The sequence below is a fragment of the Nicotiana tomentosiformis genome, chromosome 4 (assembly GCF_000390325.3).
Source record: "Nicotiana tomentosiformis chromosome 4, ASM39032v3, whole genome shotgun sequence".
Lineage (NCBI taxonomy): Eukaryota > Viridiplantae > Streptophyta > Magnoliopsida > Solanales > Solanaceae > Nicotiana > Nicotiana tomentosiformis.
The window spans coordinates 5,228,783-5,300,871 of NC_090815.1; the positions used below are offsets into that span (position 1 = coordinate 5,228,783).

At 36.2% G+C, this 72,089-nt stretch overlaps 4 protein-coding genes and 1 long non-coding RNA gene across 5 annotated transcripts in view; 2 read left to right on the forward strand and 3 right to left on the reverse strand.

Annotated features, from left to right (window-relative positions):
* Window positions 1–2,999, reverse strand: part of LOC104090774 (receptor protein kinase TMK1-like) — a 5,183-nt gene extending 2,184 nt beyond the window's left edge. Inside the window, exon 1 of the mRNA XM_009595953.4 lies at window positions 442–2,999. Coding sequence (XP_009594248.1) covers window positions 442–2,743 — 2,302 coding nt within the window. The 5' untranslated portion in view covers window positions 2,744–2,999. The remainder of the gene's footprint in view (window positions 1–441) is intronic.
* Window positions 3,000–6,200: 3,201 nt separating this feature from the next.
* Window positions 6,201–10,490, forward strand: LOC104090775 (pentatricopeptide repeat-containing protein At4g31850, chloroplastic). The gene is made up of 2 exons (XM_009595954.4): window positions 6,201–9,796; window positions 10,096–10,490. The coding sequence occupies exon 1, from the start codon at window positions 6,345–6,347 to the stop codon at window positions 9,717–9,719; it is 3,375 nt and encodes a 1,124-aa protein (XP_009594249.1). The 5' UTR covers window positions 6,201–6,344; the 3' UTR covers window positions 9,720–9,796; window positions 10,096–10,490.
* A 1,571-nt stretch (window positions 10,491–12,061) lies between these two features.
* Window positions 12,062–43,921, reverse strand: LOC104090776 (translation factor GUF1 homolog, chloroplastic). The gene is made up of 22 exons (XM_070199504.1): window positions 43,512–43,921; window positions 42,588–42,764; window positions 38,795–38,881; window positions 37,194–37,250; window positions 36,947–37,012; window positions 33,883–33,945; window positions 29,130–29,174; window positions 28,874–28,974; window positions 28,466–28,562; window positions 27,748–27,819; window positions 27,071–27,225; window positions 26,902–26,959; window positions 26,316–26,396; window positions 26,128–26,214; window positions 24,335–24,406; window positions 24,102–24,236; window positions 23,698–23,771; window positions 17,919–18,006; window positions 16,725–16,802; window positions 13,885–13,960; window positions 13,471–13,511; window positions 12,062–12,557 (listed from the first exon to the last, which is right to left on the reverse strand). Exons 1-22 carry the CDS (start codon window positions 43,749–43,751, stop codon window positions 12,462–12,464), a joined length of 2,046 nt encoding a protein of 681 aa, XP_070055605.1. The 5' UTR covers window positions 43,752–43,921; the 3' UTR covers window positions 12,062–12,461.
* Window positions 43,922–44,195: 274 nt separating this feature from the next.
* On the forward strand, window positions 44,196–48,104 carry LOC104099991 (uncharacterized). The gene is made up of 2 exons (XR_687117.4): window positions 44,196–44,647; window positions 47,786–48,104. It is a non-coding gene; the product is annotated as an uncharacterized lncRNA (long non-coding RNA).
* A 15,191-nt stretch (window positions 48,105–63,295) lies between these two features.
* Window positions 63,296–68,309, reverse strand: LOC104099994 (ammonium transporter 3 member 1-like). Its single transcript, XM_018772053.3, has 5 exons — window positions 68,003–68,309; window positions 66,696–67,063; window positions 65,268–65,553; window positions 64,240–64,488; window positions 63,296–63,669 (listed from the first exon to the last, which is right to left on the reverse strand). The coding sequence occupies exons 1-5, from the start codon at window positions 68,283–68,285 to the stop codon at window positions 63,395–63,397; spliced, it is 1,461 nt and encodes a 486-aa protein (XP_018627569.2). The 5' UTR covers window positions 68,286–68,309; the 3' UTR covers window positions 63,296–63,394.
* Between the last annotated feature and the right edge of the window lie 3,780 nt (window positions 68,310–72,089).

Consider the following 72,089-nt stretch of genomic DNA (forward strand, 5'->3'; position numbering starts at 1 on the left):
AATACATTTACCATTTTTAACTAAGTAATCACAACATCAAGTGGTTTAACACAGAGCAAACGAATGCATGATTCAAGAGTTCTTGCCCATGGACTTGAACGTAACTCAATTGACTAAGAAATGAGATAGAAACATAAATTTTCGGATACATAATTTGTAGGAGAAGAAAAACGCTAATATTGATTAGACCAACAAGTAGATTTAATAAACTAATATCAAAAGGCTAGATCTTTGGATTAGACTTAACCACTAATCATCTAACTCCCGAATGATAGAATGATAGCTACCCATAACCAAGTTTCTTTTAGATCCACCCGTCTAGGTTCAGTGCATGCTTTAAATGTTGGCGATTGAAATCATTTATATCTAACCACAAGCAGCATAAAAACTACATCAGGAATTTAACACAAAGGACGCAAAAGAAAGCGGAAAAAGATATACCTGCATATTCTGGTGCCAGATATCCAAATGTCCCAGCAATCCTTGTCTCTATAGATCCTTTTCCTTCTGGAGCAAGTCGAACAAGGCCAAAATCTGCAACCTTAGCCCTCATATCGTCACCTAGAAGAATATTGGACGGCTTAAGATCCCTGTGAATGAAACTCTGGTGGGCTAAACTGTGGAGGTACTCTACTCCCCTAGCAACATCCAATGCAATTGTTAACCTATTTGTCCATTCCAGCGGCTTAAGCCCTTCCTCCGCCCAGTTAAAAAGATGGCTGCTTAGTGTCCCTTGAGGCATGTATTCATAAACAAGGAGCTTTTCATTCCCATCAAGACAGTACCCGAGTAGAGCAACGAGATGCCTATGCCTAACCTTGGTCAAAACTGCAATCTCAGATTTGAATTCATTGAGTCCCTTCCCAGTGATAACTCCACCTTCCATTCTCTTGACGGCAATTTTCGTCCCGTCGTGCAACTCCCCTTTGTAGACTGTGCCAAAACCTCCTCGACCTAGTATGTTATCTTCACTAAAATTATTGGTCACAGTCCTCAGAACTTGAATGGAAATCACCATATTTCCACCTTCGGCCATTGAAAGATCACTTGTTTCACTAATAGAAACAGTATGAGTCTCGCCAACTGCACCGACAGTGACACTAGATCCTGCAACTGTGACCTTCACATTATCATTGTCCGAACCAGAATGGCGTGGATGAATGACCATTGCATTAGGACTTTGCACTCGAGTAAAACGCTTTTGTTTGCTTCTGTACAGATAGAAAGCTGCTATCACAATCAAACAAAGCACCAAGATGCCCCCGATTACAGAAAATACTATAATTTGTATCCAGCTTTTGGACTTTGTATGCGTAGCTTGTGCACTTATGTCACCGCCAGAACCAGAGCCCGGTGAACCTGATGTACCGGGAGAAGTAGTGCCTTGGGAAGTTGAATTAGCCTTGTCCTTCCCTATATCAGGGTTTCCACTGGTTTTCAAGATCACATTATTCCTAAAAGAAGGTAATTTACCATATATTTGGTTGTTTGATATATCTAACTCTACAAGACCTGCCAAGGTAGTGAGTTCCTCAGGAATCGAACCCGTGAGATTATTATCTGCAAGAACTAATCTTTGCAGTGACTTCAGTGAAGCAAATTCAGGAGATATTATTCCTGAAAGCCCCATATTCTGGAAATTTACAATGGTAATGTTCCCGTTATTACAAGTTATCCCAAACCAGTCTGCACATGGATCATTTCCCTTCCAATTCTCCGCAAACTTCCTCGGATAATTCATCGATTTCGCAATTAAAAGCAATGTATTGACTCTTGGATCACAATCACCGGGTACTGGTAAACAAAAACTATTGGTATCTTTTATCAAATCCATAGAAACTGAATCTTTGAACTTGGGAACTGGCCCTTGAAACAAATTATTAGTCAAGTTAACAACTTTCAGAGATTCTTGATTCACCAAAGAAGTCGGCACTGATCCCGTAAAAGAATTATCTCTGACACTCAATACCTCCAAAGACTTTAACCCCGAAAAGTCGGGTAAAGGGCCTGAAAATCCATTGTCATTTAACCAAACCTCCCTCAAGAATGTCATGTTCTGTAAAACATCAATTCCTCCACTAAGATTCTGTCCATTTAACCACAAAGACTCAATCAGCGAACCCGAAAAACTAGAAGGCAATTCACCCTCCAAGTTATTAAGAGCTAAATGCAAGCTCACTAATCCAGGAAATTCATCAGCTCCTAAAAACTCAGGAATTTTTCCAGTAATATTAGCTGAATTTGCTGAAAAATCTTGAAGTACTGAAGCATTTTTAAGGCTTTCAGGTATACCCCAACTAGCAAATGGATTATTATCAATATTAACTGATATTAATGAAGTCATACCACTAAAGAAATCAACAGGAATTGAACTAAACTGATTATTACTAATAATTAACACTTGCAATGAACTTAATCCATTTAAACTAGGCAAAGGGCCAGAAATTTTATTCCATTGAAGCTCTAAATGCTCAAGTGCAGTAAGTTTAGACAGTTCTTGTGGCAAAGTACCTTCAAGATTATGGTGCCCAATTTGGATCCGGGTGACCCGTTTGTCCACTGAACAACCCACGTGGTTCCATTTGCATGGATCCGGATCCAACCAGCCCATTTCTTGAGGTGGATTTAGGCTCTTTTTCAAAGCCAACATCACTGTGGCATCATTTTCTTGAGACTTTACACCAGAAAAAAAAACAAGAACCAAAAAAGCTACAAGCTTTAACCCAAGAGGGGTTTTTTTCATCTTAAACAAAAAAAGATAGAAACTTTCAGCTTTTTTCTATATGAAAGAACAGGGATCTTGTTTTTTTAGCAAAATTGGAAGATGGGGTTTTTCAAGATTTAATTTAGAGGAGCATTTAAGGAATGTGGGGTTTTGCAGGTAAGGAGGGAAGGAAACAGTAAAGAGTACGCAAAGCTTTGAGAGTAGCAAAAGTTGACTGAAAGCTATAAATGGGGGGAGTTGGCAACATGCAAGAAGAGAGTAATTACAAAAGTTGGATGATTCTTGCTTGGGAACATGGTCCCAGGCCATATAAGGTACAACTTGCAATTCATTTTATGTTTGGCCATAAATAATTAATTATGGCAAAAATTTATCCGTTTACACTAAATCGGTAAAAGTTATTGGTAAAGTTGAGTTAATGGTAAAGTTGAGGTAGTGAGTTCGAGGCATAAAAATAACTTCTTGCAGAAATATAAAGTAAGGTTGCATATAATAAACGGCTCAAGAATATGTGAGGCCTAAAGCCAAAGTTTAATATGAGACCTAAATTTTTAAAAGAAAGTTATAAGATTGTTATTATTTGAAGTCTATTCTTCTAACCTTTTGAGATATAAAATTGTTAATAGTCTTTTTTATAATCAATTTTGTTTCAATAATTCCTTTACAATTATAATATAGCCAATTCATCATTTAATTTTTCTTGAAAAATTATAGAGCAATAGAAGTATAGAACTATTGAAGCTTAAAAGTATTGTTGAACACTTGAACTGATGAAATCTTGAAAAAAGAAGGTAAGTAACAATATCAAAGAAAAAATATACATGAGTTTCTGAAATATGAAGAGATTGAAAATAAGAAAGATTGATTTGGACAAATTAAGGCAGAGTGTAAATTTTTACACGTTATCTAATGAAAGAGTAAAAAGTGAAAAATTAAAACGTTGGAGAAACTATTAATCTACCCATTTTTAAGTAAGTTAAGTTATTACTTTATTTATATATCTAAAAAGTTTTCTTTCTTTTTATATTAAAAGTACTAAATATTATTTTTTAAACGCCTATAAACCTATTATTTTTTATAAATAGGGCTCCCCAAATTTGGAGGCCTAAGGCACATGCCTTACCTTCCATAACATTGGAGCCGACTCTGCCGTATGGTCCGGTCCTTCCCCCGATCTCGCGCATAGCAGGTGCTTAGTGTATCGGGCTGCTTTTTCACGCTAAATCAATAAAAGCAAAAGAGTAATTACATGTGCATGCTTATACTAAAACACATGCCTTGCTTTACTTTTTAGTAATCAATGTCTCTTTCTATATTTAGTAGCTCTTTAATTTTAGTAACTCTTTACTATCTCCGTCTCAAATTATTTATTGTATTTTTAAAAAATAATTGTCTCGAATTATTTGTCTTTTTAAATTTTTATTACCAGAGAATAATATGTACAAGTATAACAGAAACCCTTCACTATCATTCTATAATTTGACATGCAGCCCCAACTATAAAAGATCTTGGTAACTAATCAACACCAAATCTAATGAAACACAAGAAAACTATCAAAGGATAGAAGTTTAGATTTTTTAGTTTCTTCGCTAAGTTGGATTTCAAACTCCCTCGACAATGGACCTCTTGAATCATTAACCTGACCATGTCCTCACTTCTTGTCTTCTGATTACGAAAAGTTCTCCAATTTCTCTCTTGCCATATGTGGTATACAATACACGTTAGTAGCATTCTGTATATGGCTGCTGATGATCTCCTACATGATGCAAATTGTGTAGCCCAACTGATCTCCTCAGTCCATCCTTTGACATCTCTGTTTATTCTAACCCACTGTAGTAGTTTCCTCAATATAGTCGCTGAGTAGTTATATTCGAAAAACAGGTGCTCATGATCCTCGTCAGCACCTTCACACAGGGAGCAAATTGGTTTGGTTAAGATACTCCATTTGATAAGCATATCCCTGGTGTATAGCCTACCTTGTATGGCTATGTATACGATAAAGATCCATTTAGGGCAACTAATTATTTTCTCCATGCAACCTTTGGAAATTCTCCCCTAAGTTTGTTATATATGTCTCTGATGGATTCGAACCATTTAGTTTCGTTGTGTTGTAACAGAGACATCAGTGATATACTTAATTGTTATTAATATTATCTAATTATATATAATTATTATTAAAATAAAATGTAGTAGACTTATAATGGGCTAATTCATGAATTGAATCAAACGAGGACTTTTAATTTAACTAATTTAAACTTAATTAAACTAAAGAATCATGCTCTTTAAGCGGGAGTAACAATCTGCAGTCATCACCTCTTCCACTCTAATATTTGCTTCAATTAGGTACCTGACAGCACCTAGAATCTTTTGAGTCAGCCATGATGCTTGCTTAGCTTTGACAGTCCATGCTTCTCCTTGCTTTATATAGTAGTGTTTTGAAGACTAAACGTTAAATATTCAATTAATATAGATTATATATTAAGACATAAATAAGGGTGAAATAGTTACAAATTACTCTTAATTAATATTTTTTTAAGGAGCGTGTAAAAGAAAAATATGACAGATAATTTGAGACGGAGGAAGAATATGATATATTTAAAATCACAAAATCTAAAGATATTTTGGTACATTATCTACATTTTTAGTTTAAGACCATAGGATATGACATTCTTGTACTTTTTTAAAATTTTGAGTCTAATCAAACTATAATACATATATTGAAACGTAGGAAGTATGTGGGGGGTAAATTTGCATCGATAGTTATTTATTATTTGTAAATAATTCAATGTTTATCAATAAAGATTTGTTGTGATTTGTGAATATTGAACTTCAATATTAGAACTAATTGTCAAATATACTCTCTTCGGTCCACTTTAATTAATTTTTTGGCTCTTTTTTTGTGGTCCATAATATTTAATTTTTTTCAAATATCAAGAGGAATTGACTTCATTTTTCCAAAGTTACCCTTGGAGTAGAGAGCGTATAAGTATTTATTATATTTCAATGAATAAATTAAGGTTAATATGGTCAATTTTATTGTTAATTAATGTTAAATGATGGATCCCTTAATATGGACATATTTCAATGAATGAATTAAGGTTAATATGGTCAATTTTATTGTTAATTAATGCTAAATGATGGATCCCTTAATATATGTGAAAGCATAAAATAAAAAAAAATAAAAAATTATGGTGGATCAGAGGAGTGATATTTAAGTAAAGTAATTATTTTCAATCACCAAACTTCTAGTTTTTTTTTTTAAAGAGAAAAAATTCCCAACTTTAAAATATCTACGTCTTCCTCAAATCCACCTTAATTTCCCAATCTTTTCCCCTCTCTCATTTTTGTTTTTCGTTTTTTCTTGTTAAATTTATTTTCTACCTGAATTTCATTTCACCCCACACAAACCATTTTAAAATATCTCTACTCATCCTCAAATCCTAAAATCCTAACCCACACAGGTAAATTTTAGCTCAACTTCATAACCAACTCTTAAACGCGTCGAAGATTCAGCAGAAAAAGCATTTTCTTTCCTCATGATTATACAATTCCTTATGTAAGAATTGTTAAAAGGCATGTAAATTCATTGATTGTTCTTATTGTTTTTTTTTTCCCATCCATGGCTGTTATTGTACTTAGCTCCTCAACAATTTGCTGCAATAATTTCAATTGTATATCTTTAACTGAGACTAGACAATTTACTACTACTACTAGTAGTGGTACACTACATTTATCAATTGGTTATAATGGGTTAGTGAGAGGAGGAACATGTTCAAGAGTCTTGAATTTTTTTCCTTGTGAGTATGTGATGAATTGCAAGAAAATTAGGAAAAAACATGTGGGGTCTTCAAGATTTGTGATAAAAAGTTCAAAAAATGATGCTTTATTGGTTAATGTGAAGAAACTTAGAAATGGCATCTCTGCCGAGGAAGTATTGAGGGATTTGAAGTCTATTTCGGAACCGAATGAAGCTTTGTGTTTGTTTAAATCTGTAGGGGAAATGCCTAGGGTTGTGCATACTACAGAGACATGTAATTACATGCTGGAGTATTTGAGGTTTCATGAGAGGATTAATGATATGGCTCAAGTGTTTGATTTGATGCAAAAACAGATAATATATAGGAGTTTGGATACTTATTTGATTATATTTAAGGGTCTGAATATTAGGGGAGGTATACGAGAAGCTCCATTTGCTCTCGAAAGGATGAGAAAGGCGGGGTTTGTGTTGAATGCCTACTCGTATAATGGGTTAATACATTTGATCCTTCAAGCGGGGTTTTGGAAGGAAGGTTTAAAGGTTTATAGGAGGATGGTTTCGGAAGAGCTTAAGCCGAGTCTTAAAACGTATTCTGCGTTAATGGTCGCATGTGGTAAAAGAAGGGATACTGAGACGGTCATGAGATTGTTAAGCGAGATGGATGGGCTGGGATTAAGGCCGAATATTTATACTTTTACCATTTGCATTAGAGTGCTTGGAAGGGCCGGAAAGATTGACGATGCTTGTGCTATATTAAAGAGAATGGATGATGAAGGTTGTGCACCGGACGTTGTTACTTACACGGTTCTCATTGATGCTCTTTGCATTGCTGGCAAGTTGGATGTTGCTAAAGAAGTCTTTGTCAAGATGAAATCTGGGTGCCATAAACCTGATCGAGTAACTTACATCACTTTGCTCGACAGGTTTAGCGATCATGGAGACTTGGACTCTATAAGGGACTTCTTGGACAGGATGGAGGCTGATGGCTATAAAGCGGATGTCGTTTCTTTCACCATACTTGTTGATGCTTTGTGCAAAGTAGGAAAGGTCAATGAAGCGTTTGCTACATTAGATGTAATGAGGGGGAAAGGGATTTTACCTAATCTTCATACTTATAATTCATTGATTAGGGGCCTGCTAAGAACTAACAGAGTCGATGAAGCATTGGAGCTGTTTGATAGTATGGAATCTCTTGGAATTAAGCTTACAGCTTACACGTATATCCTATTTATCGACCATTATGGGAAGTCAGGCGAGCCTGATAAAGCACTTGAAACATTTGAGAAGATGAAAGTTCATGGAATTGTGCCTAACATTGTTGCTTGCAATGCATCTTTGTATAGTATAGCAGAAATGGGAAGGCTTGGAGAGGCGAAAAGTATATTTGATGGAATTAGAGAGAGTGGATATGTTCCGAATTCTATCACCTGCAACATGATGATGAAATGCTATAGTAATGCAGGGAAAATTGATGAAGCTATTAAATTACTCTCTGAGATGATGGAAAGGGGCTGTGATCCTGATGTGATTGTAGTCAATTCATTGATTGACATACTTTATAAGGACGGTCGGGCTAGTGAGGCATGGGCAATGTTTTACAGAATGAAGGATATGAAACTGGCTCCTAGCATTGTGACCTACAACACTCTACTGGCTGGATTAGGAAAAGAGGGAAAAATTCGAGAGGCCAATGAATTATTTGATAGCATGACTCTTCAGGGGTGTCCTCCAAACACAATCACTTACAATACACTTTTAGATAGTCTTTGCAAGAATGGCGAAGTTGATAAAGCCTTGACTCTGCTTTATCAAATGTCCGGACCAAATTGCTCTCCAGATGTTGTCACTTATAACACTGTCATTTTTGGGTTGGCTAAAGAAAAAAGGGTAACCGAAGCATTTTTGCTATACCATCAGATGAAGAAGAAAATATATCCCGACTGTGTAACTGTGTATGCTCTTCTTCCTACTCTTGTGAAAGATGGTTCAATTGAGGATGCTGTTAAGATTGTGGAGGGTTTTGTTAACCGGGGTTTGAATAGGTCAGAGAGATCCTTTTGGCTACACTTGATGGAAGGTGTTTTGGGTGAAGCCGAATTAGAGTATTCCATTTCTTTTGCAGAAAGACTGGCATCTAATCGTCTTTGCACAAATGACTTAATAATAGTACCTGTTATTAGAGTTCTGTGCAAGCAGAAAAAAGCCCTTGATGCTCATGCACTTTTTGTTAAGTTCAAGAACGAATTCGGAATTCGTCCAACACTAAGATCATATTATCCCGTAGTTGAAGGACTTCTGAATGTTCATCTTAAAGAATTGGCGTGGAATCTTTTCAAGGAGATGAAAGATGCTGGTTGTTCTCCCGATGTTTATACCTATAATTTATTTCTTGATGAACTTGGTAAGTCAGGGAAGGTTGATGAACTTTTTGAGCTGTACGAGGAAATGCTCCACAGAGGATGTAAGCCGATCACGATAACTTACAATATCCTCATTTCTGGTTTGGTGAAGTCTAATAAAGTAGAGAGAGCGATAGATTTGTACTATGATCTTGTAAGTCTAGGCGTTACACCTACTCCTTGTACATATGGTCCTCTTATAGATGGGCTTTTGAAGGTTGAAAATTTCGACAAAGCAAAGGACTTCTTTGAGGAAATGGTGGACTATGGATGCAGACCTAATTGTGCTATCTACAATATTCTCATAAATGGGTTTGGGAAAGCAGGTGATCTTGAAGCCGCTTGTGGCCTCTTTAACAGAATGAAGAAAGGAGGAGTTAGACCGGATTTAAAGACTTACACTATTCTTGTAGATTGCCTATGCACTGCAGGGAAGGTGGACGATGCTCTGCACTACTTTGAGGAACTGAAGTCAGCTGGCCTTGATCCTGATTTGATTTCTTACAACCTTATGATCAACGGAGTCGGGAAGTCTGGTAAAATGAAGGAAGCATTGCATCTTCTTGATGAGATGCAAAGCAGAGGAGTTACCCCCAACCTTTATACCTATAATTCCTTAATACTCAATCTTGGGATTGCTGGAATGTTGGAGCAGGCCGGAAAGATGTATGAAGAACTTCAGCGGCTGGGTCTTGAACCCAATGTTTTTACATATAATGCTCTTATCAGAGGGTACAGCAAGTCCGGTGATCCGGATGGTGCATATGCCGTTTATGAGAAGATGATGGTTGGGGGCTGTAGCCCAAATACTGGGACTTTTGCTCAGCTACCTAATTAAAGCCGGTCTTTTTAGGTTCTTCTTCCAAAGTGAAGCTTCTGAGATTGAGTTCCTAAACTCTGCCTCGGGCTGCTAAGGTATATACTCATTCCATCACTCCATGGAACGTGCTGGGAATGTCAATTATTTCTGCGCTTGTTGAATTTTCAAAACATGCTTACCAAAAAAGTTTTTCAAGATATAATTGCTATATTTTGTTGTTCCTCAGATCATCGTGTGCCCTGCTGTCCAATTTATCCCCGAAAAAATAAGAAAATTTGTTTCCTTTTCCATTCTCAGAACATCGATGCGTACAAGCTAGAAGTTAGTTTCTTGTCAACAATGGTATTTAGATTGGCTAAACTTTTAACCTTAATTTCTTGGTTCTTTTCTGCAGGGGTTACTTCTGCTGATCTGACATTATTATTTGAAAAGAGAGGTAGAGTTTATTCACTTGTTTGCAGCTCTTAGATGTGTGCCAGGTTTGTTAGGCTCTGCTGTGCACCTCAAAGGCTTCGGAATTCATTTGTAAGGCGCTCTGTAAATTCCAAAATGTTGTCTATATAGTGTTAATAGTTGATTGTTGTAGGTTCATCCCTGTGCATCTTGTAAGAATAGTCGACAGTCTTAGCAATAACTATAGCATATCTCTTATGCTTGGTTAGAATACATGGTTCCAAACTGTAGATAACCAACCAATGTGGAGGGAAAACTCTTACTGAAGTTTTGATTCGTTCTTCGATTTAAAATGTTTTTCTTGTCAAGAAATGGAGATCACCTTACATTGTATTATTGTGTTTTAAAGTGTACCCAAGTGTTGTTCCAATTATCTCTTATGATCAATTAAGTTCAGTTTTTAGATTCGTATAAGCTTTATTGTAAATCCATTTATGTTTTCCTTATCGCTTCTGCATTTACAGCTTTCTTGAGCCTTCAACATTTCCTTTTGGTATTGGACTGTTGCTTTCCTTAGTCGAACCTCCAGAAGTGAAAAGTATCCATTTCTGAAGACATAGTCTATCTCTTGGCTAAAATCGTTTGAAATGGAGATAAAGAAACATTACCACTGTATCTAATACAAAAACAGTATTTGCTCTTGGATTGCAAAAGGCAAATAGTTAATAAGAAGAATGGTGCATAACTAGCACCCCAGTGAGCACAATGCTCATTATGTGGGTTAGACACACGTCATGTTTTTTGAACTCATGTTAAGGGAATTCAACAATTTATGTACGATAATTTTTTTATTTTATTTTTAATTTTTTTATTTTTAATTTTTTCGGCAAGGAATTCAATTGACTCCTCTTGCCTTAACCTGGCTATGCCCCTGACAATGGTAGGCTCTGCACAACATTATCTTCACCTGCTCAACCTTATTGCCCACAATTAATAGCCTGCACACTTAGGGTCGTTTGGTATGAGTTATAAGAAGTTATAGTGTTGGTATAAAAATTTAATACCACCTGTTTGGTTAGCAAACCTGGTATAAGTTATCCCGGGATTAAAATTAGTACCGGGATAATTAATACCTTGTAGAGGGTGGGGTAATTAGTGTCGGGATAACTTATACCTCTTCTTAGAAATTATGCAGGTCATTTTTAATACAACATACCAAATAGTGGATAAAAAACAATACTAGGATAATTAATCCCAGCATAACTTATCCCGGCATAAGCCGTATTCAAACCAAACGACCCCTTACTGTATTTTTCTGAGATACAAGAGTAGCCAAATCAGTTTTATCTTGGAACTCCTTTACTACTATTTTTATCGATTATACAACAAGAACAACCTAGTATAATCCCACAGGTGGGGTATGAGGAAGATAGTGTGTACGCAGACTTTATCCCTACCTTAAGGGGTAGAGAGGTTGTTTTCGATATTTTTATCGATCATGTACTTATTATTTTGCCGTCATTTTGTTTTTTGTGTTCATTATGTAGTTGAAAAGTATTTTTTTTAGCCCCATCAAGGATCCGTAGTATTCCCACTTACCCTTCACGTGACTCGAACCTTCAACCTATTAGTTGGTAGTGGGGTGCTTAACCACTAAAGCAGACCTCAGTAAGCACTATAACAGATCTCACTCATCGTTTTTTCCCCTTCCAACAGCTGAGTATCTCATATATCATTTTACCTTTTTTTGTTGTTAGACAAATTAGTGATGTTTAGGGCATTGTAGTCTTAAAAAGAAGAGGAAGAAACGTGCTGATTAGGTTAATGTTGCATTCACACAAAAAATGTGTCTGTGTGTACATTAGTACCTACTATGCCACCAAAAACTCTCAGTCAAATCACTAACCTAAGTAGATATAAAATCCAAGAAAAAGCAGAAATGACGAAAAAGAATTCAACCAAACAAATAAACTGTAAATTCAAATTTATTCAGCAGGTCATAATGAGAATATATCAACTATTTGAATGATCAGCGGTATCTTACAAATAATTCTCCATCACTGCTTGATAGCAAAAGCTGTAAAATTACCTTGTAAAATAGCACTTTGTGGCTAATTACACTGGTATAGATACCAAAATTTACGGTAATTAACAAAAGAAATTGTTCCTCTATTTACAAAGTCACTACAATGAGAACTTCTCAATCTGAATTCCTATTCATTGATTGTAACTCTGTTTTGACGAAAAATCGCTCAAAATTCCAGAATCCACGGCTATTCACATGACATTTGTATCACAATTTGTGACAATGTAGTCATCACTTTCTTAATTGCATTTTCCCAATGCCAAAAATCTTTACTGAATGAATTATAAGACCTCTTTTTCAAGTTTTAATACAGCCATGAATGCTTCCTGAGGTACATCAACTTTACCAATAGCTTTCATTCTTTTCTTTCCTTCAGCCTGATAAAAAGATAGAGAAATGAATCATTATGCATAAACTGTGTAACCCCAGTTTACATACAACAAATAAACAAAACCACCATAAGAAATGACACGAGTACGCAAGCATAGTTTACCAGCAAGAATTTCACAAGAAATATATTGAAGAGTAAGCTCTGATTACCGTCTCATATTAATATAACCTGTTGATAAATAGTCTTGCGCCTAGGACATCAACTCTTTCCTCCAGATTAAAGATTCTCAAGTAACTAATATATAAATCATAACTGAAGGCCCAATGCAATTGGAAAGGATGACCAGGCTATTTGCTAAACAAAAAAATAAGATAAGAAACAAAAGCTAGACGATGATGGCCCCAAGGGCTTAGTTCAAGTGGCAAAGGTTGAGGGATTTGTGACTTGGGTCACAGGCTCAAGCCCTGAGCCATTCGAACTAAGCCTGGTATTTAAGTGGAGAAGGGTAGAGGGGTGAACCCATTATCCTTGAGTTTCAAAGGCAGCGGTTAGTCCTACCTAGTTGGCCCAAACGGATTTTTCAGTCATAAAAAAAAGAGCTAAGTGATGATGTAGCACCAGAAGGCAGAAGAGAGAGGTAAAGGAAAGAAAAGTAAATGGGGGAAAAAGAGCAGTAGGACCGAATCAACTCTGTAGATGCCGGAATATGCCCTGAGATTGATTTGAATATCCAGAAACAGAAAGGGACTTGGCAGATTCTATGGTCTGAAAATCCAAAATGTGAAGAGTGTTGTAACTAGATTTGATTTTCTTTCACAGCTAAGCATGAAACTAACAACAGCATATGCAAATATTTTTGTAAATGGAATACAGCCTAAACATCCATCACGAGTAATTGTAACTAACAATGATATTTATTACATAAGGCATTTGTTTCCCAGGAGAGGGGTGCAAGGTACCTGTTTCTTGAGCAGTTTCTTTTTTCTTGAGATGTCACCACCTACACGAACAAAGATGGAATGTAAAACAAATTATGAGATCATACACGTGTTTAAACATGTCTTAAGTATTAAGAGAGTTTAAGATGCTGCAGGAAACATCATAAATTCTAGATTCTCTGCAGAAGCGGAATGGGAATTTTTACAACTTTGATATGTATATCATTCTAAGAAACAGATCATTAAGATAAAATGAAGACACAAAGAATAAGAGACAATCAGGATATTTTGGAAAGCTTTCATTTCAAAACATGGAAAAAATACTAAGAGACCTTAACAGCTATAACATAAAAGGCACTTCATTGGCATGTGAAACAGTTCAATGCAACTCTAACTGTAGATTATCATACTGTTGGACGCATCTTATAATCTTACCGTAGCACTTCGCGAGAACATCCTTCCTGATAGCAGATATAGCCTCGCTGGCAATAACTTTTGAGCCAATGGTTGCCTGTGGTGACAAAATAAGCATTCACTAAAACTAATATACAAGGAATAGTATCAAAGATCAAGACTGTTACAGAATTTAAGTAACGACTTCCTATTTAGTGCTTGAACTCATTAGTAGAAAAGAATAGCACTATTCCTAAATAAATCAAAGGCGCTTAACACCAAGTAAGAAAGCTTGTTATAAACCAAACTTGAAGCAATTTATTCAGATACGGATTTCCTTATTTCAACTAAATTCAGAGAACAATGCAAAAGCATCATGCAATGAATTAATAAGTGAATATCTCGATAACAAATTCCTTTCTATGGATAATTTATGTGGTGTTCATTTATAAAACAGAAACAATGATTTTGGAAAGAGTAAAATGGGAGACCTACGTCTTCCAGACCAGAAAACCAAAAGAAAAAACAAGTAATCAACAAAAGCAAAGCTATCCAATATCATTGTTTTCCTTTTCCATCTCTTTTTTTTTTATAAGGTACTATCCAATATCATTGTTCACTAAAGGAAGTTAACTTATGAAATAGACTAGTTGCTTTAGCCGATAGGGATCATTTGCCGACATTCATGCAATAAAGAGTCAAAATAAACTAGTCCCAAGGAACTAGGTGAAATCGTCGACTAAAACCATAAAACTTTGCTTTGGACACTCTAATTCTTTACCAAATGATGCACGCGCAGTCTTGATGCTCGTATCATGTATATCATGTCAACTCCTTGCAAATTAAAGCTTCCATGCATTTGCTACATTAGCTCCTGTCATATCCATGACATTACTACATGTTACACCATGGCAACTATTGGTTTATTCAAGCGGCCATGTGTTTTGGCCCTAAGTTCATAATTTGGGTTCGCCATATTGCCCTTTTTTCATATCTTGTTACAGCAATAAAAGTCCAAATTGCATGAAAGCTCTAGTTCTTATTTAGTCTTTTTACCAGCATTAATTACGTAAAAGGTTCAAAAATATCTTGTAAAATCCTTAACTACTTTTCCCTTATCAATTGGTTTTTGGCTGGAGACACAGCTCCTTCAACAGTAAAGCAACCACTAACCAGAAATCAAATTGAAGGGACACACTGGTTCTAAGAAATTCTTGCATTATCATTCTAATAGTATTCATGAGGTAACAGCAAAATTCCTACCGCTCTATTGCAGTTGAGCGAAAACAACTTCTCGTTCTACTCCATTTTGAATGTCTTGATTTGCCTTTGCATGACAATTTAAGGTGAGTTCAAAATGTAATTGGTTACTATATGATAGAGGAATATGGGATGCCACAAGTATTTTTTGTTACTCTGGGAGTAGAAAAGAAAAAGAGTGATATTCAAATGTGAAAGAAGCTGCATCTAACACTATGAGTTGTTCAATATAAGGTAAAACAGTAGCATGCTCTAATCAGATGATAAGTACAGCCCGATCAACACGTACAACATTGCTTCACCTTGAATCTAGGCCTACGAGATACTTAAACACACAATAAAACATCGTTTAAATTACTGATAGCTTTACACTATAACGTGCATACATGTGTCCCATTGTAAAATATCTTTTGGCTTATTAGTAGCACACCGCAACTCTTTTGAAAAAAGTCTTCTGCTCATACAAAAGTCTCAGTGGATTTCATATGCTTTCTCAAAGTACACATTCAAACAAGCACGTATCCTTTGTAACACATAAATCAATATAAAAGTCTGAAAAATTAATGCAGCACTCGAAGTTCAGAGACAATTTGACTGCTCTCTAAACGACACAGCAAAACGGGAGTGGAGACGAAGAAATTGACTTGTTATTGGGACCACAAGATAATGTCATCAAAGATTGCATCGACTTAAACTTAAATCTCTCAAAAGATAACTACTTCAAATGTATAGTACATTCTACCACCGATAAAAACACTACATTTCAACGTAAAACTCAAAAAGAAAAAAGCAAAAGAGTTTGTGGACTATACAAAACTCTTACCTAAGTATGAAGACACCCCTGAAATCAGATTGATGTGAAATACATACCAAATAGTGACGCGCTACTCTAGTGCAACACTCATACTAATTGACGATGCACTACTCTTCGAGTTCACTTAAATACTTCATGAAACAACCAGCAAAGAGCAACATGAAATCAAGAACTAACCTAATTCTTTTCATATAATGAAGGAAAACATTGTATAATCCGTGCACTAGCGTCTTCCAAATGGATGGCCACCGATATAGGCACTTTGGATAGTTGTAGGAAACTAACCAAAGTAACCAAGCCTTTCTCCCTAAGAAGCATAGTGATGATACTAACACTATATCAGTGCTATCAAAGGCGCGCTTAAAGCACGCTTAACCCCTGAAGCGTGGCTCAAAACAAGTTGAGCGCTTAGCCTCGCTAAGCGGACGCTTCAGTGTTGTCATCAAGGCTCTAAGGCATACGTTTCCTTGCCAATGAGCGTAATCCTAAAGAGGCGACACTAAACAATTGATATTTCACCTTGTCATAAATTTTCTTCAATTTCTTTGTCCATATATTTGATATTCATGCTTATAAATATTAGCCTTGGACTACACATACATATTTGTCATTTTTCTCTATTTGTGCCTTTCTTCATTAAAGCCCACACTTTAATTACACAGTGTTATCAAAGACGAAAAACGCAAAAAAACGAACAACTTTTTCCTCTTGTAATGAAGAAAAACAATGTGAAATATGAAAGCTCTTAAAAATTACCATTATCACGAACAACATAAAAGATGACCAAATAAAGAAAGAGATGTCGTACCTGAATTGGCACTTTAAACATTTGTCTGGGTATTAGTTCTTTTAGCTTTTGGGTTAAAGCCCTTCCCACAGAATATGCCTGAAAAGATGCAAGTGTTACTTCAAATCTATGCAAAGGCAATCATTTGTACCAGATAAGATGGAATACCTTTCACATTGGTAAACGAAGGAGAAGGGCAAGATACCAGCGAACGGTAGACTCAACAAATAAATGTTTTTATTTTTGCATAATCTATGAAGATTTTAATTTGCTCGGACTAGGGTGCAGGTGTCTGATACGGGTACGGATCTAGAGGTCGGATCCTTCATGACCTAAATTTTAAGATTCGGGCATACGGATCTATGTAGGGATACGGGTGCAAGGATTCGGCTAAAAATAATTCAAATATCTAAAAATAGAGTTACAAATATATGTCTAAATTATGAGACATTATGTGAAAAACTTATAAGGTATTCCAAAAAGGAGAAAACATTGATCAAGAGGAGAATCCTAGAAGGAGATAAAAGGAATAGGACTGACTTAGAAATATCTATATACAAGGTATTCCATTTTCTTCAATTTCACCCTAGCTTTTGTTTTAATTTCAGAAATCATTGTATAAGTCCCAAATTTCACTTTTGATTTTTGTCAAAGTACCCAAAATCGGTTGACATGACCCGGTACGGATCCCACACCCACACCCACATCGTGTCGACACGGGTGCGGTACCAGAAGTGAAGAGTCCAGCAACAATAGATGATAAACAGTCAAAAAGATTATAGGAGAAGACAACATGGATTCCATCAATAACTAAGAAAAGAAAAGCAATAGATAATGTCTGCCAGTCTATTTTCAGGTAGCTAGTGAATGCTTGTGACTTGAAAAATCCTTCATGACTACACATGGAAGACAAAAGTTCTATTCTGTTCACCTATATTCATGAGGCAACAACTCTAGTACTTGTGAAGTTCTTCCGATTAAATGCATAATGTGGCTGACATTGGATGAAAGCATTTTAGTTTTTACCACGAGAAAAAGCTCCAAAATCTTGTCACGAAGAAAACACAATGCTAGCGGGGAAAAGAAGTATCTCAACACCGTCACAGCTGTCGAGCAAAAGTGCAGCAGAAGAATTTTATGCAGTAGGTTCTTTTCTCTCACATGAATTTGCTTTCCATTTTAACCACATATACATGTCATTAGACCCTTTGTTACCTTGTCTTTATGTACGATTGTTGCCAAGGGTTCGACACAATCACCATTAATGAGAATATCAAGCTTTATCAGATCACTTTCTGTATACCTGGCAGGCACAATCAGAGTAAACAGATCTCATTAGCAAGTTATCTGCAATTTTATGAACTTCAACAACAATCTTTGGATGCTAATTAGACATTTCAAACAGTTTTTCCCTTTCTCAAATATGGGAAAGAAATCCACTAATAAGTAAATGCAAACAGAAATGGGATTTAACTGAACAATCATCAAGCTAGAGAACCTTTTTTTCAAGCTAGAGAATTGGAAATTGGTACTTCTGTAAAAGATTGGAAAGCAAAGAACACATTAACTAGGTTCCAATTACGTCTTACAATTGGGATCAGTGTAAAGACCTTTTCATGCATCCAGATACTCCATTGATTTAGCAGTGCATCGAACTAAATGTTTATTTAACAGTGAGCACTCATGACAATAATACCAACTGTTTTTTTGATAAGGTAAATTGTATTAATCAAAAGGGAGAAAAAACTCCCGTATACAAGAAGTATACCAAAAAGTAGGGAATTTACATCAGAACATGATTCTCTACAAAAGACGCCCAATCTTCTACACAAGTAGGGGCTATATGGGTGCACCAAAAAGCGATCAAAGATAAAAGACTATTCTTAAGTTGTGAAAAAGGAGATTCAATCCCCTCAAAAACTCTCCTATTTCTCTCTCCCCAAACTGTCCACATGAGAGCTAACGGGGCGAACTTCCACGCCTTTTGCTTGCTTCTTCTACGGAAACCGGCCCAATTATATAACATTTCCTTTACAGTGTTTGGCATCACCTATTGAACACCAAAAAGATTCAGGATTTCCCTCCACAAACCCGAGGACACAGGGCAATGCAACAGAAGATGATCAACTTCTTCCCCTGAGCTTTTACACATGTAGCACCAACTAACAAGTGTAATTCATCTCTTTCACAGATTTTCAGTTGTCAAGATCACTCCCCTCGTCGCTAGCCATGCAAAAAAGCACACCTTCGTGGGCGCCTTAGGAATCCAAATCGAGGAGTATGGAAAAGTAGTCTCCTCTCTCACCAACATACTCTAGTAAAAGGATTTTACGGTGAACAAACCATCGCCATGCAACCCCCATCTCCAAGAATCGCAAGATGGATGGGGCATGTCTTGCCCGTATAGCAGTGCCATCAAATTTTGGAGCTCCGCAATCTCCCAATCTTGCATGTTCCTTCTAAAAGAGAGGTCTCATACTACCCCCTTCATGCTCCTTGCGAATCTGTTGGACCATCCATTCCTTCTGGTTTGAAACTCTGAAGACGTGGGGGGAAAGAGACCCTCAGAGTATCCTTTCCACACCACCTGTTATTCCAAAAGCTGATTTTCCTTCCACCTCCCACCCTGTAAGTGATGTTGCCATAGAAAGCTTCCTAGTTCTTCATGATGCTCCTCCACATGCCACACCGAACGGTGTTGTGATTGCCTTGGTCCTCCAACTCCCTCCCGTGGAATCGTACTTCTACTATGACCTCTCTCCATAGAGCATGCTCTTCTACCCCGAATCTCCACAGCCACTTCCCCAGCAAAGCTCTGTTGAATACCCTAAGATCTTTTACTCCAAGTCCACCCCACTTCTTTGGGGAAGTGGCTGTCTGCCAATTCACTAGATGAAACTTTCTAGTTCCATCCGCCGCATCCCAAAAAAAATTCCTTTGAAGCCGCTCCAGTTTTTCTGTGATGCTCGCAGGAGCTTGCAACGGGGACAAATAATAGGTAGGGATACTCGACAAAGTGCTTTAGATAAGCACTTCCTTACCGTCTTTTGACAAGTACCGTTTCTGCCAGCCTGCTAATCTTTTTTCAACCCTTTCAATGACTGGATTCCAAACCGTAGTATCCTTATGCAAAGCGCCCAATGGTAGACCCAGGTAAGTAGTGGGAAGAGAGCCCAACTTACATCTGAGAACATGAGACAAAGCATCAATGTTAGCGACCTCACCCACCGGAAAAATCTCACACTTGCCGACGTTGATTTTGAGTCCTGATACTGTCTGGAACCACTGCAGGACCTGTTTCAGGCAGGTCAACTAGTCCATATCGGCATCACAGAAAACCAGGGTGTCATCCGCAAAAAGCAAATTAGAGACTCTTCGGGCACTGAGCACCCCGATCGAAGCTGAGAATCCTCTCAAGAAGCCTCCACCCGCCGCACGATCCATCATTTTGCTCAGGGGATCCATCACTAGAATGAATAGCATAGGGGATAGGGGGTCACCTTGCCTGAGACCCCTGGAGCTGCCAAAGAAACTACACGGGCTACCATTAACCAGGACAGAGAATCTGACTGAGGAAATGCAGAACTTGATCCATCCCCTCCATCTTTTCCCAAACCCCATCCGCATCATAATGAAATCCAGGAACTCCCAATTGACATGGTCGAAAGCCTTCTCAAGGTCCAACTTGCACAGTAAGCCGGGTTCTCTATTTTTCCTTATGGAGTCTACAAGTTCATTTGCCACCAAAGCAGCATCCAGGATCTGCCTACCTTCAACAAACACATTCTGGGAGGACGAGACAGATACGTCAAGAACCTTCTTGAGTCTGTTGGAGAGCACTTTAGAAATAATCTTGTAAATGCTCTCCACGAGACTGATAGGCCTGTAGTCTCTGATACAAGATGCGCCTTGTTTTTTAGGCACAATAGTGATAAAAGAAGCATTGATACTTCTCTCGAAAACACCATTCACGTGGAAGAATTCAATGGCTTCCATCAACTCCCCCTTAATGGTGTCCCAACAGAGCTGGAAGAAGGCCAAGGAGAAACCATCAGGCTCGGGGGCCTTATCACCAGCACAACTCGACACAACCTCGTGCACCTCCTCCTCCTCGAAAGCCCTTTCTAGCCACTCACTGTCTCCCTCCCCTATGTGGTTGAACTCTATCCCCCAAAAGTAGGCCTCCAACTAACTTCCTCTTTGTATAAGTTCTCATAAAACCCCACTATCGCCCCTTTTACCTCCTCCTCTCCCTTAATCCTCACCCCGTCCACAATTAAGGACTCTATGAAGTTTCTCCTTCGATTTGCGACCGCAACCCTGTGGAAAAACTTGGTATTCAAATCCCCCTCCTTTAACCAGAGCGCCCTCGATTTTTGCCGCCAACTAGTCTCCTGAGCTATTGCTAACTCGATTATTTCCCTCTTAACCTCCCCCAATCTCGCTTTCTCAGATTCATCTAGCTCCCTCACCCCTCCCCCTCTCTCTAATTCCCCCAATTCATACATAAGCTCCCTCATTTTAACCTCTACCCTCCCAAAAACCTCCTTATTCCACCTAATAATATCTCCCTTGAGCAATTTGAGTTTCTTCGAAAGACGGAATGAAGGTGACCCCGATACCCCGTAGCTTGTCCACCATTCTTTCACTTTGTCACCAAATCCTGGCACTTTCAACCACATGTTCTCGAATCGGAAGGGAGCACGCGCCCCCTCCCTCTGCATCCATCTAACAAGATAGGCAAATGATCTGAAGTCAGCCTAGGTAAAGGAATCTGCAGCACATTCGGCACCAGCTCATCCCAGGAGGGCGATATCAGAAATCTATCAAGTCTTGACCTTGAGTTGGAATCCTCCGCCCTGGCCCAAGTAAACCTTTCCCCTGACAAGGGAAGATCAATAAGAAAGTGATCATTGATGAAGTCAGAAAACTCCTCCATGGCCCTCGAAATCAAACTACACCTTAATCTCTCCTCCGGGAATCTAATAGTGTTAAAGTCTCTCCCTAGAACCCATGGAATGTCTCATTCCCCCATAATATTGGCCAGTTCCTCCCAGAAAGACACCTTGGACTCTTCCCCTACCGGTCCGTACACTCCCCCAAATCCCCACTCCACCCCTCATTCTATCTTTGACAAGAGCTGCTAAAGAAAAAACTCCTTTCTTAATCTCCTTTACCTCCAAGCTTCTATCATCCCACATAAGAAGAATGCCCCCGGCACTTCCCGCTGCTGGGACGCAGTCATATTTCACCCAACTACCTCCCCAGACACTTCTCACGATCGCATCCGACAAAGCTTCCATTTTGGTCTCCTGAAAACAAACTAGGTTGACACCCCACTCCCTAACTTCCACTTTGATAATGACCCTTTTGTTTGGGTCATTCATCCCCTCACATTCCATGAAAGAATCTTAACTTCCATAAGTAACAATAGCCCAATTTTCCCCACCCCCCAGCCTAGGTCCCTTTCTCCCTGTCACACACCCGGCCCCTTCTCTGGTACACACTACATCCCCTAAATTATTTTGCTTAACACCTTTACCCAACTCCCTCCCTGCACCTTCATAAAAAGACTGTTGCTCAATCTCCCTCAACAGTTCTAGCACACTATCTTCCTTCCCTTCAAAAGAAACACCTAAGAACTTCCCAAAGTTTAATAGTTTATCCTCCATCCAGAAGGACATATCCCCTTCTCCATCCGTGACGAAATTGGACAGGCGTCTTCTGTATGTACCCTTTTCTTGCCCCTACCGGAGGAATACAAGACCATAGCATTGCTAGCAATAGGAACTTTAGGTGCAGGGAGGATCTCATCATTTCCTTGAGAGGCACCAACCTCTGAAATAAACGCCTCGCTGCTATTGGAATGACCAGAAACGCCAGCAGGGTATCGGGATGGAACCCTTGGCGGCATATTAACTGGTATTACTGGACCGCCACTGACATCAATTGGGGCAGGCGCAGCAATCTCCCCAGGAGAAGAAGGACCTTGTAGTGTAACCTCAGCACAACTAAGCACAGGGGGAGATGAGGGGGCGATGGAGCTGGGTTCATCAGAGGCGAGAGGTCGTGGAATAACACCACCAGCTTTAGCCGGTGCTGCCCCTGGATCAGCGGCCGAAGAGGGGCGCAAGTCACTAGAGCTTGGTGAAGAAATACCACTGTGTGAAGCACCATTGGCAGAAGAAGAAGGAGCGACTGCTCCCATATGCTTAGGAGCCTTATCAGACACAAGTTGATACAATCTGGGCCCCTTGGGGTCAATTCTAATAGAATTGGGAAAAGTTGTTGGGCCCATATGTGGAGGCCCAGGCCTATACTTGTTGAAAACTTGCCCGACCCTATGATAGTTAAAAGAGGACCGGCCCATTCTACCTTTCCAGCCCGCATCACTAACCCAGGGGCATTCACGTCTTTTCCTGCTGGACAATAATACCAACTGTACGCCTGATTCAGAATATCAAGCTAAAGGTTTGCCATTGACACGCGCAGCAGAAATAGTGTGAGCTCTCTTCAGATAGACATCCATGGAGGGCAACAGTAAAAGGGTTCATAACTTTAGAATATCTACCTAACAAATTTTTACGAGTTGTTCTTGGGAAGAAAATTGGGATCTTCTTTCTGTAATAAGATCATTTTGTACAAATTAACAATCTTTCTGCAAAAGAAAAAGAAGCTACATAGGCATTTTATGAGGAAAGAGATTTCATATATTCTCCTTTAACATTTAGAACTTCTCCTATTCCTCAGACATAAGAGGAAGAGGATAGGTACAAAAGAAAATGTGAATACAGAATTGTCTCCCTTAGCTTGGAACAAAAAAAATGAACCAACTTTCATCACCTGAATCAATTCAATCGTACTAGAAGCATGAGCCAATTTAAATTGAGAACAAGAGATGAAGTTAATATTTAAAAAGTGTGTCCAAGTTCCAGAATATTAGGAGATCAAATCATTGGAGATAGATTTGACACTGCATAATATGTTGTCTTACCCGATAAAGGAGTATTCCATGCTTGCATAACCTTTGCTTCTTGACTTTAGCTGATCAAAGAAATCTCCAACCATCTGATGCAGAAAATTGACACATCATGACTGGACAAAGAAAGACCCAGCTCAACATTGATAGACGTGCTCACAGAAAAAGAAAAGAAAATTGATATTATCCCTTGATAAAAAAACAATAGAAAATGAAAAACAAAACAAAATTCAACATGGAATCCTTAAGAAAAATGAATACACAACATACATTGTGAAGTACCAAAAAACAACTAGTAAGCAAAACGAAAGCCACCCATATTTTACATCCTCCAGACATGTATTTTTTGTACCCTAACCCTTTTTCAATCCACAAGAGCTCTACATCAGGGCACTGGTTAACTAGTTACAAAATAGTACCTCAGCAAGTGGCAATTCGTATATCAGTGAAGCTCTATTCTCGGTTATATATTTCATCTCTTTGAATATTCCTCTTCGATCTTGAGCAAGTTCCATAAGAGCACCAATATAATCTTTTGGGGTGAGCAGCTCAATCTGCATGGAGAAGAATCACAAGCAGATGTCCAACTAGTTAGAATTGAGACTGCATACAAAAGACAAATTTGAAAATAGTCATGAATTCAGAGAGCAACCTTAACAAATGGCTCCTCAATTGACCGTCTTTTTCCAGGTTCAGGAAGCAAAGATGGATTTGAACACTCAACCTGGATCAGATCAGATGCATGCATATAAGACCATAACATGGAAACATAGGCTCCAATATAAAAACTGCAAATACTGGAAGATGAACATAGACTACTTCAAAGGATGAAAAACTTAAAAGATGAAAAGTAACACTCTAAGTTATAAAAGATAAAGTTTTGTCAATAAGAATGATCTCTCTTTCTAGTGTATCATAAGTTCCCCTTGTAATTTTTTAAATTACACAACCCCTCGTGTTGTCTAACAGTGATAATTTCAAAGTATCCCTGTATGTCACAAACAATCTCAATATGAAATCAGTCTTTTATTTTTGAAATAAAACTTTGTGAGAAAGAAGCATACTGAAATATTCTACTAAAGAAATCAGTTAATCCTGATGGCGTTTTAGGACGATTCTGCCTTCTTCTTTTTAAAAAAAAAATGGTAACAGTAAGGATGATACTGTTATCCTGGTAGATATCTTGTTGTTTAAATTTGTAGTTCTTCTTTTCTTTAAGTCAGAAGTGAAGGTGCAAATCGATATTTTGTACAGAAAAAACAAAGCAGCAGGACAGTCAATGTTACGCTGCAACACTATTAAGCTAAGTTGCTCGGACACGGGTGCGGGTGTCCGACACGGGTGCGGATTTAGAGGTCGGATCCTTCGAGATGTAAATTATAAGATTCGGGGATTCGGATCCTAGTACGGATACAGTTGCAGGATCCGGCTAAAAATAATTCAAAAATATAAAAATATCTCTAAATTATGAGAAATTTTGTGGAATACTTACGTATAGCTTGTAAAGTGTGGATTTATTTTTTATTCTCAAGTTGTAGATAAGTAAATGATTGATTTCCTAGATAAGGTATGCTATTTTCTTCAAATTTACCCTAGTTTTAGTTCTGATTTCGGGAATCAAATTGTATCTCGTCTCGAATTTTTCTGTCCGTCGTGGTCAAAGTACCCAAAATGACCAGTTCCGGTATGGATCCCATACCCATACCCATACTAGTGTCGTGTCGACACGGGTGCGCCACCTAATCTGTCATGTCGGAGCAACTTAGCTATTAAGGTTAAAAGAAAGTACACTTGAAGAAAGGCAAAAACAACATTGAACAGTTAACCTATGGGGAGGTCTGCGGGATGAAACTTTTAATTAAGTGGATAATTGTACTAGCAACTGCAGTAAACTAGAATGGGTATTAATGGCTTGACACAATCAACCGCAGGATTAAAAACTTCCTAGCTACCTGTGCTTAGTAGATAGACAGTATAAATACTAGCTCATTAACCTGACAACCATGATAAATTTGCAAAAGGATGCAACTAGACATGAGGGAGTAAAAGAACGCTTAAAGCAGTAGAATTTTTTCCTATTAATTAACCCATTTATCTGCCTCCAGATGACAACATCAAATCTAATAGTCCTTTCACTAGCGGTTAAATCAAGGAAAAGATTCTTGTAACTGCTCTACTGGTAAAAGCTTTCGTATTTCCTATTATGCTATCTGGAGTAGAAAGAATATAAAATTCTATGGTTTTAAGAATGCAAGCAGATATTTCACAGGGTTGTCTAAACCCAAATAATTTTAAAGAATGCCCGGTTTCCACACCAGAAATACATTATCCCATTTATGATACCCTTGAAAAAGTCAGCATTTAGAGCTAAACTCTGACAATTTCATTGGAACAAAGAGGCACAACTCAGAATATAAAGCTTGAGTGCAGGACAAGAGATGTTACAATATCACCATCTATGCAATTGACTCGGTAAACGACACTCGGGGCTGTAGTTATTAGAGACAAATCGTACTCGCGCTCGAGCCTTTCCTGTGAAACAAAAGTATATTAGAGCACATGACAAGCACAGCCGTCAGGGTAAAAAATAATCAAGTTACTAGCAGTGAAGTTAACATGAAGCTTATTCTGACCTGAACAATTTCCATGTGAAGAAGACCCAAAAACCCACATCGAAATCCAAAACCCATAGCACTTGAAGTCTCTGGCTCAAACTGCAAATTTGGAATTATAAGAGAAAAATCTTGCGTAAATTTGCAACTTCCAAGTTTATTAGCAATATCCATAATAATTGCTACATCTCCCGGTTATTTCTAACAAATTATAAGTATAAAAGGAAGATAAAACGATAAGTAAACAAGAATACTCATAAATCTGCAAATTCATTAAGTAATATTGGTCAAAGGATTATGATGGGGTCGACTACATGCACACGCATAAATTTGAACAAAAGTACAATTTCCAACATCAATGATTAAGACCACAAGTTTCGAAAGTCTTTATTTCTTTCTTAAACGTCGTGTCTCTTCAAACTACGCCATATAATTGAAACATGGGGAGTACATCATAAAAGCCAGAGTAGAATGAACGATACGTGATACACAAGATTCTGAACACTGACTACAAAACTAATGCTCGACAAGTAGTCAAAAGCATTGCAATGAGAAAGTTCAGGAACTCATCGAAAAACCATCAGTAGTTATATTGCAAATGTTTTACCTTCAATGCAGCATCATTAAGTTGCAACTTCTCCAACGCATCACGAAGCTCACTAAACCTGCAGAATTGTTGACAACCATTTACTGTGGCAAATCTATTTGCATTCATGTATATATATATATATATATATATATATATATATATGTAAAGTATGAGAATAGAAATATACTGGTCGGCATCGACTGGGAACAAGCCACAAAAAACCATTGGAGTAGCCTCCTTGTATCCCGGTAGTGACTGCTCTGCTTTTCTATTGAAGTGTGTGATAGTGTCACCCACCCTAGCATCAGCTACTGATCTTATGGAAGCTGAAAGAAAGCCCACCTGAAATGATAAACTGAAAATCTTACAATCTCATCACTTAAAGTAAATTGACCTATTTGAATGAAGATTTTAAGGTGCCCCATCATGATTTGTCATTGTTTATCACATCAATTATATTAGTTTCTTTGTCATTTTTCCATGATTTGCAATAATTTGACGCTATGATTTCCTGATAATTTTTCATAAAGGTGGTGTCCAATCCAACTTGCGAGCACCTGGACTATTCCATGAGGTACTTGCTACCTCTCACTAGCATGATACTGAGTAACTCTGCCCACCAAAGCTTAGGCAGATGGGAAGAAATCACCTAGTGTTTATTGTCTCTGTTGAGCATGATTTCTCAATAATTAACTGTAGAATCAAATCAATCTATCTTGGTCATCAAGGATGTAGCAGACCGGGAACTCTGAATGAGAAGTGGTGAATAATTGCTTATTATGCTTTGGACAAGAGGTAGATTCTTTTTCCTGATAAATAAGAAGAGAGGTATTAGAATTAAATTAGTCAGATAAGATATTCTACCTCTCCGGCATATAACTGATCAACTTGCATCTGGTTAGGAGATAAAACTCCTAATTCATCAGCAAAATAATCCTGCATTTGTTATAGTTAAGAATAAGCCAACAGGTATTTTGATCTATCCATCAACCAAATAAGAGAAAAGAGAAAAATTCAGAAAATTGAGAAGGTCATCTCTTGTAGACAGGTAAAGAATGAAAAAAAAATATTGTATATAAGAAAAGAGGATTGAAGTAGAGATCGGTACAACACTCCTGGACAAGATGCCTTCAAAATTTAACACATAGAATAGGTATAATTCTTTAAGACATCAGGAGATCAATGACATTATTTTATCAGATCCAAGGGATGTTGAAGGTTCTAGCAATGGACTCCTAATTCGATGGGTTGAAGCTTACTATTTCCTGTAAAAGGTTTTTTTTTAACACATATTAGGAATTCTAGCATTGAACCCCTAATTGTATGAAAAGAAGCTTATGATCTTTAAAAGATTAGTTTTTCACACACAAAGGCAGAAGTTGTCGACTGCCCACGTAATTCTTGCCTTAAATTTTCCTTGGGCAACAAATAAGGTCTTTCTTTTCGAACAATAAGTCGCACTATTATTCTCAACAGTAGAGCACCTAGAATCAGCAACTATATCATGAAATGCTAGATGATGATTTTCCAAATGATCACTTGGACAAAAGAAAAGGTAAAGTATATGATTAAGAAACCATACCTTCCCACTGGCCATAAAAAACACTCTATCACCTTTTTTAATAGTCCCATCAATGATTCGAAAATAGACAATAACACCCCGATATGGATCATAATAACTGCATAAAGAGATAAAGGGAACAATTTCAGTTAGTTATGATGTGCTATCCCAAGTTTTTCATCAATGCATGTTCGCAGCTTTTAAATTATTTTCATAATGCTGGTATTTCTCCTGCTACTGTGTAACATCTTCCAAAGTAAAAACAGATAACATCAGTAATATTGAGATTAGTAACCAATTTCTTAATATTGGATATTGCAACTGCATGATTCAAATTTCTAATGAGTATTTCCATGCATAAGCTTTCTAACATCTGTAATAGTAGTAAACTAACGCGAATATATTCAAAGGGCTGTCAATCAGATATACCTGTCAAATATAAGAGCCCTCAGAGGCCTTCCAGCAGTATCACCTGGTGATGGAATCTTCTGAACAATTGCATTTAAAATTTCCGTAATACCTATTCCTTCCTAACGAGGAAAACACACATCAAATTCCGCAAGTTGTAGTAGGGCTCATTTATTCAACCACTAGTTCACATTTCTTCTGTTTGGTTACAAGAAGAATCTGCCATGCATTCTTTGAACTAGAACGAATGGAAAATAAGAATAATAAAAGAAATTACCTTTGCTGAGGCGTGTATTGCATTGCTACAGTCCAGGCCAACAATCTATATGTGAGAAGGCACGGGAGAAAATATGTTATTGATATATTGAATGAATAAATACAATACAAGAGGTCCCTATTTATAGCTATATACTACAAGGAGATATTACTCCTCTTCCAATGTGGGACAAGACTACACTATACATATCTATAAACTAACACTCCCCCTCAAGCCGGTGCATACACATCATATGTACCGAGCTTGTTACACATGTAACTAATACGAGAACCAGTAAGAGACTTAGTGAAAATATCTGCTAGTTGATCATTCGACTTTACAAACTTTGTAACAATATCTCCTGAAAGTATTTTTTCTCTGACAAAGTGACAGTCGATCTCAATGTGTTTAGTCCTCTCATGGAACACCGGATTTGACGCAATATGAAGAGCAGCTTGGTTATCACACACTAGTTCCATCTTGCTGATTTCTCCGAACTTTAACTCCTTGAGCAACTGCTTGACCCAAACTAACTCACACGTCGCCATAGCCATGGCCCGATATTCGGCTTCGGCGCTAGATCGAGCAACTACATTCTATTTCTTGCTCTTCCACGAGACCAAATTACCTCCTACTAGAACACAATATCCAGACGTAGAACGTCTATCAAAAGGTGATCCTGCCCAATCAGCATCTGTGTACCCAACAATCTGCTCGTGTCCTCGATCCTCGAATAGTAATCCTTTGCCTGGAGCTGACTTTATATACCGAAGAATGCGAACAATTGCATCCCAGTGACTATCACATGGAGAATCCAATAAACTGACTTACAACACTCACCGGAAAAGAAATATCACGTCTAGTCACTGTGAGGTAATTCAATTTGCCAACCAACCTCCTATATCTCGTAGGGTCTCTAAGAGGCTCCCCATGTCCAAGCAGAAGCTTAGCATTCGGATCCATAGGAGAGTCAATAGGTCTGCAACCCATCATTCCAGTCTCCTCAAGAATGTCTAAGGCATACTTCCGCTGTGAAATAACAATACCTGAGCTAGACTGAGCGACCTCAATACCTAGAAAATACTTCAATCTGCCCAGATCCTTAGTCTGGAAGTGCTGAAAGAGATGTTCCTTCAGATTAGTAATACCATCCTGATCATTACCAGTAATAACAATATCATCAACATAAACCACTAGATAAATACACAGATTAGGAGCAGAATGCCGATAAAACACAGAGTGATCAGCCTCACTACGAGTCATGCCGAACTCCTGAATAATTGTGCTGAACTTACCAAACCAAGCTCGAGGGGACTGTTTCAAACCATATAGTGACTTGCGCAATCTACACACACAACCATTAAACTCCCCCTGAGCAACAAAACCAGGTGGTTGCTCCATATAAACTTCTTCCTCAAGATCACCGTGGAGAAAAGCATTCTTAATGTCTAACTGATAAAGAGGCCAATGACGTACAGCAGCCATGGACAAAAAGAGACGAATAGATGCTACTTTAGCCACGGGAGAGAAAGTATCACTATAATCAAGCCCAAAAATCTGAGTATATCCTTTTGCAACAAGACGAGCCTTAAGACGATCAATCTGGCCATCCAGGCCGACTTTGACTGCATAAACCCAACGACAACCAATAGTAGACTTACCTGCAGGAAGAGGAACAAGCTCCCAAGTGTCACTCGCATGTAAAGCAGACATCTCGTCAATCATAGCATGTCGCCATCCTGGATGAGATAGTGCCTCACCTGTAGACTTAGGGATAGAAACAGTAGACAAAAAAGATATAAAAGCATAATGTGGTGACGACAGACGATGATAACTTAAACCGACATAGTGGGGATTAGGATTAAGCGTGGATCGTACACCTTTGCGGAGTGCAATTGGTTGACTAAGAGGAGACAAGTCCGCAGTAGGTGCAGAATCTGATGCGGGGCGTGAATCACCTGGGCCTGATGCTGGATGTGGACGACGATGATAAGTCAAGAATGGTGGAGCTGCAGAAGGTTGAACTGGATTATGTTGAGGAACTGGAGCTATAGGTGGCGGAGCTACAACCGGAATTGTAGGTGGTGGAACTGGAGCTATAGGTGGTAGAGCTACAACTGGAGCTATAGGTGGTGGAGCTACAACTGGAGTTGTAGGTGGTGGAGCTGGAGTGACTGAATCTCCAAAAGATGAAACTGGTAGTACCTCAGAAATATCTAAGTGATGACCTGAACCTGTGAAGTATGATTGGGTTTCAAAGAAGGTAACATCAGCGGACATAAGGTACTGCTGGAGGTCAGGAGAGTAGCATCGATACCCCTTTTGTGTTCTCGAGAAACCCAGAAATACGCACTTAATAGCACGAGGAGCTAACTTATCTGTTCCTGGAGTAAGGTTATGGACAAAACAAGTGCTTCCAAAGATACGGGGTGGAAGAGAGAACAAAGGTAAGTGGGGAAACAAGACAGAGAATGGAACTTGGTTCTGGATAGCTGAAGATGGCATACGATTAATAAGATAGCAAGATGTAAGAACGGCATCCCCCAAAAACGCAACGGAGCATGAGATTGTATGAGTAGGGTACGAGCAGTTTCAATAAGATGTCTATTTTTTCTTTCAGCTACCCCATTTTATTGAGATGTGTACGGACAAGATGTTTGATGAATAATCCCATGAGATTTCATAAACTGCTGAAATGGGGAAGACAAATGCTCTCGGGCATTATCACTATGAAATGTGCGAATAGAAACCCCAAATTGATTTTGAATTTCAGCGTGGAAGGTCTGGAAAATAGAAAACAGCTCAGATCGATTTTTTTATCAAAAATATCCAAGTGCACCTGGAATAATCATCAATGAAACTAACAAAGTAGCGGAATCCTAAGGTGGAACTGACCCGACTAGGACCCCAAATATCTGAATGGACTAAAGTAAAAGGTGACTCTACTCGATTATCAAGACGTCGAGGAAAATGGGAGCGGGTATGCTTACCAAGCTGACATGACTCACACTCTAGAGCTGACAAGTGAGATAAACCAGATACCATTTTCTGAAGTTTTGACAAACTGGGATGTCCCAACCGTTTATGTAATAAATCTGGTGAATCAGTAACAGGACAAGTTGTAGAAGGAAGACAAGATGTGAGTCCATGTGATTTAGCAAGGATAAGGTAATAAAGTCCGTTTGATTCACGCCCGGTACCAATGATCCGCCCCGTACTACGTTCCTGTATAAAAACATGGTCATCAAAAAATAAAACAGCGCATTTAAGTGATTTGGCTAAGCGACTAACAGCTATGAGATTAAAAGGACTATTGGGAACATAAAGGACTGAATCTAAAGGTAAGGAAGGAAGTGGGCTTGCTTGACCTATTGCAGTTGCCATGGTTTGAGACCCATTGGCCATTGTGACTTTTGGAAGAGATTGAGAATACGAAATAGTAGTGAAAAGAGATTTGTTACCAGAAATATGATCTGATGCACCTGAATCAATGACCCAAAACTCAGAGGATGAAGATTGGGAGAAACAAGTCACGCTATTACCTGTTTGAACAACAGAAGCTATCTCAGACGATGTCTGCTTACATGCTTTATACTGAAGGAACTCAATATACTCTGCTAAAGAAACCATCCGACTATTCAAAGCATCGGTCCCCATGTCGCTACAATTTGTAGTAGTAGCTGAAGAAATAGCTTGAAAAACACTGTTTACAGCAGGAAAACAGAACACTGTTCACGCTGGAAACACTGTAGCTCGCCAGAAAATTTCAAAGTTGTCGGAATTTGTTGTAACCAGGATGGATAGACTCGGAATTCGTTTGTGAGCAAGCTGTCCTGAAGAAATATTTTCAAAAAAATGGCCAGAAAAGTCACTGTTCACGCCGTAAAAATATATAAGTGACCGGAATTTGATTTGAATTAGATGGGTAGGCTCGGAATTTTGAGGAGAACACACTGTCCTGAAGAAGCTTCGCGAAAAAATGGCCGGAAAGTGGCCGGAACCCTCGCCGGAAAAGTTGTTTCCGGCGCATGGAGGAGCGTGGCGGCTTTTCTGCCGGATAAAATTTCAAGGGGTTGGTAGTCGGAGGGTGATCTACCTGATGGTGGTGTTGGTTTTAGCACAACACCGACAGAAAGTGACTTTCACTTAGACAAGCCTTAGGTCACCGAAAAAATTACACGATGACTAAGTTCTTTCTTCCCGGTTAACGCTGGAATGACGCACAGCGATCTTTTCTCACTAATGCTCTGATACCATGTGAGAAGGCACGGGAGAAAATATGTTATTGATATATTGAATGAATAAATACAATACAAGAGGTCCCTATTTATAGCTATACACTACAAGGAGATATTACTCCTCTTCCAATGTGGGACAAGACTACACTATACATATCTATAAACTAACACTATACAACAAGATGAGTTGATTCTATGGTTAATTGTGAAGTTACAGAAGCTTCAAGTATCTTTTTCCTTCATTCATATCCAGACAGCCATACGGCAAACCATTGACACCACAGCATGTAAAAATGTGACTTATCAATAAAGGCGTTTTAGTGGTCATCTAGCCTTAGAGAAAATTTGCCAAAATCATATAAAGCAAGTAATACTGGTTATAACAGCATTAGTAATTTAGTGACAACCAGAGCTGTACAGTAATAATAGCCATAGCTTATTCATTTAGTAGTGCAGAAAATCATAATTGTACCACTAATAGTAGCTATACTTCTAACAGATAAAAATCCTAACCGTATTTATCTCAATAAACCAACCTCTTCTATCTCTTGAGCAACACGATTTGGCTCAGCCCCTGGAAGATCAATCTTGTTCAAAACCTGAAGAGAAGAATCATCACTCTTGTAAGCAAATACATAATCAAATAAATATGAAACAACATGATTTGAACACCACGATGACAAAAGACTGGGGCGTCATGACTGATAAAGAAATGACGAGAGCAAAAATACTCCTCCATCCCTAGCATGACATAGAGCACATTTTAAAAACAAAAGCAAACTAGTGCATCACAGCTTTGAAAGAATTTGTGCACCTAACCTAAAACCTTAAGGCAATGGATTAGTGGCGCAGGGCATTATAAACCCCTTAGGGGTCGTTTGGTATGAGGTATAAGGTGGGATAAGATGTAGGATTAAATTTATATTCTGTTTGGTTGGCGGTAAGGCTGTCCAACGGGACGGGCCGTCCCGTCCCGTCCCACTTAATTCTAAACGGGATGGGCCCATGTTAAACGGGACACGGGATGGGACGGGATGGCCATTTCGTCCCGTTTGTCTCGTCCCGTCCCGTCACGCGTCCTATTTTTTATTTTTATTTTTGAATTCTAGCCGTTGGGCAACGGCTCCGATTGCAAAAATAGCCGTTCCCAACGGCCAAAAATGGCTATAATTGGCCTCCATCCTCCCAAAACACCCCCCCCCTCCCCCCAAAAAAAAATTTTTAATATAACCCCTAAGTTTATTAAATTACACATTGCCAATTCCAGAACAATGTCCGAGAGAAATTATAGATAAGTTACAACGAAGTTATATAGGAGCTTACAAATATTAGTATGATAATTCGTAATTGGCTACTAAGAGGCTTAGTTCAAACAGAACCCTTCCTAGAAGGTGGCTGCGTAGATTATATGCTCTTCAAAAGAATTATATTTGTATGTGAGATTTGAAAGTTCTATTAATAAAATAAAAGGCTCTAAGCGTTGAATTTTTTTTTATGAATTGTCTTACACTCTTACTTAGTTACTTAATGGCTTGAAATTATATTAAATAAATTATAACTTTATTATAAATTTATAATTACTAGAATATTTCATTACAAGTCTTTTGTTTTAATATTTTATAATTCTTTACTTAGTTTTCTAATTTCCGTTTAATTTTTAAGTTTATTAAATAAGTCAAAAAACTAGCCGTTGCAAACTTTAAAAACTTAGTCATTGTCAAAAAAATAGTCGTTGCCAAACTTAATGCTTAAATAATTTTTTTTTTAAAACGGCACTTAAGGCCCGCAAACCCGTCATGTCCCATCCTGTTTGTTAGCGGGGCGGGATAGGCCTACCGTTGCGTCCCGTCCCGTCCCATCCCGTTTGTTAGCGGAACGGGATGGGCCTACCGTTTCGTCCCATTTGTCCCGTCCCGCCACCGTCTCGGCTAAATGTCGTCCCGTCCCGTTGGACAACCATAGTTGGCAGTATAAATTTATACCTCTAACCAAACAAGGTATAAATTTAATCCCAGACTTAATCTAGGATATCTCATCGTATCCCACCTTATCCCATCAAATGTGGGATTATTTTATCCCATCTCTCGTGTGGTATAAATTAGTCCTGGGATTATTCCCAGGATTATAATCCCGGGATAATTTAATCCGCGTACCAAACGACCCCTTAGGAACCTTATATGGACAAGTGTAGCATTCTCTAACACCTTTTGGAAACCCTTAAACAAAGTTACTAAGGTCTCTACTAATTAGAAGCTCTGGTAACATGTAAAAGGAGAACAAAGAAAAGAGAAAAAGCTCTTAAGGAATTTGGTTGTTGATTATATATAAGAGGGGATCTTAAGGAATTTGGTTGTTTGATTATATACAAGAGGGGCTCCTTTTATAAGATTCTTAGTATACATTTTTTTGTTGATAAAGTACTAATTTAATGCCATATGTTTGGGCACAAAAATGCTCATATACAAGAAGTATACCAAAACTTAGAAAACCTACAAAAAGATATGATCTTCTACAAACAAACCCGGTTTTCTATAAATAAAGGAACCTCATGGGTGCACCAAGAGGAAATAAGGAATAAGAGGCTATTCCTCAATTGTACAAAGTTCATCTCTATATTTTCAAAAGCTCTCCTATTTCCTTCTCTCCAAAAAGCCCACAAAAGTGCTAGTGGAGCAACATTCCATGCCCTACATCTTCCCATTCTCCAACTACAATTCCAATTGAACATTAGCTCTTTCAAAGTGCCTGGGTTCACCCAAGCTTTTCCAAACCAACACAGGATTTCCCACCACAATCTCGAGGCTACCCGACAATCAAGGAGGAGATGGTCAACATCTTCAACCGAGCACTTATACATGAAGCACCAACTAATGCATGTAACCTTCCTCTTCCTCAGATTTTCGACCATCAATATCATCCCTCTTGTTGCCAAACAAGTGAAGGAGCACACTTTTCTCGGTACCTTAGGGATCCAACTAGATCTATGTGGAAATGCAACCTCCTCCATAACCAGGAGCTTCTCAAAGTATGACTTAGCAGAAAACACTCCATTGTTCCCCGCCCTCCACCTCCATACATTGTGGTTATCCTTCGGTGTTCCATGTTTGTGAAGCAAATAGACTAGGTTTTGGAATTCTGCCATTTCCCAGTTGTGAAAGTTCTTTGTGAACCTCAAATCAATTCTTAGTATATGTACAATAAGGTAAGTAATTAATTCCTACAAATTGAATATAGTATATGCTACAGAATATTCTTCATAAGATTCTCTACTCAAGTTCAATAAACTTAGACATGTAGTGAATGCAGACACATTTTAATATATATAACTTCGTAAATTCTCGACTTTCAATAGTTTTGAAAGCATAAACTAAGCCAATTTTAAAATTTTCAAAACCTTGATCATCTTTGAAATAGGATGCTATCACCTATTAGATGTCAAAATCATCAGGAATTGCTTGAAATTATTAAAATAAGTACAGCTTGTAACACCAGAAAAGAGCTGTTGATATTTGCCATAATTGAGATGTCTGATATAAGTATGTGCTTAGTATGTAATTCATGATATACCAATGATATACAGTAGCATTCCAACAAACGTACCGGGATGATCTCAAGATTGTTTTCCAATGCTAAATACACATTAGCCAGTGTTTGCGCCTCTACACCCTATAACATAAGAACTCAATTCAAAATTGGACACTGCAAAAAACTCCATTTATTGTAATAGGCATAAAATATGACAGTTCATATTCATTACCATATCAACTAATTAGAACTGCTACTTAGAATCATTGCATGTATTTTACGAATAGATTCTGAAATATACAGGAGGTAAATGTCTTTAAACCTGGGATGCATCAACAACAAGCAGTGCACCTTCACAGGCAGCAAGAGACCGAGAGACCTGATATTAATGAAGAATTAATATGGCATAAAATGGATATCTGTTCTGTGCTTCACAGGAAATAATTCCACAAATAAACCACCTTCGCCACACTATAAATGCATTGTGCAGTTTGGTGACTTTGGTCTGCTAATTTATAGCATATTGGGTGATTAGATCAAAGCACTTGAATAGTCACTAGAAAACAAAAGAGTTGTATCTAAGCTAGCGTTTCGCCATAGATTCCCAAATTTATTCTGAAAAATCTGATTTGGGTGAAGTTTGGTTTGAAGATGAAAATGTGTTTGGACATCTGTTTTGGGTGAAGTTTGGTTTGAAGATGAAAACGTGTTTGTACATCTGTTTTGGGTGAAGTTTGGTTTGGAAAAACATAAAACATGACTTATACCCACAAGTTCTAAAAACTATCATAAATACCCAACAATACCATTATCAATAACAGTCATTAAATTATCGCAAACCATAGTCCTGAACATAAATAAATTTGATACAAAATTATCATTTTTATAATGAACTACATGATACGCTATCAGATGACCGAGAAGAGGAAGCAACATCGTTACAAAATAATAAATGGTGGGCTCTTTTATAAAATACAAAAGCTTGGGGCAATTTTTAAAAAATATAATAGTGATATTTGGCCCAAAACCAGCTATTGAGCTGGTTTTGGGATTTGGCCAAAATGTAGGCAAAATCTATGGCCAAACATGTGTTTGCCAAATAAAACCCAAGTTTATTTTGGCAAAATTTATGGCCAAACGGGTCTTTAAGTGAAAATGCATTATTTTCATATTCAATACCAATTTTAATAGCCAACAGGTCATGTCAATAGAGATCGTATATATTTGAACATTTCCAAATCCAAATTATAAGAATCGCCAAGGAGTGGTGTATTTTACAGTCGGACCAACATATATTTGGGACCCAGACTCACTTGATCACCCCCTACCACGCAACTCAAAAATGAAATTTATAGAAAAGATCAGGAATATATTGAATTATGTGACCAGGTAAGGATTTGGAGGACATGTTATCTTATATTAGATAAATGCTAAAGTAGTATCAAATTGTTGGCCTCCAATCACCTTCAAGATCAATAAGAGTTGTACATCATAGTAGGCTTAACTTCTCCAATCTCTTTTGCTTTCGTTGAATCTTTTAGAATGGGCCAAATTAGCAACAACCACTAATAAGTGACATATGTCATGGTGAAAACAACTTACAATACCCTTGATGAGAAATTCATCACTTAAACCAAAAGAAATTGTTAGATAAGATACGAAAATTCATCACTTCAATTATGAGATGCTGATGCATTCATTCCACATGTATAGAAAATTTCACATGAGTGCAACACAAATTCCTTACTTTTTTGACAAAATTAACATCTTGCCCACTTATCCCGGAATATAAACCATGAAAACAACAACCATATGCATACAGAGTTTCTACCTTATAAGATCAGGATGGATGGTATATTGTAAACCAACCAAAATTGAGGGTTAGCACAACACTTTCATGTTAAGACCGTTCCTGCCACATACCTCATATGAGAAATCTACATGACCTGGAGTGTCAATCAGATTGAGGCAGTATGGCTCATTTTCATAAACGAAACGCATTCGAGCAGCCTGCAACAAAAAGCTACATGAATTTCCTTGGATTGCATCAGAATGACCAATACTGAGACAAAGAAAGGTTTCGAAAGCATATAAAACTTCCTCGAAACACAGACTGCAAATAAGAGCTATGCTCAACATTGCTTTCTTCCTCAAGCAAAAGTGAGTAGACTAAAGTAGTGAAGGTCACAATACATTTTGCAGGAACTGCGAGAGACTTAATGCTAACTGGTATCATCGACTCTTGGCCCTGGAAACTGATTTGGAAGACAAAACTGCCCACAAAAGTCATCTGCTACTCATGGACAGCTCTAAGGGGAGCTTGTCTCACACAAGATAACCTCTGTAGAAGGAGTTTCCAACTAGCTAATAGATGCTACATGTGCCAACAAAACTCGGAGTCTATTAACCATCTTCTTCTTCACTGCCCAGTAGCCACTTCCATGTGGTCTATGTTTTTTTCCATTATGGGAATAAGCTGGACCCTACCTCAGGGCATTAAGGAAGCAGTTGAAGGGTGGAACAGGTGGAAAGTTGACGGAGCCATCAGGAAAATCTGGAAGATGATCCCTCCTTGCATTTTTTGGGTCCTTTGGACAGAGAGGAATCGCAGATGTTTTGATGGAGTTTCCACTACTACTCATTTTTTGAAAGCTAAGGGTCTAGTGTACCTTTTTAGTTGGAGCAACCTCATCCCTGTAAATAACGTTGCCTCCTATCTAGATTTTATCAGTTCACTTACTTTGACTTGGACCATACTTTCGTTTCTTGTGTTTTTTTTTTTTGGTTGTTAGCTCTCCGACTGGATTTGAATCACATTGTAATGGAGCTAACAATGGCCTATTTTGTATTTCTGCATCCTCTGGATGCCATCAATGAATCATCTTACTTCATCAAAAAAAAACTGGTATCACATGGTTGCTCCAAAAATTTACAAAAGACATGAATGTTACTGTTAAGTGAACAAAGTATTTCAACCCATTCAAATGCTTTGTCTCTGAACAATCAACAATAGCACCACATGGGCTACCTCCCGTGCTACACTTCTTTGCTTTTCCTCCAGAACTTCCATCCTTTTAGCATTTCCTTTGTGTTGGGGCATTACCCCCTCAACTCCACCCATCTTCGAAACTAGGAATCATAGCCCATCTGCAACTGGGAAGTGGAGTAGAAAATGATATCCCCACATGCCTTCTTGCAGGGGCGGCCCAACCCTAAAGCAAGTGAACACTTGCTTTAGGCCCCAAATATTTAAGGGCCCCAAAATTACTAGTATTTTTTTTATATATAGTAGTATATTATTTATATAATTATCTTTTATTATTGATAAATTTATTTCTTTATTGTCATATTAATTTTTAATAACTCGATTTCTTCCTCTAATTAATATAACTAAAATAGTTTTCTGTCAATCTTATTTTATTTTTTTTAATTAATTATATTTCTCTATTCATTAGTTGGTCACGTAACTATATCTAATAATCTAACTTATTATTTATTTTCCTAACATAAATTATACTCTCTCCATCCCAATTTGTATGAAAGTATTTGACTGGAGATGGATTTTATGAAATAAAGGAAGGCTTTTGAAACTTGTAATCTTAAATAAATCATAAAAGTTTTTGGGCTAGAAATTATCTCATTAATGGTAAAAAGAAAAATCTAAAGTTGTATTGTTACCAAATATAGAAAGGGACTTACTAAAAAAAAGGAGTCACTTATGTTTTCTGGGTTCTCCCATTTCAGTTGTGATGCAATCAACGTTAAATTCATTTAATTTTTCTGTATTTTATAAAACTAAGTTCTCATTTTTTTTAATTCCACATCCTCACTTGTCTAATTTTTTTAAAAACGTTCATTAAATTTATATATATATATATATATATATATATATATATATATATATATATATATATATATATATATCACTTGTAATAATTTTTTTTAAAAACGATGCCAATAACATGTATGATGTATATATCACTTATCTTTCTTTTACAAGTGATATATATATATATATATATATATATATATATATATATATATATATATATATATATGTTAATTAAATTAAATTATATATATATATATTAAGGCCTCTTATTAAGATTTTGCTTTAGGCCTCCGATGAGGTTGGGCCGCCCCTGCCTTCTTGCACATGAAACACCCAGATGTATACTTGCTTTTCCCCAAGTTCTCCAGCATCAGGACAGCCTCACCTGCTGCTAGCCATGCAAAGAAACATAGGTGCTCTTGGAATTCACACTGAATAATTAGGAAAGCCCCTTCCTTCTCTTCTCATAGAACTTTGATAGCATAATCTTACTACGAAGAGACCATCTCTCTATCCCTCCCATATAGGTGGACTTTGTTCTCAGAAAGTGTTGAAATTTTTTTCGAAACAACTTTTCGATTTTTCTGAAAATATTTTTCCGACCAAATACCATCGAAGAAAAGTTTTTACATTTTTTGCAAAAACTGAAAAACTTTTTACTAGTGGCAAAAACTGAAACAAAATATCCAGAAACAAACACCACCTAAGATATTTTGCCAATATAAAGTTCACGCCAAATTCTAAAACTCAACCTCCTAGTATTGCGAGTTTCTCCTAAATGGAGGTCCTATACAGTTTTCGCTTCCCGTACCCTTAATATCCTAACCACGATTATTTTTTATTTTTTCTGGGAAGTGATATTACTGTAGCCCATCATACAAAGGTCTCGCCACTATCTTCTCTCCAAAAACATACACTAGTGCTATCTCCCACTTCGAATTCAATGTGTCCATAAATATCATCTCATATCTCATAATATCTCTCTACAACATTACTCCACACGACCCAAAGGTTTTGTTTGTTCCTCACCCCCTTTGTTGTATCCGCTTATCTCTCTCAACGGTAGCATTTCTCATTGACACAATTCTCAAGAAACAAACCTAACAGCCACATGCAAGTGAATAATGCAGGCCTCCTCCTTTAATCTAAGACAACATGCAGGTTCCCCCACATCCACCCCGCAAGAAATCCTTTTGAAGCCAGTCCATTCTATCAGAGATCAAAGAAACCAACTACTACTATGTCTCTATCCCAAGCTACTAGAGTTGGCAATATAAATCGTCACTATCGATTCCGCTCCATTTGGATCCATTTTATCCAAATATTTAATAGTTTGGGGGTTCTCTAACACGAAAGATTCTCTACATTTTCTACTGACATGCAAATTTCTAAACAGACTAAAAAGACTCTTAATAAATATTGGACCTAAATACCTAATGTAACATACCAACATGTCTAAACCTTTTAATTGGTATCATCTACGAATCGTTTGCTTCCATAATGTTCTATTTTCACTAAATTTGCATGGATTCCAAGAGATTTTAGGTCTTTAGAGAAAACTTCCTCTTATGTTATTTTAGGCATACCTCAATCTTCTTTTAACACATTCGAGCATCCTGGTTCCACGCCTACAAATGAGTGCATTTGGAGGTCTATGCAGTACATGACAAACTGTCTCAAAATATATTCTCTCATTTATCCTCTATGTCTGCTACCTGCAACCATTTCTGGTCTTGTCTAATATTGTATAACTGCACACATATTGTAACATATGTACTATCAAATTACCAAAACTACACCAGAAATGTTACTCAAAACTCACGCGTAAACCAAGTAGAACATTTTTGTTTCTTGTTGGGTTCTGGATTAATAAATAATGTGCACCTGTAATTTGATAGTGATGCCTCTTTCTCTCTCCAAATCCATATTATCCAGAAACTGTTCCTTCATTTCTCGGCTCTCTACAGTCCCCGTCATCTGCAGTAACTTATCTGCCAACGTCGATTTTCCATGATCAATATGTGCTATTATGCAGAAATTCCTTATATTCGAGATGGGCACCTACACACATACAAAATAGCAAATGCCAATTAATCCACCTAACGAAATATCATAAAACAATGAAAACCCAAAAGATTTAACTATAATTACTTAATAAGTGAGCTCATCGTGTAAATATTTTTTGTACCTTCAGCGCATAAATTAAAGTAAAAAACAAAAGGTGAAACAGACTTTTCATCCACCAAAAAAAGGATTTAAGTTATAGACACACGGACAGTTTAAGATTCTTTACACTATCAATGAATTTTAACATGTGATATCAGGTTAGCTGCAAATTTCAAATTTTAATTTGTGATAGCTGGTTAGTAACCATTTTTATTACATAGCCAATGTCATACTTATCAAAAGATTTACCTATATTTACCTAATCGGTAAAATGAATTTTAATATGTGATATCAGGTTAATTACTATTTTTATCAAATAATGCTTAACTTTAATTTACTGACCGGAAGGGGAGCCCTGGCGTAACTGGAAAAGTTGTTGCCATGTGACCAGGAGGTCACGGGTTCAAACCGTGGAAACAGCCTCTTGCAAAAATGCAGGATAAGACTGCGTACAATAAACACTTGTGATCGGCCCTTACCCGGATCCCGCGCATAGCGGTAGCTTAGTGCACCGGGCAATCTTTTTTTTAATTTCCTAACCAGGTCATTTAACTATAATTACTTAATAAGTGATCAAATTCTTTTACAACACCAGTGCATATAACTTAAACTTTAAAAAAAAAAAAGGCGCAATAAACAGACCTTCAATAGACGGTCTTTGCCAGCGCGGGCAGCAAGCTCAAGGTCAGTCGCAGCTGCTTGGCAATGCACACGCAAACTACTACGCCGCCGTCGTATGGACTGAGCTCCACTGAGTTTGCTTTTCAAGTTGTGACTGAAGTAGAGGTTTGAGGCAAGTTGAAAGCAATTGTGATGCGGCTGCTGAGTTTTAGCATTTGGGGAATGAATGAATTTGGGGCGGCAAAAAATCGTAGTGGCCATTTTCGAATGGCGCACTCTTAGAAATTGTACAGGAGAGGAGGCTATATCCTCTTTTCTGTTATTGGGGGCATTCGCTGGCTTTTCAGCCACAAGATGAAACGATAGGCGTGAAAATTTTTGCTCTGCTCTTCACGCGCGTAATGGGTGGTTAATTTGCTGGTTTTTCTTCCTTAGGACCATTGGATTATTCATTATATATCATCGCAATTTATCGGGTTAATTTTTGGTGTGATAACTTTACCCACTATAGTTGTACAATTATAAAATTATGTTTTATTATACTAGTTTGAGGTACGCGCACATTTCATATCGATTAAGTATAAAATTTTAAAAATTATACAATTATTATAAAACTATGTGATTGAGTTTTGAAATAAAATTTTAAAAAGCACAAATTGTTGAAAATGATGAATATTGTTCCTACTTAGGGATGGGTATAAAATCCGAAAAATCAAATTCCGAACCGGACCAAATTAATTCGGTATTTCGGTTTCATTTTTTTCGGTATTTCGGTCTAATTCGGTATTATATTTTCGATATTTCGGTATAACGGTACGGTCCTCGGTATTAGGATCTTGAAATTTCGGTATACCAAAATACCGAATTTTTAAAGACTTTTAAATTGAACCTATATCTATACATACTGCCCAGAACCCCAGCCCAACCTAATAAGGCCCAGCGCCCTAGCCCAACCCTTATCTCTAGTCTTTCATTCAATTAGGGATTAGGGGATAGGGAATTTAGAAAAAGGGATAGTTTCAGAAAGTCAGAAACGGCAAACGGCGATAGTTTCAGCCTTTCAGGCTTTCAGCCAAAACGAAGACTTCAAACTTCAAAGAGAACGGTTGCTGTGAGAATACTAAGAGATCGGCTACTGTGACTTCAAAGAATCAAAGGTATGTTTCTAGTTTCTTTAAAGGTATCATGTTTTTATTAACAAGTTTTCGATGGTGACCTTAATCTCCTCCGACGTTAAATAAAAGTTTCTGACGTTAACCAAATCGAAAAGCATTCTCTCCCTCCATTCCTTTGATTTTTCTTTCTGTCTCTGAATATCCAATTTAATTGTCATATCCAATTTGCATCTTGGCTTGAATCTTGAATAGGTTTGATATTTTGGGCATTTGAGTCGTATACATTGATTTCCTTTTTACTTGTTTATACTTAAAGTGATCAACGAATTTTGAATCTTAAAGTGTTTTATCGAATAATCTTGGTTTGCTTGATTGGGGAATGAATGGATTATTAGTTTCATTAGACCCATTCTGAAGTCCTTTCTTAATTACTAAAGTTAAGTTTCAATTATTCTTTTTTGTAAAATATCCACTAATGAAGGCTTCATCTCTCTCTTAGATTTTCTTTTTATTTAAGACTAAGTTACATATACTGCCTACTTTGGTGTTAACTTTTTAATATATAATTATTATAATTAATTTGAATATAACAAACTATCACTCTATTTTCATGTTACAATATCAAGCATGCTATAAAGACAAATTTAATTTGATTATATAATTATTTTACACGGCTTACCAATGTACAAGACTTAAATTCTTTTATCTTATCATTTCATTTCCAACATTGTAGAAAAAAATCTATTAAGGATATTAGAGATTCATTTAAGCAATAGCAACTAGTAGCAACTCGAATGAAGTTATGAAATATAAGTCTTAATTTATGTTTATATTTGTTTTAATTTTGTATAGATGGCAAATAAAAGTAGAGTAAGTGATGCCGGTTCAACTGAAAGTTTACCTATTACTGAAGATAGCAACACCAACACAATTGATACTCAAGATTCTAAGAAAAGAAAAGCCATGCAATCTAGATTCGAAGTTTGGCAATATTTTGATAAATTTGAGGTAAATGAGGTCAGTAAAGCAAGGTGTAGATGTTGTAAGCAAGCTTATGCTGCTAATTCATCTAGGAATGGAACAACAGGATTGAAAAATCATTTGGCTAGATACAAAGAATACCCACTTAACATTGATAAAGATAATAGTCAAACAAAGATAAATTTTCAATCTTGCCAAAATGATGGAGGATCACTTTGGAAATTTGATCAAGAAGTGGTTAGGAGGACCTTAATTGAGATGATAGTTATTGATGAACCACCATTTAGCTTTATAGAAAAGGAAGGGTTTATGAAATTTATGAGAATAACTCAACCACTATTTCGTCTTCCTTCTCGTACAACAATAACAAGGGATTGTTATGAAGTTTACGGTGAATTGAAGCAAAATCTAAGAAGGTCTTTTAGAGAAGCACAATCAAAAATTTGCCTCACAACAAACATATGGACTTCATTGTAAAAAATAAATTATATGTGTTTGACAGCCCACTTCATTGATAGGGATTGAAAGTTGCATAAAAGAATACTAAATTTTTGCCCTATCACTAGTCATAAGGGTGAAAAGATGGCTAAAGCTATTTCTAATTGTTTGCTTGAATAGAAATTAGATAAGGTGTTCACTATTACCGTGGATAATACTTTTTCAAATGATGTCACAGTCAAAGAATTGTCTAAAAAGTTAGATATGTGGAAAACTAATATGATGAGTGGTAAACATCTTCATGTGAGATGCATGACTCATATACTAAATCTAATTGTGCAAGATGGTTTGAAAAAAATTGATGCTTCTGTCATACGTGTTAGAAATATTGTGAGCTATGTAAGATCTTCGTATGCAAGGACCTTAAAGTTTAAACAGTGCTGTACACATGTAAAGGTAGAATGTACCAAAACATTGTATTTGGATGTTCCTACTAGGTGGAATTCCACCTATTTGATATTGGATACGACACAAAACTTTAAAAAGGCCTTTGACAAGTTTCATCTTTTTGATGATGGATTTTTTGCTTATCAATGTTCTCATCTTTGTGAAGATGGTAGTAGTGCAGGCCCTCTTGAATATGATGATTGGGTGAATGTGAGGATTGTGATAGTGTTTCTTGCAAGATTTCACGAGCTCACCAAAAAAGTTTCAGGTTCACGTTATGTCACTTGTAATTCTCATTTTAAGGATGTATCTGAACTTTATTGTCATTTGAAAATGTGTTTAATTAGTGAGGATGAGCATTTGAGAAAAATGACTAAGCGGATGCAAGAAAAGTTTAAGAAGTATTGGGGTGAGCCTGAAAAGATGAAAAAAATAATTTTTATTGCTTTCGTCTTGGATCCACGTAACAAATTTGAATATGTTAGCCTTGCACTTGAAGAGCTTTTTGGGGAGGAAAAAGGGAAAATAATAAATGTTGAGGTGTATGCTTATATGAATTCTTTGTTTGAAGAGTATTTAAAAAAGTATTCAACTGGATCTTGTCCTCAACCTCCATCTAGTTCTACTTCATCTAATAACGCATCTAATACATCTAGTGGGAGTGTTATAACTGCATCATTAATAAGGACAAAGATTCACTTGAAGAAACAAAAGGAAGACAATGGAAGTGGGGGTGCTAAATCGGAGTTGGATAAATACATTAGTGAAGAACAAGAGCCTTTTAGTGAAGAATTTGATATCTTAAGTTGGTGGAAAACACATGCTCCTAGATTTCCTATTCTTTCGGAGTTGGCTCGTGATGTGTTGGCCATTCCAATTTCTAGTGTGGCATCGGAATGTGCGTTTAGCACTGGTGGCCGTATTCTTGATTCATTTAGGAGTTCATTGACTCCTAAATGTGTGCAAGTTCTTGTTTGTGTTCAAGATTAGCTTAGAGAAGAGAAGAATCCTATTAGTGTTGAAGAAGACTTAGAGTATCTTGAGGAACTCGAGCTTGGTAAGCTTTAATATTTTGTGTGTATTTTAGTTCAAAATAATATATCATACTTGTTTATTTGTATGACATATTTGGTCTATCTTTAGATATGAAAAATAATGAAAGCACTACTAGCATTGTTTGATGTATAGTTGCAACTTGCAACTTGAGTGGTAAGTTTAATACTCTATTTGTTTGGTGATATACTTTTGTAGTTTTATTTTATTATCATAAAAAACTAATATTCTAACTTATGATTTATCTTTTTTTTTTTTTAGGTTCAAGTGCAATCATGCCCTGTGCTCCTAAAGTACGCTATCATATTTGGAAATATTTTGAGGTGAAAGAAGATAACGAAGAAGTTCGCAAAGTAGAGTGCAAACATTGTGGTCGAGTCTATAATGTTCATCCAAAGAAGGATGGCACATATAGTTTAAGGAAGCATATTAGGTGTTGTCTTGAGCGTCTTCCTGAAATCCGTATTTAAGAATTAAGACTAAGTTGATTCGAGACTATTAGTGTAAACTTGAATTGAGGGATGCCCTCTCTGTTTTTTTGTTGCCCCACTGAATCAATTTCATAGATTGTTAGATGAAATGGGTCGAAATGGATTTTCACCCGATTTTCATGCATTTAACATCATGCTTCATGCTCTTGGTAAAGGAGACAAACCGCCAGGAGAGGGCTGTCAGTGAATTGTGAATTCATTGAGTGAATTGTGAATTCATTGAGTGAATTGTGAATTCATTGTGTTGTAAGCTGTCAGGCGTCATAAGCTTATTTAGCAATTATTAAACCGAAACCGTACCGAACTAAAATAAAAAATACTGAACCATACCGAAATAATTTGGTACGGTATTTAGTATACACAACTGATAAACCGAATACCAAAATACCGAACCAAAATTCTTAAATACCGAACCGAAATACCGAATGCCCACCCCTATTCTTACTTAGCCAATTTAATAAAAAAAATTACATCACACAAAAGTACTCTAATATCTTATCATTACTTTAATATATGAGTTGTGCAATTATTTTAATAGCTTAGTCTCACGACCCCAATTTCCCTCTATAGGATGTCGTGATGGCACCTAGTATTTAAGACTAGGTAAGCCTAACAATTTGCGGAATAACTAAATATAAAACTGAACTCAAATCTCAACACATGATATATAAATAGAAACTGCGATTCAAATAATTACAACTCCCAAAACCCGATAGAAATGATTCACAAGCTTCTAAGAGAAAATACTAAGTGTCTTTATACATTAGAGTCTAAAGAGAATGAGGAAAATAACATAATAAGGGTAGAGGGAGACTCCGAGGTCTATGGACGCTAGCAAATATACCTTGGAGTCTCCACGTATGGTCGAGTTTACTTGTATCTGGCATGGTAAAAAGAACCTGGATCTGCACAAAAAGAAGTGCAGAAATATAGTATGAGTACACCACAACGGTACCCAGTAAGTGCCAAGCCTAACCTCAGTAGAGTAGTGACGAGGTCAGGTCAGGTCAAGGCCATAATGGAATAAAAGGAAATGAGACAGAGAATATAATAATACAATGAAATGACTCAGAAATGAACAACGAGAAATTTCAGAAAGGTAACAACACAGCAAATAGAGGTAAACAACAGGGGCGCTCTCGAGGTTGTCACGACCCAAACCGATGGGCCGCGACGGGCACCCGGTACCTTACTCAACCGAGTACGAATGTAACATATCTTTAGTATCATTCTATCATAGGTAAATGAACCGGAGTAAAACATGAGGGAATACAAACTTATACATATGACATACTGGCCTATAAGATCAAAATTACACCGAACATAGGCCGATAAGGCCATACAATCATTCACGTACACGACATATGTCTACAAGCCTCTAAGGATACATAATTGTCATAAAGATCGGGACAGAGCCTCGCCATACCAATCAACACATGTCCTAATCATACTGACCAATAGTAACTCCGGAGAAAATGGAGCGCACCAACATCTTCCGCTAAGCTGATAGCCTACTTGGAGGACTCTCGACCTGTCTATCGGGACCTGCGGGCATGAAACGCAACGTCCCCAGGAAAAAGAAACGTCAGTACAAATAATATATCGAGTATGTAAGGAATGAAAATCAGTAAGCAATAGACATGAGAGAAACATGGAGTAAAAGACTCAACATGTATGTCTGAATTAGCTTTGTGAATCAATTATATTTGCAATGTCATGCATATGCGTATAAATGCCATACCATGCATAAGTATATGCGTTCATAACATCATCAAGCCTCTGAGGGCATCCCATCATATCATCTCGGCCACTGTGGGCAAAATCATCAATGTATACCAGCTGATCAGGTGGTGGTGCGTATATAACGCCGTAACCTTTACGCGTATATATATATATATATATATATATATATATATATATATATATATATATATATATATATATATACGCGTATATAACGCCATCTGGTCATAGGTCAATGTACATGTATAAATGCATGAAATGCATAAGAAATACGTTAATAAAATTTCTCGTAATGTCATAAAATCAATATGCCTTTCGGATAAACTTTATCAAATACGTATTTTTATGAGACCCATGAACATAAGATATAATAATAATTCACATTGGGAATCAAGAATATAGACACCCTTAGAACTTTTATGAATAAAGTCATTTATGAAAGTTCTACGTTTGCACGTTTCGTTCGTATCATATGGATCATGCCAAAAAGAAAGAAGGGATAGCCTTAACATACCTTAACTCTATTGAGTCTGTAATACTTTCCAAGCAATTCTTCAAACAACTCAACTCAATCTACTATACCATAAGGAGGTTCAAAATTAGTGTTGAGTAAAGGCTAAGTCCGCAACTTAAACTAGTAGCTCGTTTATGTAAATTTGGGCAGCATCTCCCCAGTAACAAGAGCCTCCTCCTATACCATATACCAACAACAATAACCAGAGCAATCCAGCAATACATAATTATCAATAACACGAATAATACTATTGTCAACCACACAAACAATTCTCTTAATCCATAAGAGAAGGTAACCAATCCTACAATGAAACATGCGACATCTCCCAGTTCTTATCATTCCCTCAAGCCTACCATGGTCAAGGTAATACAATAACACAACTAGCAACTCCCACAACAAGTTTTACAACCCAAACTATGATACAACGAGTGGCAAGCTCGGCTACGATTATCAAACATACTTTTTCAATATTTTCTTTCCTTCAAAACACATATCAGTGATGACTACAACTATATATCCAAGCTACTCCAATGATTTTCAGTCACGAAAAAAAACTTAGAAAATTACCGAATAACTGATACAACAATAGCAACGTCAAAATACGAGTTTTCGCTATTAATCCCAAAATTCTCATCCTACAATTTAGCCATGACCTGGAAGAATTTAAATATACCAAGGAGAGGAAAATTATTACCTTGTTTTTCAAGAAATACACTTATTCCTCCTTACTTCACATAGAATAAAGCCCAGATTAACCAACATGCCAAAACAGAACAACGAGATCGAGGTGGTGCGCAAAACCTGTATATTGTTTTTGAGAAAGATTACACTCTTCTTCTAACTTACTTTGCTTCGAAGCCGATTTGAAATCATCCGGAGGAAACCATCGTAGGCATAATCTCTATGTTGTTCTTCACATTTTTCTTCCATACAAGGATATATCTTTACCTCCACACGTTGTAGCTCATATTTCTCAAGGGGACCTTTTTCTAAACTATGTTGAGAAGAGGCAAAAAATTTATTTCTTCCACACTTGCTAAACCGTTGCTGATGATATACATAGATCTTCAAGACATAAGTTTATCCATCAAAAGTAAATATAATAGTTGTAGTTAGTGGACAGTGGGGTCCACTCCCATTTGCCATCACTTTTGAATTTGATCCTAATCTTATATAATTCTTCTTTGAAATTCATCCGTCACTTTAGAGATGTAAGTATCTTATTTTGTGAATTCAAGAAGTTTTTTGTATTAGTGGGTGTGGGCTCCACACTTTGATGACTTTGGCCACAAGTCCTCTAATGTGCCACCAAATTACATGACTTAGGAGTTATTAATTTGGCCAAAACTTGCTGCTACGTTAGGAGCCTATCAAGTTTATCCAAAATAGTTTATCCCTTTTTTTAATCAACTTATTAATCCCCCACTAATCCAATAATTAACTAATTATCCACATAATTAAGAATTATCCCAAATTACTTAATATACTAATCATTTTTAACATACCTTATACACCTCACTATCATGGTCATGTCGTACCTTGTATGGCATAAGTCCATAAATACGGGGTATTATAGCTTGGACTGTATTTTATTCTCAAATTGTCAAACTTCGACGAAAACTCACTTTCTTCGATTCGCTTACTCTCTCACCTTCACAAATTTACTTATTATTTGTTTGAAGTAGCATTATACTTATAATCTCTAAATAATCTTGTACTTAAACTGAGGTCAATTATCTTACGAAAATTTCAACGTACAATACTACAGGGTGTAACATCGACGTAATACTGCGGGGTGTAACATCATTCCCCCCTTTGGAACATTCGTCCTCGAATGTTGACTGTTGCGCTTATTGGTCTCACAACCGGATATCTCTTATGAATAGTTTTAACACTGTCCTTGCCTTTTAGGCAACTATTCTGTGAATAAATCCAAAGGTCAGGGCATCCCCCCCTTTAGGCCTCTTTCTCATACCATGACTTATGGTCGGAATTCTTTTAATCTCGTAACTATTTCTACCTTCTATCATGCAGATTGTACGACTCTTACCTTGTATGTGCGCCTATGCGACTCTTCTCTCCTCTTTCCTCCAGATTTTAGCCAATCTCTAGGCCTCACTTTGTGAACGTATACAAAATTTGACAAGATGTCCCTCTGGGCATCTATAAGTATATTGAAGTTCTTCGCTCGGTACTTTGTCGAATTTACGAATATTGCTATATCTTATTTCATAGACCCGGTTCTCTACCACATGACTTTACTGCATCTAGGTAGGTCATACCATACCATAACTCTTACTTCAGTTTACCGTTACTGAGGTTTGCTACCAAACTCCAGGTTATTCTCGTTGTTTATCCTATATGTATAAATATGAGTCCTTTAATGCTTCTTCGTTACTGTTCATTTTAAGACTGATGGTCTCATCTCATACTTTGTAACTTTTATCCATCTATTGTTGATTTGATCTACAATCTACCACTGATAACTTGAAACTTCTTATGTAATACCTTGCCACTAGGGCTTACGTCTCATCGGGGAACATCTGGAGTGATTTTCCTGATCCATTCAGGGGTGATACTATACTTCAATAACCGTACTTCATATCATCCCAACGTGATTTATCCTAGGGGGGTATTCTAATAGTGTTCCATCCATGAAATCTCTTTTCTTTAAATTATTTCTTAATCAAAGGCCTAAGCGTCATCCTCTTATCTATCACCATTACACCCTTATTCTACTATCAGGACTGCATTTCATCTCTTCTAATTGCTCATATTCTTAGACTCCTTTGAGTTCGTTTAGACTGTACCGAGGTTTCTATAACTTATGAAAACCACCAGCTCTCTTATTTTGATGGCTTAATCTCGAGGCCTTACCTGTTCTCGTTACCTTCTCACTCATCTTTTTATATCCTTACTCTTATCTACCTAAAACTTTGTCACTCTATCATACTTTAGCTTGCGACCTACATATATATATATTTATACTACTTGCAATCTTCCTTTAAATTGCTAGCACCTTAGATTTCCTTTCGTGCCTTCTCAGTTTTCTTTAAATGTAAGCAATGACTTTTCCTGGTCGTTCTTCCACTTGTGGTATGAATACTTGGTTCATCTTAGTGCCCACACATGTTGGAATTCCATGCAACCTATATGATTTTGAATATCACTTTTTGATTTTTTTCTTCTTCCCGTTCATTAGCCACGATAGGTGCCACTTTCTTATGGAGTGCATACAATGTTGTTGTGAGACTGTTGTTACAAGACCATTTCTTCCTTATGTCACTATGCTTAAGTTGAAGCCTTCTTCCTTATTCCCGCATCTAGTCTTTCTTTGTAGTAATTAAGAGAGACCCTTTGACTCCTGTAAAGCTGCGAGCTTATTACATCGTATACCCGAAAGAATTTTTTTTTTTGACATTCTTACTCACATATAATTATCCTTAATTACTTACCTCTGCGTCCTTGTGCTCGTAAGGTTGATTCTGAACTGAAATTTTTGACTGTACAACCCCAACTCCTATCTGAATATTTCTCAAGGATTACGATGTCATCATATTTGCGAGACTGAATTCCCTATGTTGGGTTTCACTATGTTTATCTTGCACAACATGCTGATTTGTCAATATCCTCTTGTTTAGCCATGGCTAGGCTCTTCCTAAATCAACTACTAACTACACGTTAGTCCATTCTCATATCTATATTCTGCGTAATCTCTATTGGGTTATATCCTTTGTCTTATCGCACACTAGCTTCTTATGTATCCAGTGTTCATTTGCACTTATTTATCAATAACATCTAGTGATGGAACCCTTACTGCTTCTTCTCGGCATCATGCTTGCATAATGTCCTGGAGTCATATCATATATGTAGGATCTGAATAGATGCAATCTCATTCCTTTCACATTTTTATCGCATTCTTCCTTTACTATTCCATAATTACTTCTTCATCTTTGGCATTTTTTTAAAAAAATCTTCACTGACATCTTACTCGCCTTGCGGTAACCCTTCTATACCGGGGATAATTGAATTTCTTACGCACAAGGGTGACACTTAGTATAACTGGTACACTTAGTCCCTTAAGCTTAACTTGGATCACAGTGCTCGTGTTAGGGAAGCGTCTTCCTGAATGACCATTAAAGGTTATTCTTCTGTTGTCCATTCTATTATCGCCGGAACGTGATCTCTAAAATTCTCATGATGTCGGTTATTGTCAAATCATTCGGTCCCTAATTCATATTCATTTTATCTTGTTCACCATCTCATACTAGTTTATATTACTCCAGGGTCTAACGTTTCCTTATGGTAATCATGTTGGAGTCATCAAATTATTTCTCGAAAGAAGGATATAACTTTATGGCTTATACTCTTATATTGTTTCAAGGCATGTCTCCTCTTGTCTTTTCCTTCACTTGACTATAGACTCTGTCATCGTATCATATTTTGATTTACCGTTATCACCCATATATCACATCTTACTCATGATGCTTCATTTACTCTCTTCTTATTCTCCCGATAATATTTTTGTCTATCACTTTATTCTTAAATCTTCAACAAAACGTTCTTTCACTTTTAGCTCCCATTGCTTCATCTCACTAGCTCTTCAGAATGCCTAACATTCTTTTTTTTTCTCGGGGCTGGAGTCATACTAAGGTAAATATTTATCCCTTCTAAGATTCCAATGCCAATCTTCTAAATTTTTTGAACATTCTAGTATTCATATCTGATTGTACTATTTTAAGGTGCACGATCTGGGTATCTCACAAGGAGAACCATTACCACGTTTGCAATATCCCTCGGAAATATGAGCTAATGATAACAATCCATCCACAATTTTTTGGTTACTCTAACCCCAGCTGGATGTTGATATCACATCCTTCTCTTAAATTATATATGTTAGCTCCCACAGGGCATAACTAAAATGGGTGTTGTCAAGTGAATATATCTTTGTGATTGTTGAAAGTAACTCAGAATGCTTATATTTCTCTGCCTGAATTGTACATACAGATAATCTTCACTAACTGGGTACCTCGTATCCTTCTTCACCTAGCTTCTTTTACTTGTTGAAACTTGTATCTACCTTCTGATTCTCTCGTTGCTTTTTACCATAGGGGTAAATAGATATTAATGCCTTAGGGCTCCTTATCAAAGGCTCACACTTCGTAGTACACACATATCTACTTAAGGCCTTACATTTACTCATCATAAGCATGATGCAAAATCGAGTTCCTCTTACTCAACTCTTCTACAACCACATTCAATCTCTTACCAACTGTCTTTCTGGATGTAGATATCGTTGTATAATGAATAAAATAGAATTTAGGAATTTGAATTTCTTACAACCGAGCTCTACCACACGATCTAGAGTAAGAAGAAAGAGTGACAGTTCTAAATGCCTTGTAGCCTCCTGCTTATAAGTGTGATGCACAACACACCTATAAACAAGACTCTACTAGACATGGTTTGTAGACACCATAGGACAGAACTGCTCTGATACCACTTTTGTCACGACCCAAATCGATTGGCCGCGACGGGCACCCGGTACCTTACTCAACCGAGTAACAACATAACGTATCTTTCGTATCATTCTATCATAGGTAAATAAACTGGAGTAAAGCATGAGGGAATACAAACTTATACATATGACATACTGGCCTATAAGATCAAAATTACACTGAACATAGGCCGATGAGGCCATACAATCCTTTATGTACACGACATATGTCTACAAGCCTTTAAGGATACATAATTGTCATAAAGGTCGGGACAGAGTTCTGCCATACCAATCAGCACATATCCTAATCATACTAACCAATAGCAACTTCGGAGCAAATGGAGAGCACCAACATCTTTCGCTGAGCTGATAGACTACTTGGAGGACTCTCGGCCTGTCTATCGGGACCTGCGGCCATGAAACGCAGCGTCCCCAGAAAAAAGAAAAGTCAAAACAAATAATGTACCGAGTATGTAAGGAATGAAAATCAGTAAGCAATAGACATGAGAGAACACATGGAGTAAAAGACTCAACATGTATGTCTGAATTAGCTCTATGAATCAATTATATTTACAATGCCATAAATATGCATATAAATGTCATACCATGCATAGGTATATACGTTCATAACATCATCAAGCCTCTGAGGGCATCCCATCATATCATCTCGGCCACTGTGGGCAAAATCATCAATGTATACCAACTGATCAGGTGGTGGTGCGTATATAACGCCGTAACCTTTTCCCATATCCCATATACATATAATATACGCGTATATAACGCCATCTGTTCATGGGTCAATGTACATGTATAAATGCATGAAATGCATAAGTAATACGTTAATAAGATTTCTCGTAATGTCATAAAATCAATATGCCTTTCGGATAAACTTTATCAAATACGTATTTTTCTGAGACCCATAAACATAAGATATAATAATAATTCACATTGGGAATCAATAATATAGACACCCCTAGTACTTCTATGAATATAGTCATTTATGAAAGTTGTGCGTTTGCACGTTTCGTTTGTATCATATGGATCATGCCAAAAAGAAAGAAGGGATGGCCTTAACATACCTTAACTCTGTTGAGTCTGTAATACTTTCCAAGTAATTCTTCAAACAACTCAACTCAATCTACTAAGCATAAGGAGATTCAAAATTAGTGTTGAGTAAAGGCTAAGTCCGCAACTTAAACTAGTAGCTCGTTTACGTAAATTTGGGCAGCATCTCCCCCGTAACAAGAGCCTTCTCCTATACCATATACCAACAACAATAACCAGAGCAATACATCAATACATAATTATCAACAACACGAATAATACTATTGTCAACCACACGAACAATTCTCTTAATCCATAAGAGAAGGTAACTAATCCTATAATGAAACATGCGATATTTCCCTAGTTCTTATCATTCCCTCAAGCCTATCATGGTTAAGGTAATACAACAACACAACTAGCAACTCCCACAATAAGTTTTACAACCCAAACTATGATACAACAAGTGGAAAGCTCGGCTACGATTATCAAATATACTTCTTCAATATTTTCTTTCCTTCAAAACACATATCAATGATGACTACAACTATATATCCAAGTTACTCCAATGATTTCCATCCACGAAAAAAAAAACATAAAAAATTACCGAATAACTGATACAACAATAGCAACGTCAACATATGAGTTTCCGCTATTAATCCCATAATTCTCATCCTACAATTTGGCCATGACCTGGAAGAATTTAAATATACCAAGGAAAGAAAAATTCTTACCTTATTTTCCAAGAAATACTCTTATTCCTGCTTACTTCACATAGAAGAAAGCCCGGATTAACCAACGTGCCAAAACAGAACAACGAGATCCAGGTGGTGCGCAAAACTTGTATACTGTCTTTGAGAAAGATTACACTCTTTTTATAACTTACTTTGCTTTGAAGCTGATTTGCAATCATCCGGAGGAAACCGACGTAGGCATAATCTCTATGTCATTCTTCGCATTTTTCTTCCATGCAAGGACATATCTTTACCTCCACACGTTGTAGCTCATATTTTTCAATGGGACATTTTTCTAAACTATGTTGAGAAGAGGCAAAATATTTATTTCCTCCACACTTGCTAAACCGTTGCTGATGATATACATAGATCTTCAAGACATAAGTTTATCAATCAAAAGTAAATATAATAGTTGTAGTTAGTGGACAGTAGGGTCCACCCCCATTTGCCATCACTTTTGAATTTGATCCTAATCTTATATAATTCTTCTTTGAAGTTCATCCTTCACTTTAGAGGTGTAAGTATCTTATTTTGTGAATTCAAGAAGTCTTTTGTATTAGTGGGTGTGAGGCCCACACTTTGATGACTTTGGCCACAAGTCCTCTAATGTGCCACCAAATTACATGACTTAGGAGTCATTAATTTGGCCAAAACTTGCTGCCACGTTAGGAGCCTATCAAGTTTATCCAAAATAATTTACCCTTTCTTTTAATCAACTTATTAATCATCCACTAATTTAATAATTAACCAATTATCCACATAATTAAAAATTATTCCAAATTACTTAAAATACTAATCACTTTTAACATACCTTATACACATCACAATCATGGTTATGTGGTACCTTGTATGGCACAAGTCCATAAATACGGAGTATTATAACTTGGACTGTATTTTATCCCCAAATTGTCAAACTTTCACGAAAACTCACTTTTTTCGATTCGCTTACTCCCTCACCTTCACAAATTTATTTATCACTTGTTTGAAGTAGCATAATACTTATAATCTCTAAATAATCTTGTCCTTAAACTGAGGTCAGTTATCTTACAAAAATTTCAACGTACAATACTACATGGTGTAACATCGACGTAATAGTGCGGGGTGTAACAGAGGTATCGTCTCGTAATTCCAAATGTAAATGCACAATAGGGGGATCTCCCGAGGTACCGTCTCGTAATCCCAAAAGTAAATATGTAACAGGGGGATCTCTCGAGGTACCGCCTCGTAGTCCCAAAAGTAAATATGTAACAGGAGGATCTCCCAAGATACCGCCTCGTAGTCCCACAAGTAAATATGCAGCGGGGGATCTCCCGAGCTACCGCCTCGTGGTCCCAAAAGAAAATACACAACTTGTAACCTATGGAACAACGAATTTACAACAAGGAATCATACAGTTAAAGACTGAATACAAGATTTCAGATGCAAGTAATTCAACTAAGCATGTTGCACAAATTTCAAGTAAAAGTTAAGACACATAGACATGCGATACTAGGCTAAACATGGTAGCTACACATGCTAAGGCAACTCAGTTAAGGAATTTAAAAAAAGACTACTCAGCAAGAACCAGAATTTTCATATTTAGCCCGTATACGCACTCGTCACCTCGCACACACGTCGCTCGCATATCACAAATTATACAACAGTGCCAAATCCTAAGTTGAGATTCCCCCCACACGAGGTTAGACAAGTCACTTACCTAAAATCTCGCTCATTCAATCGATAAGAATGCCTTTCCTCGACTTTCCGACTCCGATCGGCTCGAATCTAGCCAAAATAATTACATGCTATAAATATATCTACAAGAAACTAATTTAAATAATAAAACTATGACTTTAGCAAAGAATTGAAAACTCGGCACAAAAAGTCGACCCGGGCCCACGTCTTGGAACCTGACCACAATTATAAAATCCGAATACGCATTCGATATCGAGTCCAACCATACAAGACTTACTCAAATCCGACCTCAAACCACCTTCCAAATCCCCGAATTTTAGACTAAGAAGTCTTTTCAAATTTTCCCCTAATTTCTACCATAAAAACCCCAGATTTAAGGTTTAAATCTTATGAAATATAATGGATAATTGAAAGAAAGTAGGTTAGAATCACTTACTAATGAATTGGGAGGAAAAGCTCTTTAAAAAAGCGCATCCAAGGTTTTTTACGGTTAAAAATTGGGAAGAATGAGAAAAATCCCGTCTAACGCAGCTTAAGTCCAGGCGCAGATGTCGCAATTGTGACTTGGGGTTCGCAATTGCGAACCCCGCAAATGCAAAGGTCTCACACTTGTGCTGCCATCGCAATTGCGATGGTTTATTCGCAAATGCGAACTTGGACTCCTTGCAATTGCGATCATATTGATCGCAAATGCGAACTCTGTTCCCCCAGCCCCACTTCGCAATTGCGAACCATTGGTGCCCAGCTATTCTTCGCAAATGCGAGGAAGTAGCTCGAAAATGCAAACCTGACATGGACACTCCCATATCGCAAATGCGAAGCCAGACCTCGCAATTGCGATTGCGAGGTCTGAGGCCTGCACAAGAAACATTTTGCACAAGCTATTTTCTAAGTCCAAATTCACTCTGTAGCGTATCCGGAACTCACCCGAGCCCTCAGGACTCCAAACCAAATATGCACACAAGCTCAAAAACCTCATACAAACTCGCTCGAGTAATCAAAATATCAAAATAACACCTAGAACTATGAATCGGACACCAAATCAAGTAAAAATTTTAATGAAGCTTAAGAATTTCCATCTTAACAACCGGACGTCCGAACCACGTCAAACCAATTCTGTTTTGCACCAAATCTTGCACACAAGTCATAAATATGGTAATGAACCTATGTCAAGCGCCGAAACCAAAATCCGGACTAGGTAGCAATAAAGTCAATTTGGTCAAGTCTTTAAATTCTTTAAACCTTTAAACTTCAAGTTTAGGGACCTCCAAATTCGATTTCGGACATACGCCCAAGTCCCAAATCTCGATACGGTCCCACCGGGACAGTCAAAATACGGAACCGGGTCTGTTTGCTCAAAACGTTGACCGAGGTCAACTCAAGTGAATTTTTCAAGGCATGAATTCACATTTTAATCAAGTTTTCGCATAAAAGCCTTCCGAAAAAAGACACGGATCGCGCACGCAAATCGAAAAAGGCAAAAAGGATCTATTTGAGGTTTCGAAACACAGAATTAAGGTTTAAAACTCTAGATGACCTATCAGGTCATCACATTCAGACCTAATATAATAATATCTTGATTTGTACTCAATATCATGCAATAATTCAGTATTCTCGATGACCTTAAAGCAATGAATTCTGGTTGCTCAAATACCTAATATGAGTTTTGGACCTCATAAATATTCAAGTAAATCTTAACAAAAATAAGAGCTTAAATTTTCAAATGTAAATTATTTTTAATCTCAACATCGATGTCAAAATATCCTTTTATTTTTTTAGTCAAACCTTACTTCCAACAACGCACATAATCTTATATTTTAAAGTATTCTCACTTAATTATTTTTTAGTTTAATGGTAATATAATATAGATAAATAACTTTATGAAAAATTAATAGATAATTCTAATATTCAAAAAGTTACTACGAATTAGTTTGGTTAATATGATTTTTTTATATGAGTATTCTTGTCCTAAAACTATCAAAAGCACTTATTTTTTAGAGACGCAACCTTTTTCAGCTTTTGCTTAAAAGCTAAAAAATAATTTATGCTACTATTCAAAAGTACTTATTAATTAATTTACTATTATATTTTTGTGAATAATAAATTCTTTACTGTAGCTTTTGTAGTAAATCTAATATTCATATTTAATTAGACATAATTAATATTAGGTTTTAAAATATACACTCCTATCAAAGTGTTAATCTTTTCCTCTTAAATTATATATTTTTTAGTTTTAATCTAATATGTAAGTAAGAAAATAGTTGAAAAGGCAAATTTTAGTATATACACCTTCCAACAGTGATAATATCATTATTTTACTTTGTATAACATTAAGAAATTAAAAAATATTACATCAACTGTTAGCATTTAATAAATGAGACAACACGTTATTTAGTTAAATAAAATATAATAGAGAAAATATTATATCAAAAAATAAACGTGAATCTTCATACTCTTATGGAGAAAAATGTGTTCCTTTCCGTTGTAAAGCATTGTCCATCTTTCTTTTACAGGTTAAGTGGTTATTACATAAATTCTTTAGTTTAAATTTATTGTTAAATATTTAGTCCTTACACTTCAAACTGAAACGACATTTAAGAAGAAGAGTTGAACTTTTCCAGGATTTGGTAAGAGAGTGTTTAAGTCAAAGCATGTTTTAATATTTAGTTTAGAATTATTGTTTATCTTATTTTGTGTTCAAGTAATAAAATCTAAAAGAAAGGATTATATATAACATAAAATGTTAATTAGCTTTAAAGTGCTAAATATTAGGACTTCCTACATAATTCAAATAAGGAAAGACTTAATTAGCACAATTTTAATTAATTTCAAATTATTAAATATTAGAAAAATATAATGACTATTTTTTCTAGTGTGAAATCTATATTTAAAGGATAAAAAAAGGTGAACGACATTTCGATTAAGGGGTTTCGTGCTTTTAATATAGTATATAGATATAGATTAAACTAATTGAATTATATACGTGTTAATTGTTCAGAAAATATAAATGTTGTACAATTATTTTTTATTGTGAATTGTTCAGAAAATATAAATGACCAAAATATTAATTAATAATCATATATTTTTTTTATTTTTTGGTTTCATTTAAATGTTTTTAAATTGTCATTTGTTCTATAAAATAAGAGTAGTCAAATTTTTGCATGTTATATGTTTTATCTTCATCATTTGTAGATTTTAAGCCGGAAATTTGATCTTCCAAAAATAAATTGTTTGAGCTTTTGAAAAGATGAAGATACAAGGGATAGACAGATAATATTTTGACCTAAAATTAAATCTTGATATATCTGAAATTGTAATTAAATATATTTCCTTGTCTCAAAATATACATTATTGTATAAGTACATGATGTAAACGTAACTTAAAATTTTGAACAAGCTAAAACAGAAATTTATGTATTAACCCCTTTAATTTCCATGTATGCATCTATCAAGGTTTTGAACACACCCATTGTCGTAAATACTTACTTGTACTTAGTATTTTACACTAAATCAAGTAATTTAATCTGAACAATATGTATATGAAAAAGACATGCCTTGCGTTCCTTATTTTGTTGTAAACGTCGGATGCATATAAGTTTTTCACCCGACCATATACTTATTTATCCAATTTTCCTTTTTTTTTTTTTTTTTTTTTTTCTGTAGTCCCTCTAGCAATTTCTACATAATGCAAATTGAGCACACCCCTTGTCGTAAATACTTACCCGTACTTAGTATTCACACTAAAAAAGCAGTCACATGTACTAAGCTTCCGCCATACACGGGGTATGAGGAAGGGTCTGACCACAAAGGTCTATAGTACGCAACCTTATCTTGCATTTCTGCAAGAGGCTGTTTTCACGGCTCGAACCCGTAAATTAAGTAATTTAATCTGAACAATACAACAACAACAACAAAATCCAATGTATCCCACAAATAGGGGATCTAGGGAGGGTATTATGTACGCAGCCTTACCCTACCTTATGCAGGTAGAGAGGTTATTTCCGATAAACGCTAGGCTCCAAGCAAGCATGTAAATCACAACCGCATAGAAAAAGAAAAATGTGTATATGAAAAAGACATGTTTTGCAATCTTGATTTTATTTTGGTGTAAACGTAGGATGCATATAAGTTTTTCACCCGACCATATACTTATTTATCCAATTTTCCTTTTATTTTTTTGCTAGATCATTTCTGTATTCCTACTAGCAATTTTTCCATGAGTAGTATTATCTGGAGATGATAATCCATGCTTAGTTGAATCATAAACCTCTCCATCTCCCCACAATGCATAAGCTTCTTCGCCATGCACTGCATCATCTCCTATCTTCAGTTGCTCCTCCGACATGCGCAGTGGCATTAACAAACTTATCAAATAGCAAATGATCGAAGTCACAACGACGTTCCATCCGATAATAAATCCACCACCCACAATCTGTTTCATGAACTGGACGCCGCCTGTGTTGTAGAAATATTGAAAAATAATAATCTAAACAAGTTAAATTGTGCTAGAGATTTTTATGAGAAATATGGAATGAATGTAAACAAGGCGTTTTTAGGAAAAAAAAAAAAAAAAATTAAATGTTACCTGTGTTGTAGAAAAATATGAAAAATTTAACTAAAAGAGTGAAATCTTGCAAAAGAATTTTTAGAAAAAAAAATATGGAATGCGGATAAGCAAGGATATTATGTAAAAAATGGAATGAATGTAAAAAGTGTTAATTGATCTAGTATTAAAGTTGTAGAAAAATGAAAAAATTATCTAAAAGAGTGAAATTGCGGAAGCTAATTTTTATAAATAAAATATAGAATGAGGATAAGCAAGGCGTTATAAAAGAGTGAAATCGTGCAAGTTTCAAGGTAAGAGTAAGGTCTGTGTACATACTGTCTTCCCCAAACTAAACTAGTGGGATTATACTAAATTTTTTGTTGTTGTCAAATCGTGCAAGAGATTTTTTATGAAAAATATGAAATGAGTATAGCAATCAAGGCGCTTCAAGGAAACTATCTTTAAGAATTGGATGTCACCTAAACCGCCGTAAACGCCACCCCTCGTGTTGGTCACGGGCAAAAAGAGGTTGCAGAGGACCGGCTCGGCGAAGAGTCCGGTGAGCGTGCCGCCGAGAAAACCGGCGACGGCATGCGTGTGGAAGACGCCGAGCGTGTCGTCGATTTTCTGGAGCAATGGCCACCTCTTGTGAACGATCATCATTGTAAACCATGGTACACTTCCTGATAGGATTCCCATTATTATAGCTGCCCATCCTTGAACTAGACCTATAATTGCAAGAACAGATTAAGCATACAGATAATCAAAAGTATTTAAAAGTAGCTTTTAAGTAAGGCCAAATTAATGTACATAATTTAGTCCCTTAAATTTGTCACTTTTTTTTTCATTTAGACGCTTCAACAATTGAGAGTACCGTAACGTGTTAGACACCTAAAGTACATTCAAAGTGTGTCTTAAACACAATGGACAATGCAATTTTAGCAAAAGATAAAGCACAATGAACGAAAAAGATTTATACAGGCGACTGAGACGGATCTAATTGAACTTTATGAGTTCAAATTTCAAAATTCTACTACATCGTGTCTAATTTACTGGGTTCAAAATCTATTTTTGCACTTATTTAGCTGGATTTTAACCTATATATAGGGCCTAAGCCGAAGTTACTGTGTTCAGATAAACCCATAACTTCTTCATTTGCTCCGCCCAGATAGGCTATACCAATTAGTGAAAAGTTTTTAGTCATGTTAATGATTACGTTTACTTTAGATCTTATGCTTTCTTGTAGCCTTTTCGTCTATTAGGGATTTTTATACTACTAAAAAATATATAAAGAATTTCTAGTACTTTTTATTTTTCTTTTGTATAATGTTTGTCCATGAATTTAAACGAAGAAACGACCATTGAGAATTCATATAATCAATCCAACTTATACGAGACTGAAGCGCCATTATTATTGTCCGTACTAAAGTTATTATTGAGAATTCATAGAGTCAACCCAACCTATACGGGACTAAAGCGCCGTTATTATTATCGGTGTCGAGGTTACCTGCACCAGGAGTGATACAAACAAGACCAGTAATCATTCCTTGAACAGCTCCAATGACAGAAGGCTTTTCAAAGAATATAACATCGAGCCATGTCCAGACAAGTAAGCTTGTTGCAGCACAGATGTTAGTGTTGAGTACAGCAATGGAGGAATCAATATTTGCACTGTAGGGATCTCCACCATTGAAACCAGCCCATCCCATCCACAGTAGCCCTGCCCCTGCTAACATCAATAAGATATTGTTTGGTGGAAACCTTTCTCTGTCAATTTTTGTCCTTGGACCTACCTGAAAGGCAAAGAAGAAGAAAATGAATAAGATCTATAGGTTTTCAGCTGTTTGCATCACACCCCTAAAGATGCGGCCTTTCTTCCGACCATGCATGAACGCGGAATACTTTGTGCATTGGACTGTCTTTTTTTCTGTAACGGTCATTTGGCTTGACCTGATATTTGCCCTAGTAGAGCCACGTATACAGACAAATGATCCAATTTATCCCTAAATTATCAAACTAGTTTATGTATACTCTCTGCAATAATTTGAAGTCTACCCCTGAACAAATGAAAATATTAGAATTAATATACCCGTAACCACTTATAGAGGGCGGATCCACCTTGCGACCTACGAGTTCACGTGAACCCAATAGTTTTTGTTCAAACAGTGTAAATGTGTTAAAAAAATTACTAAATATCTATAAATATTTGAATGTGAACCCAGTTACTATTGAAAATTTACTCGAAATTATTGCAAGAACCCACAAACACTAAATCCTGGATCCGCCTCTACTTATAGAGGTCCAAATATATATACTCCTACATGACTTGGACAATTTTTCACGATGAAAAATCGTTAGTAGGAGGGAAATATTTGAGACGAAAGATAGCGTGGGATTCCACGAAAGATAAATGTAAAACATATTTCAGATAAATCACAAATGTTTGGGGTATATTTGTATCTTTTCCCTTTAGACAATTCTCTATCTCTTATAGTGTTTCGAGTCTTCCTCAGTAAACTGTGGAAAAAACAACTAATTAGAAAAGAAGGCAGAAGATACTAACCCAGTAGCAGCTGTAATGCCATATCATTTTGTCAAAATCTAGTGTCTTCTTTAGTAAACAGTGCAAAAAACAACTTTTATAGTGAATGATTTTTCCGACGGATTTCCTACTAAAAAGTGTTAGTCGGAAAACACATGGTCGCAATATATTTGCGACGGACGGAATCAGTCGCAAGTCGCAAATTGAAAAATACGTGGACAATTGAAATTAGGCCATTTGCGAGAATTTGTGACGGATTCAGTCACAAATTGAAAAATACGTAGACATTTGAAATTATGTCATTTGCGACCGAATCGGTCGCAAACTATTATACAAGAATATTGTTATAGAGAAGTCCGACTGTAATTAAAACAAAAGGAAAAAGTTACTGACCCAGTAAGCAGCTGTAATGCCAGCAATCCCAGAAGAAAGATGAATAACATAACCACCCGAATAATCAATCACACCCCAATGATACAAAAATCCACCACCCCAAAGGCTAAATGCCCCAACTGTATATGAAAAAGTTAGCCACAAAGGCACAAACATCATCCATGCTTTTATATTCATTCTCCCAAGCAAAGATCCAGCCAGCAGAATCAGCGCTATCGCCGCGAACACGCACTGGAACCAAACCATGGACGCCATTGGGTAAAATGGCGTCGCCATGGCTGTTTCCACTGTTGTGTGGTCGCTGAAGTAGTGGGTAGTGGCAGGTAAGGCGGCTTGTTTGATGAGAAACTTCTGGCCTAATGCTGGACCTGTTGAAAATATAATTAAATAAATAAAAATGTATTATGTTAAACACAGTGGCTGAAGCACGATTTCTACCAAGGGATTCAGAAAATAAAAAAAATAAACACACGAAGAAGTTAAGGGGATTCAACATCTAATACAACAACTAGAGAGGCTGTTTCCAATAGACCATCGGCATCCTTCCCTCCAAGAACTCCCCACCTTGCTCTTGGGGTGACTCGAACTCCCTCTTGGTTGAAAGTGGAAGTTGCTTACCATCAGAGCAACCCCTCTAATATATATATATATATATGGAAAAAGAAATTGACCATAAATATACAGAATAATTTTTGGCGAAGGGGTTTCGGTTACCCCCACCTAGCTCCGCCCATGGTATAACATAACAGCTTAAACATGTAGAGGTTATGGATTAAGTCTCATTGCCGTTGTCCAAAAGAACTTTCAAACGTATTTCACATTGAAGACGTGCTGAAATTGAAGTTAACATAAGGGGCTAGAAGGACTTCTAGTCTATTAGAATTTCCTAGAGGACCACTTGATGAAATCTAGATGAAAGTGAAGTTAATCACGACCCATGTAACAAGGTACGCCAAGTAATTAGTGTTAATTGATCTAGTATTAAAGTTATAAATCCATTTTATATCATCTTACCAAACTATTTAAGTTCTGAGATAAAATAATCACACCATTCAATACGACCTACTTTAGAGGGAGGTTGAAGCTTGTGATAACTGATTCAACCGAATCCAACATTTTCAACACAAAACATACGTGTACACAAGAAAACTCACTAAAGTTCAATAAATATTAAACCTTGAACCTTATAATTTAAAGTGCAACTAACTTAGTACTAAATTAGAAGTATTAAATGTGGATCATATATATATATATATATATATATATATATATATATATCAAGTTTAAATTTTGAATCCGACTTTGACCTGCTTTGCCCCAGAAGGGAAGGAGTTGTTCCCCAAAGGACATCTTATAAGCCCATGCAACCCAACAAATGATAACAGCAGCAAAGGCATAGAGAGCCATGAAAGCAGAGTTAACAGCCCATTTCTTCTTCACTATACTTCCATACAAAATTACCAGCCCGGGGACGCTCTGCAATCCAACCAAAGTGGCTGAAATCAATTGCCATGAATTGTCTCCTTTGTTCAACCAATCTGGTGCTGTGGATGTGTTATTTAGATATGCCTGTGGCACCACTGTATCCATATTGGTATATTCACAGTATCTGTTTCTAACTCTTTTTGGGCAGTTGAGACATAGGAGCTGTTTTTATATATACAACACTAGGGAGACTAGCTAGTTTACTTAGTGGGTGTTTGGGCATAAGAATTGTAAAATTCCGAAAAAAGTGAAATTTGTTTTTTTAAGTAAAAATGAGTATTTGAAAATTAGAATTGTGTTTGGATATGAATATAATTTGGAGCTGTTTTTGAATTTTTGTGAGTGATTTGATGTGAAAATTTTAAAAAACAGTTTTATGGAGTTTTTCAAATTTCCGAAAAATTCCGAAATTCAACTTCAAGTGAAATTTGAAATTTTCATGGACAAGCACTGATTTCGAAAAAAAAAAAATTCTTATGAGCCAAACGGGCCCTTAATATTTGTTTATTTGATGTATTTAGATAACAGTTGTCCGCGAAAATTGTATACAATGCTTTCTTTGGAAACTACAGAGAATGATGTGAAGTTTTTAAGGCCAGGTTTTGTTTGTATGTTTAGGAAGATCACATACTTATTTGTATTGTTTGCTTGTGGTTTTCTCTCGGATATTACTATAATTGTTTAGGTTTTTATTCTGTTAGGGAAGGGATTCAAAGGAAAAAGCATCCCGCATTCACGTAGGGCCGAGAGAAGGGCCGCACCTCGTCCAAGAGGTAAAATATAGACAATCACCCTAATGCAAGTATTAATGACGGCTTCCATGGCTCGAACCCATGACGACCTATATGTCACACGGAGATAACTTTACCGTTGCTCCAAGACTCCCTGGGAAAGGATTCGAGGGAATTTATATTTTCCTCCTTTGTTTTCACTAAAACAGACACGCCTGAAATGAGCACTCTAGAAATTTTTTAGTAGAAATCGCTTTCTTTTTAATGTGTCAATTGTATAAGTGAGTTTTGAATACTGAATGGTAAACAATATAATTTTTCATTGATAACTTATAGTAGTAACAAGGAAGAAAAAATATAAATAATTAAAATTTTAAATTATTTTGTAGAGATTCTCGAAGATTCCATAAAATTGTCTCAGGCTTGATAGCACTTTGGAGTTTGGAGGATAAAAGATGGACAAAACTTGTCTTTGTAGTCATTTGGTTTATTATTATTATGTGTTCCTTTCATATTGTCTCTTTCTTTCTGTTAATGCATATACATATTAGAATTTATTGTATGTTGTCCTCTTATATATAAGTTAAAGAAATTATATTAACATTGTGTTAGAGCAGGCTGGGGTTATAATTCAAGTTTTGATGTTACATATCTCTATTTTAAAAAAACAAATACGTGTTTGGACCAATCAGAAAAAAATCTAAGTCCACAATTCTGGCATCAAATTATTTTCTTTCGCTTAGAACAAAATTGCGTTATATTTGTCCTTTCTTTGGTTATGACATCAAAGTATTGTTAACTTAGTGGACGTTTGGACATAAGAATTATAATTCCAAAAAAAAGTGAAATTATTTTTCAAGTAAAAATGATATTTGAAAATTAGAGTTGTGTTTGGATATGAATATAATTTTGGGTTGTTTTTTATTTTTTGTGAATGATATGAGTGAAAATTTTGAAAAACAGTTTTTTGGAGTTTTTTAAATTTTCGAAAAAAATCTAAAATCTATGTTCAAGTGAAAATTGGAAATTTTATGACCAAACACTGATTTCGAAAAAAGTAAAAAATTTCTCATGTCCAAACGGGCTCTTAGACTTCTTGAACCTAATATTTTCGGAAGTATTTTAACCAGAAAATTTATTACTTGAAGTATTTTTAAACAATATTTATATTTTTTAGTTTTTTTTTAAAAGGTGATGAATTAATCTGTAGACAATCTATAACTAGAAAAACTAAGAAAAACTTTGTTATTGTCGGACGTCCAAGCTGTACAAATATAATAATATGGAATTTCCAAATATTAAAGTCAATACCATTAAAACCTATCAGTATCATCAATGTCAATAATATAGCAAAGTTTTCTTTTTTTGACATATTCATATGGCTGAAAAAAAGAAAGAATACCTACATTTGTAATATAAATTTTCCCACTAACCTTCAAAAACTGGACATCGCTAAATCAGATTAAAGTTTAACGATTTTCTTTTTCTCTCAATTGATATATTACAACATGGTGGCACAATATGTTCAGTGGCGGATCCAGAAAATTTAAATTACGGGTGCTCGACTAGTTTTAATTTGAAAATTATTGCTTATACTGGGTGCTTAGTTAATATATTTGTATAAATTACTGGTTTTTCTATATAAGTAATAGTGTTGGTTTTTAAAAAAAGTAATGGGTGCTTAAGCACCCATAATAGATAACGTGGATGTAATTCTATAATGAGAATAGGTCGTTTCTTTAAATCTCAACTTTAAGAATTTAATTAATACTAGTCGATGGTACGCTCATTACGCGTGTATCTTGTCTAAATAAGTAAAAGCTTTTTAAAAATTATATAAATATTTTGTTTAAAATTATGTTTGAGTTATAAAAGTAAAATATGAGTTCTGAAAATGAAGAACATTGACTTTATATAACCAACTCAATAAGGCGGAAACACATCCACATAAAAGTCCTCAATCATGGTCAATATAGATCTTAATTGTCCCGTCTGAGGTTTGCTCAATATCTGTAACCTCAGAACTAACAGTGCTTTGAGTATGACGCATTCTTTGGGAAAATCAATTCCGTCCACATAAAAGTCCTCAATCTTGGTCAATATATTGAAAAAAATAATTCATTCAATATACAAGGACTAAACTATACTAATTTATTATGATTAAAAGATAAACTAAAGTAAAATTGCGTATTAATTAACTATAATTCAGTAATAGTAAAAAATAAAGACATATGTCACAAATATAATATGTGTCGTGGAAAGGATCTATGTTAGGTAAAATTGTGTATAGTTCCAATAGACAAAGAAAAGGAGTTCTAAAAAAGAAAAGAAAAATAAGGACTATTAAACATAAAATTTTATAACCAAAAAAGTACCCATAACCGAGAAAAGGAACTAAACCGGAAGAAGAAAAGAAAAATAGGAATTCCTAAAGCAAAATATTTATAACAAAAAATAATATTTGTGGTCTTAAAAATGCTCCTATAATTGGAGTTGATAGTGAAGTACCCTTGAAAAGGAATTGAACCAAATAATATGATTTGTCAAATCAAAGTTCTGGATATTAGATAAAATAATTAAATGGCTATTATGATTTTTCAAATTAAAGTCCTAAATATTAGGTAAATAATTAAAATAGCTATTTTTAATATTAGAAAAATATTTAATGACTATTCCTACATATTAGGAAAATAAATTAAATTACTTCTTTATCCAACATAAAATGTATTGTAAAGGGGTATAAAAGGCGAACGACATTTTTTTGCTAAGGGCATACGTGCTTTTAATATAGTATTAGTTTCTAAGAACGTGTGTTGCACGTTAATATTAGCGCGTAAGGGTTTAGTCAATTATTCATATGAATAAATAACATATAATTTTTATACACACACACACACACACACACACACACACACACACACACACACACACATATATATATATATATATATATATATATATATATATATATATATATATATATATATATATATATATATATATATATATATATATATATTGTGAGCACGTGATTTTTGCCCGACGGAAAATACTCCTACAAATTCAAAATAGGTTTTTCTAATTATTTTATTTTTTATAGAAGTTTTAGGAATTTTTTGTTAATTGTTGCTTGCATTTAGTTGCATATTTAAAATTTTAAAATCATAAGAAAAATACC

Excerpts from the sequence above, each read along its gene's own strand:
- LOC104099994 (XM_018772053.3), bottom strand. The coding sequence starts at position 68,285 with ATGGATACAGTGGTGCCACAGGCATATCTAAATAACACATCCACAGCA. Across the intron at positions 64,489-65,267 it reads TTGTATCACTCCTGGTGCAG|GTCTAGTTCAAGGATGGGCA; the intron begins GTAACCTCGACA and ends TTGCAATTATAG. Across the intron at positions 63,670-64,239 it reads TGGCGTTTACGGCGGTTTAG|GCGGCGTCCAGTTCATGAAA; the intron begins GTGACATCCAAT and ends TCTACAACACAG.
- LOC104090775 (XM_009595954.4), top strand. The coding sequence starts at position 6,345 with ATGGCTGTTATTGTACTTAGCTCCTCAACAATTTGCTGCAATAATTTC.
- LOC104090776 (XM_070199504.1), bottom strand. The coding sequence starts at position 43,751 with ATGGCCACTACGATTTTTTGCCGCCCCAAATTCATTCATTCCCCAAAT. Across the intron at positions 18,007-23,697 it reads ATGGAATACTCCTTTATCGG|GTATACAGAAAGTGATCTGA; the intron begins GTAAGACAACAT and ends TGTGCCTGCCAG. Across the intron at positions 13,961-16,724 it reads TGTTTAAAGTGCCAATTCAG|GCAACCATTGGCTCAAAAGT; the intron begins GTACGACATCTC and ends TTGTCACCACAG.